Consider the following 72,089-nt stretch of genomic DNA (forward strand, 5'->3'; position numbering starts at 1 on the left):
CTCAATCAGTCATCAACCATCATCAAGTCATGAATAAAATAGAAAAATTAAAAAAGCAACAAGAAGTTGGGTCAAATGTTGACTTTTAATCTAAATAGTACGTAAGTACAGGTCGGCCATCACTAATCCGGCATCACTGGGACCTGTAGTGTGCTGGATAAGTGAGTTTGCCGGATTACAGAGTGGTTAGCTTAGAATACACTTAATTAACCTATCAATACTCTTTCTGCTACATCTTCCTCATTTTCATCACTGCTTTCTCCTCCACTGACTTGCTGCTGTGGATTTACAACCATCTGCACAATTTCTTAGGATAACGATCAGTTATGGAAGGAGAAAAGAGAATATGAATGTGTAAATTCAAGAATTATGTGGATTAAAGTAAAGGTTGGATGCGAGAAGTGGGTCATAATAAGCGTGTATGCACCTGGAGAAGAGAGGAATGCAGAGGAGAGAGAGAGATTTTGGGAGATGTTAAGTGAATGTATAGGAGCCTTTGAACCAAGTGAGAGAGTAATTGTGGTAGGGGACTTGAATGCTAAAGTAGGAGAAACTTTTAGAGAGGGTGTGGTAGGTAAGTTTGGGGTGCCAGGTGTAAATGATAATGGGAGCCCTTTGATTGAACTTTGTATAGAAAGGGGTTTAGTTATAGGTAATACATATTTTAAGAAAAAGAGGATAAATAAGTATACACGATATGATGTAGGGCGAAATGACAGTAGTTTGTTGGATTATGTATTGGTAGATAAAAGAATGTTGAGTAGACTTCAGGATGTACATGTTTATAGAGGGGCCACAGATATATCAGATCACTTTCTAGTTGTAGCTACACTGAGAGTAAAAGGTAGATGGGATACAAGGAGAATAGAAGCATCAGGGAAGAGAGAGGTGAAGGTTTATAAACTAAAAGAGGAGGCAGTTAGGGTAAGATATAAACAGCTATTGGAGGATAGATGGGCTAATGAGAGCATAGGCAATGGGGTCGAAGAGGTATGGGGTAGGTTTAAAAATGTAGTGTTAGTGTGTTCAGCAGAAGTTTGTGGTTACAGGAAAGTGGGTGCAGGAGGGAAGAGGAGCGATTGGTGGAATGATGATGTAAAGAGAGTAGTAAGGGAGAAAAAGTTAGCATATGAGAAGTTTTTACAAAGTAGAAGTGATGCAAGGAGGGAAGAGTATATGGAGAAAAAGAGAGAAGTTAAGAGAGTGGTGAAGCAATGTAAAAAGAGAGCAAATGAGAGAGTGGGTGAGATGTTATCAACAAATTTTGTTGAAAATAAGAAAAAGTTTTGGAGTGAGATTAACAAGTTAAGAAAGCCTAGAGAACAAATGGATTTGTCAGTTAAAAATAGGAGAGGAGAGTTATTAAATGGAGAGGTAGAGGTATTGGGAAGATGGAAGGAATATTTTGAGGAATTGTTAAATGTTGATGAAGATAGGGAAGCTGTGATTTCGTGTATAGGGCAAGGAGGAATAACATCTTGTAGGAGTGAGGAAGAGGCAGTTGTGAGTGTGGGGGAAGTTCGTGAGGCAGTAGGTAAAATGAAAGGGGGTAAGGCAGCCGGGATTGATGGGATAAAGATAGAAATGTTAAAAGCAGGTGGGGATATAGTTTTGGAGTGGTTGGTGCAATTATTTAATAAATGTATGGAAGAGGGTAAGGTACCTAGGGATTGGCAGAGAGCATGCATAGTTCCTTTGTATAAAGGCAAAGGGGATAAAAGAGAGTGCAAAAATTATAGGGGGATAAGTCTGTTGAGTGTACCTGGTAAAGTGTATGGTAGAGTTATAATTGAAAGAATTAAGAGTAAGACGGAGAATAGGATAGCAGATGAACAAGGAGGCTTTAGGAAAGGTAGGGGGTGTGTGGACCAGGTGTTTACAGTGAAACATATAAGTGAACAGTATTTAGATAAGGCTAAAGAGGTCTTTGTGGCATTTATGGATTTGGAAAAGGCGTATGACAGGGTGGATAGGGGGGCAATGTGGCAGATGTTGCAAGTGTATGGTGTAGGAGGTAGGTTACTGAAAGCAGTGAAGAGTTTTTACGAGGATAGTGAGGCTCAAGTTAGAGTATGTAGGAAAGAGGGAAATTTTTTCCCAGTAAAAGTAGGCCTTAGACAAGGATGTGTGATGTCACCGTGGTTGTTTAATATATTTATAGATGGGGTTGTAAGAGAAGTAAATGCGAGGGTCTTGGCAAGAGGCGTGGAGTTAAAAGATAAAGAATCACACACAAAGTGGGAGTTGTCACAGCTGCTCTTTGCCGATGACACTGTGCTCTTGGGAGATTCTGAAGAGAAGTTGCAGAGATTGGTGGATGAATTTGGTAGGGTGTGCAAAAGAAGAAAATTAAAGGTGAATACAGGAAAGAGTAAGGTTATGAGGATAACAAAAAGATTAGGTGATGAAAGATTGAATATCAGATTGGAGGGAGAGAGTATGGAGGAGGTGAACGTATTCAGATATTTGGGAGTGGACGTGTCAGCGGATGGGTCTATGAAAGATGAGGTGAATCATAGAATTGATGAGGGAAAAAGAGTGAGTGGTGCACTTAGGAGTCTGTGGAGACAAAGAACTTTGTCCTTGGAGGCAAAGAGGGGAATGTATGAGAGTATAGTTTTACCAACGCTCTTATATGGGTGTGAAGCGTGGGTGATGAATGTTGCAGCGAGGAGAAGGCTGGAGGCAGTGGAGATGTCATGTCTGAGGGCAATGTGTGGTGTGAATATAATGCAGAGAATTCGTAGTTTGGAAGTTAGGAGGAGGTGCGGGATTACCAAAACTGTTGTCCAGAGGGCTGAGGAAGGGTTGTTGAGGTGGTTCGGACATGTAGAGAGAATGGAGCGAAACAGAATGACTTCAAGAGTGTATCAGTCTGTAGTGGAAGGAAGGCGGGGTAGGGGTCGGCCTAGGAAGGGTTGGAGGGAGGGGGTAAAGGAGGTTTTGTGTGCGAGGGGCTTGGACTTCCAGCAGGCATGCGTGAGCGTGTTTGATAGGAGTGAATGGAGACAAATGGTTTTTAATACTTGACGTGCTGTTGGAGTGTGAGCAAAGTAACATTTATGAAGGGATTCAGGGAAACCGGCAGGCCGGACTTGAGTCCTGGAGATGGGAAGTACAGTGCCTGCACTCTGAAGGAGGGGTGTTAATGTTGCAGTTTAAAAACTGTAGTGTAAAGCACCCTTCTGGCAAGACAGTGATGGAGTGAATGATGGTGAAAGTTTTTCTTTTTCGGGCCACCCTGCCTTGGTGGGAATCGGCCGGTGTGATAATAAAAAAAAATAACGATTTGAGTCAGTATAATGAGGAAATTTGAAATTATGCTAGCTGAAATTAGTGCTGGATTACTGATGGAACCGGATAACTGATTGCCGGATTAGCGATGGCCGACCTATACTCATCTTACAAACACATTCAGAATATACACAATACAGTAGGTTGCCAACGTGTTTGTAAGTTGAAAACTTCCCGTACTATGAATCTTTCTTTCAACAAACCGGCCGTATCCCACCAAGGCAGGGTGGCCCAAAAAGAAAAACGAAAGTGTATTATGAATATTATACACAATTTAGGACCCCAACGTGTTTGTAAATCGATAATTTATTATATTGTATACCACAACATTAGAACTATTTAATAACTGAAGTGTGATGAACACTTATAGTGTTCAATAATAAGTTACGTGGGGACAGACACTCAGGAGATTGATCTGAAGAGGATCCCAGAAGAGGGTTGAAATATACACATCAATCAATCTTCTGAGTTTCTGTCTCCATTTGCATAATTATTGAACTTAGAATTAATACTGATTACTCCAAAAAAAATTCTTGAAGTTTGTGAAAGATGATATTACAGAGAACACTCCAATTGACAGTTTGAGTTGCTCACCTTAAGATCACAAAGACAAAAGTCACGGACAATGAGATTGTTTTCATAGGGTGAGCTTGGGGTGGTGGGGACCTCCGTTGTAGGCAGGGTAGTAGTCTCATTTGGCATCTCAGTCAGAGTGTTATTACTGTTAAACTCATAATCAATCGAACTTTCATTACCAGGCATTATCAGCGTCTCATTAACATCAGCTTGCAATGGATCTTCCTGCACTGTGTCACCGACACCAACAGCACTTTCAGACAACGAATATTCTTTCCCATTTACAGAAGAACTTTCGTTTACAGGACTGAGAGTGCTCGTAACATTCTCCACATCTCTGTAAGTTCTTTTCAGACTAGAAATTTCCTTCTCACTATAAAAAGGTTCAATATAGAAAACACTCAATATGAAACTCCAATAGAGATATCTGGATAACATGTTTTCTGTTGTACTGGATATATTACATATACTGGAAGGTTGAATGTTCATGAAATAGTATCATACACTTTTAATCAAAGAATTTTATTAACACATCACACCATATTTTTCAAAATTTCTCAGGATGATGCCTAACTCAAAATGGACCTGAAAAAAAATATAAAAACAATTCATTTGAATATCATTTGAAGTAGAAAATTTTTATTTTTTTTTAATATGCTGGCCATCTCCCACTGAGGCAGGATGACCAGAAAAAGAAACACTTTCATCGTCATTCACACTATCACTGTCATGCCAGAGGCGCACAGATACGACAGCTCAAATGCAGCCACGGTACGTCCCACCTGCAGGACTCAAGTCCAGCTAACTAGTTTAACTAGTAAGTAAGTAAGTTTATTCAGGTATACACAAATACAGTTACATAGAATTATCATACATAGCAGCATATGTGTAGAGAACCTGGGATAACACAAAAAAGTCAGACAGAGTGACTTATTTCCATTGGGGTCCTTTTACCTTATTATTATAATATAAAGGTTATAATATTTTCTTATTATTCTATACATTGGTTCCTTTTGAGAAAGAGGGATTAGTCTGGAACTAAAGAATGATCTAAAGTCAATTCAGTAGAACCCCCATATCCATGGATTTGTTATCAGATTAGGAACCTGTACATCTAACTTTATATCCAAAGGAACTCCAAAAGAATTTATTCCAATGTTAAAAAGAAATACATATAATTATATTTCAACATATCGATCATTTCCCACCAAGGCAGAGTGGCCTCGAAAAAGGAGAAACACTTTCATCATCACTCACTCCACACTCCACACACCCACTCCCCACACTCACTCACCCCATCACACTCACACCTCACCCACTCACCCACTCACCCACACCTCACACCTCACCACTCACTCCACCCACCCACTCCTCACCTCACTCCACACACCTCCTCCTCACCTCACTCACCACCTCACACCTCCTCACTCTACACTCTCACCTCACCTCACACTCCACACTCCACCCCTCACCCACCTCACACTCACACACCTCCCACCTCACACCTCCCACACTCACCTCCCCACTCACACTACACTCACCCTACCTCACCTCTCCCTACCTCACACTCACACCCACCTCACCTCACCACCTCACCTCACTCACACCTCCCCACCCACTACTCCACTCCCACCCTCACACTCACCTCACACTCCACCCACTCACCTCACCCACCTCACACCTCACCCACTCCTACTCACACTCCACCCACCTCACTCACCCACCTCACACTCTCCACCCACCTCACTCACATCCTCACACACCCTCCACACCTCACCACCTCACTCACCACCTCCACACCTCACCCCTCACCTCCTCCACCTCTCCACCCACACCTCCTCACCTCCTCCTCACCTCACACCTCCACACTCCCACACTCACCCACTCACACCTCACCACACTCCACCCACCTCCACACCTCCACCCACCTCACCCCTCCCACACTCCACCTCACCCACACCTCCCACACTCACCCACTCACTCCACACCCACCTCACCCACACTCACCTCCCACCCACCACTCACCCCTACTCACCCATCACCTCCTCCTTACACTCCTCCTCACCCACCTCACCACACTCCACACCTCACACTCCTCACCTCACACTCACCTCACCTCACCACCCACACTCACACTCACCCACACTCACACTCACCCACACTCACACTCACCCACACTCACACTCACCCACACTGCAGTTCAAAAAACCTCACACACACAAAAGGCTTTACAACACAAAAATAACAAAAGGCTTGCACATTCCGCCAATTACTCACCGAACCAGACGCTACTGTGAGGAGCCTATAGCGTTCGAGTGCAGAATGTATGAACTCTGTGGAGAGTAGCTGTGGTCCGCCTCCTAAAAATGCCCTTCTTAATTCCTCCGCAAATGTTCCTGAGAGTAAAAATATTATTTTACCACCCAGTATAAATGTAAATTTTACCACCAGGTATAAAAATTAACTGAAATAAATAGTGAAGAAAAGAGTAAGCTTTTATTAACAAGGTTTTGTTCTAAATAAAACTATGACCTGTATGGGATTAGCGCCAGTCCGACACCTCGGACTTATGACGGGCTCTCTGACCAGTACATATACCTAAGTAATGTATATATTAGTGCTGATTTCCTCTATTCTGTTTATTACAATATACAGTACACTACTGTATAAACATTTAAAAATATACCAGAAATGTTATAAATGTTGTAAATGTGACATTAAAACAATATCAAAGATGGTTGATACAAACTCACTACCATTATAGCATGATCCTCATTTAGCCACGAATTTGCTTACCGACGTGGTCATTCTGAGAAATGCCACTACTGACCTGTCCCTTGGGTATAACCTACTTCCACTGGGGAATCCCAGTGGAAGTAGGTCATACCCGAATGATCTACCAGTGTCAATGTCACTAGTATGACCTACCAATGGCATTGTCACTCGTAGGTGACACTGTCACAGCCCTCACCTGACACCAGTATATATGCACCAGCTAACCTCATCTGTGCTTCAGATAAGACTACGGTGATCTTCACCAACCCCAAGACTGAGGGAGTGATTACCTCATGTTTTGTATATAGTTCTACTGTCTTCCAGTTATGTCCTTGAATTTGTATTGATAAAGCCACTGGATGGCGAAACGTCTACAATAAAGATACCCAGATGTTGCACGTGTCTAATTTTCCACTTGTTGGTATTTTATACCATTCATTTACTTTGGAGATGAAAATTAAGATAATTACCCAACATGAAGGCAGTAAATCCCTAACTTGTATTCATTTAATTACTTTTCAGTACTGGTATTTAGTTACAGTAATTATTTCTTTATTCAACAATTTACTTATTTATTTATCATACATTCATATCTGACTCAAGATATTTTCAACTTACAAAGGATTCGTCAGAATGTAACCCCAGTGTAAGTCAAGGACCACCTGTATATGAGAGTAAGAATACAGTGTAACCTTGGTTTGTTGTTTTTTTTATTTATTATCACACTGGCCGATTCCCACCAAGGCAGGGTGGCCACCAAGGCAGGGTGGCCACCAAGGCAGGGTGGCCACCGAGGCAGGGTGGCCCACCAAGGCAGGGTGGCCACCAAGGCAGGGTGGCCCACCAAGGCAGGGTGGCCACCAAGGCAGGGGGGCCCACCAAGGCAGGGGGGCCCGAAAAAGAAAAAACTTTCACCATCATTCACTCCATCACTGTCTTGCCAGAAGGGTGCTTTACACTACAGTTTTTAAACTGCAACATTAACACCCCTCCTTCAGAGTGCAGGCACTGTACTTCCCATCTCCAGGACTCAAGTCCGGCCTGCCGGTTTCCCTGAACCCCTTCATAAATGTTACTTTGCTCACACTCCAACAGCACGTCAAGTATTAAAAACCATTTGTCTCCATTCACTCCTATCAAACACACTCACGCATACCTGCTGGTATGTGACCTTAATTCATTCCAGAAGGCTGTTTGAGTGCCGCTCCCTTTGAGTATCGAACAAGCTCTTCCCAACCATTTTCTGTTTGGTTGGCTGTTATCACTAATCTTCGTAGGCCCCATGATGACTTATTTATACAAATAATAAAAAAACACCAAAAAATGTGAAGAAACACGAAATAGTTTACAGTGAAGTTCTGGCAGGTTGTGTTTGTTTGGTCGAGTGCTGAGCTTTGTTTGAGTAGGGAGCTGTTTGCGTACCAAGGTTCCACTGTTTTTAGTAATTCAATAAAATATTATAATTAGTGATATATTAAGGAAGAAGCTAGGTACATGAGATGAAGTAATGATAGACAAGGAGAGAAGCAATACAGGTTGAAAGAAATGTTTAGCATAATAAACTGTTAGGATCACAAAATGAAAATATTCAATATTCTTTGCAAACCGATCACATATAGTGACAGTAAATGGCACGTACAGAATTACCAATCCTAGGTAGTAGGTTGGTAGATAACAGCCGTCCAGGGAGGTACTACCATCCTGTGGTAGTAGGTTGGTAGATAGCAGCCGTCCAGGGAGGTACTACCGTCCTGTGGTAGTAGGTTGGTAGATAGCAGCCACCCAGGGAGGTACTACCATCCTGTGGTAGTAGGTTGGTAGATAGCAGCCACCCAGGGAGGTACTACCGTCCTGTGGTAGTAGGTTGGTAGAGAGCAGCCACCCAGGGAGGTACTACCGTCCTGTGGTAGTAGGTTGGTAGACAGCAGCCGCCCAGGGAGGTACTACCGTCCTGTGGTAGTAGGTTGGTAGACAGCAGCCGCCCAGGGAGGTACTACCATCCTGTGGTAGTAGGTTGGTAGATAGCAGCCACCCAGGGAGGTACTACCGTCCTGTGGTAGTAGGTTGGTAGATAGCAGCCGCCCAGGGAGGTACTACCATCCTGTGGTAGTAGGTTGGTAGATAGCAGCCGCCCAGGGAGGTACTACCGTCCTGTGGTAGTAGGTTGGTAGACAGCAACCACCCAGGGAGGTACTACCGTCCTGTGGTAGTAGGTTGGTAGATAGCAGCCACCCAGGGAGGTACTACCGTCCTGTGGTAGTAGGTTGGTAGATAGCAGCCGCCCAGGGAGGTACTACCGTCCTGTGGTAGTAGGTTGGTAGATAGCAGCCGCCCAGGGAGGTACTACCGTCCTGTGGTAGTAGGTTGGTAGATAGCAGCCGCCCAGGGAGGTACTACCGTCCTGTGGTAGTAGGTTGGTAGATAGCAGCCGCCCAGGGAGGTACTACCATCCTGTGGTAGTAGGTTGGTAGATAGCAGCCACCCAGGGAGGTACTACCATCCTGTGGTAGTAGGTTGGTAGATAGCAGCCGCCCAGGGAGGTACTACCATCCTGTGGTAGTAGGTTGGTAGATAGCAGCCGCCCAGGGAGGTACTACCGTCCTGTGGTAGTAGGTTGGTAGATAGCAGCCGCCCAGGGAGGTACTACCGTCCTGTGGTAGTAGGTTGGTAGATAGCAGCCACCCAGGGAGGTACTACCGTCCTGTGGTAGTAGGTTGGTAGATAGCAGCCGCCCAGGGAGGTACTACCGTCCTGTGGTAGTAGGTTGGTAGATAGCAGCCACCCAGGGAGGTACTACCGTCCTGTGGTAGTAGGTTGGTAGATAGCAGCCGCCCAGGGAGGTACTACCGTCCTGTGGTAGTAGGTTGGTAGATAGCAGCCGCCCAGGGAGGTACTACCGTCCTGTGGTAGTAGGTTGGTAGAGAGCAGCCGCCCAGGGTGGTACTACCGTCCTGTGGTAGTAGGTTGGTAGACAGCAACCAACCAGGGAGGTACTACCGTCCTGTAGTAGTAGGTTGGTAGAGAGCAACCACCCAGGGAGGTGCTACCGTCCTGTGGTAGCAGGTTGGCAGACAGCAGCCGCCCAGGGAGGTACTACCGTCCTGTGGTAGTAGGTTGGTAGATAGCAGCCGCCCAGGGAGGTACTACCGTCCTGTGGTAGTAGGTTGGTAGATAGCAGCCACCCAGGGAGGTACTACCGTCCTGTGGTAGTAGGTTGGTAGATAGCAGCCGCCCAGGGAGGTACTACCGTCCTGTGGTAGTAGGTTGGTAGATAGCAGCCACCCAGGGAGGTACTACCGTCCTGTGGTAGTAGGTTGGTAGATAGCAGCCGCCCAGGGAGGTACTACCGTCCTGTGGTAGTAGGTTGGTAGATAGCAGCCACCCAGGGAGGTACTACCGTCCTGTGGTAGTAGGTTGGTAGATAGCAGCCACCCAGGGAGGTACTACCGTCCTGTGGTAGTAGGTTGGTAGATAGCAGCCGCCCAGGGAGGTACTACCGTCCTGTGGTAGTAGGTTGGTAGATAGCAGCCGCCCAGGGAGGTACTACCGTCCTGTGGTAGTAGGTTGGTAGATAGCAGCCGCCCAGGGAGGTACTACCGTCCTGTGGTAGTAGGTTGGTAGATAGCAGCCGCCCAGGGAGGTACTACCGTCCTGTGGTAGTAGGTTGGTAGATAGCAGCCGCCCAGGGAGGTACTACCGTCCTGTGGTAGTAGGTTGGTAGATAGCAGCCACCCAGGGAGGTACTACCGTCCTGTGGTAGTAGGTTGGTAGATAGCAGCCGCCCAGGGAGGTACTACCGTCCTGTGGTAGTAGGTTGGTAGATAGCAGCCACCCACGGAGGTACTACCGTCCTGTGGTAGTAGGTTGGTAGATAGCAGCCGCCCAGGGAGGTACTACCGTCCTGTGGTAGTAGGTTGGTAGATAGCAGCCGCCCAGGGAGGTACTACCGTCCTGTGGTAGTAGGTTGGTAGATAGCAGCCGCCCAGGGAGGTACTACCATCCTGTGGTAGTAGGTTGGTAGATAGCAGCCGCCCAGGGAGGTACTACCGTCCTGTGGTAGTAGGTTGGTAGATAGCAGCCGCCCAGGGAGGTACTACCGTCCTGTGGTAGTAGGTTGGTAGATAGCAGCCGCCCAGGGAGGTACTACCGTCCTGTGGTAGTAGGTTGGTAGATAGCAGCCGCCCAGGGAGGTACTACCGTCCTGTGGTAGTAGGTTGGTAGATAGCAGCCGCCCAGGGAGGTACTACCGTCCTGTGGTAGTAGGTTGGTAGATAGCAGCCGCCCAGGGAGGTACTACCGTCCTGTGGTAGTAGGTTGGTAGATAGCAGCCGCCCAGGGAGGTACTACCGTCCTGTGGTAGTAGGTTGGTAGATAGCAGCCGCCCAGGGAGGTACTACCGTCCTGTGGTAGTAGGTTGGTAGATAGCAGCCGCCCAGGGAGGTACTACCGTCCTGTGGTAGTAGGTTGGTAGATAGCAGCCGCCCAGGGAGGTACTACCGTCCTGTGGTAGTAGGTTGGTAGATAGCAGCCGCCCAGGGAGGTACTACCGTCCTGTGGTAGTAGGTTGGTAGATAGCAGCCGCCCAGGGAGGTACTACCGTCCTGTGGTAGTAGGTTGGTAGATAGCAGCCGCCCAGGGAGGTACTACCATCCTGTGGTAGTAGGTTGGTAGATAGCAGCCGCCCAGGGAGGTACTACCGTCCTGTGGTAGTAGGTTGGTAGATAGCAGCCGCCCAGGGAGGTACTACCGTCCTGTGGTAGTAGGTTGGTAGATAGCAGCCGCCCAGGGAGGTACTACCGTCCTGTGGTAGTAGGTTGGTAGATAGCAGCCGCCCAGGGAGGTACTACCATCCTGTGGTAGTAGGTTGGTAGATAGCAGCCGCCCAGGGAGGTACTACCGTCCTGTGGTAGTAGGTTGGTAGATAGCAGCCGCCCAGGGAGGTACTACCGTCCTGTGGTAGTAGGTTGGTAGATAGCAGCCGCCCAGGGAGGTACTACCGTCCTGTGGTAGTAGGTTGGTAGATAGCAGCCGCCCAGGGAGGTACTACCGTCCTGTGGTAGTAGGTTGGTAGATAGCAGCCGCCCAGGGAGGTACTACCGTCCTGTGGTAGTAGGTTGGTAGATAGCAGCCACCCAGGGAGGTACTACCGTCCTGTGGTAGTAGGTTGGTAGATAGCAGCCGCCCAGGGAGGTACTACCGTCCTGTGGTAGTAGGTTGGTAGATAGCAGCCGCCCAGGGAGGTACTACCGTCCTGTGGTAGTAGGTTGGTAGATAGCAGCCGCCCAGGGAGGTACTACCGTCCTGTGGTAGTAGGTTGGTAGATAGCAGCCGCCCAGGGAGGTACTACCGTCCTGTGGTAGTAGGTTGGTAGATAGCAGCCGCCCAGGGAGGTACTACCGTCCTGTGGTAGTAGGTTGGTAGATAGCAGCCGCCCAGGGAGGTACTACAGTCCTGTGGTAGTAGGTTGGTAGATAGCAGCCGCCCAGGGAGGTACTACCGTCCTGTGGTAGTAGGTTGGTAGATAGCAGCCGCCCAGGGAGGTACTACCGTCCTGTGGTAGTAGGTTGGTAGATAGCAGCCGCCCAGGGAGGTACTACCGTCCTGTGGTAGTAGGTTGGTAGATAGCAGCCGCCCAGGGAGGTACTACCGTCCTGTGGTAGTAGGTTGGTAGATAGCAGCCGCCCAGGGAGGTACTACCGTCCTGTGGTAGTAGGTTGGTAGATAGCAGCCGCCCAGGGAGGTACTACCGTCCTGTGGTAGTAGGTTGGTAGATAGCAGCCGCCCAGGGAGGTACTACCGTCCTGTGGTAGTAGGTTGGTAGATAGCAGCCGCCCAGGGAGGTACTACCGTCCTGTGGTAGTAGGTTGGTAGATAGCAGCCGCCCAGGGAGGTACTACCGTCCTGTGGTAGTAGGTTGGTAGATAGCAGCCGCCCAGGGAGGTACTACCGTCCTGTGGTAGTAGGTTGGTAGATAGCAGCCGCCCAGGGAGGTACTACCGTCCTGTGGTAGTAGGTTGGTAGACAACAACCACCTAGGGAGGTACTACCGTCCTGTGGTAGTAGGTTGGTAGATAGCAGCCGCCCAGGGAGGTACTACCATCCTGTGGTAGTAGGTTGGTAGACAACAACCACCTAGGGAGGTACTACCATCCTGTGGTAGTAGATTGGTAGACAACAACCACCCAGGGAGGTACTACCGTCCTGTGGTAGTAGGTTGGTAGACAACAACCACCTAGGGAGGTACTACCATCCTGTGGCAGTAGATTGGTAGACAACAACCACCCAGGGAAGTACTACCGTCCTGTGGTAGTAGGTTGGTAGACAACAACCACCTAGGGAGGTACTACCATCCTGTGGTAGTAGGTTGGTAGACAACAACCACCTAGGGAGGTACTACCATCCTGTGGCAGTAGATTGGTAGACAACAACCACCCAGGGAGGTACTACCGTCCTGTGGTAGTAGGTTGGTAGACAACAACCACCCAGGGAGGTACTACCATCCTGTGGTAGTAGGTTGGTAGACAACAACCACCCAGGGAGGTACTACCATCCTGTGGTAGTAGGTTGGTAGACAACAACCATCCAGGGAGGTAGTACTACCATCCTGTGGTAGTAGGTTGGTAGACAACAACCACCTAGGGAGGTACTACCATCCTGTGGTAGTAGGTTGGTAGACAACAACCACCTAGGGAGGTACTACCATCCTGTGGCAGTAGATTGGTAGACAACAACCACCCAGGGAGGTACTACCGTCCTGTGGTAGTAGGTTGGTAGACAACAACTGTCCAGGGAGGTACTACCATCCTGTGGTAGTAGGTTGGTAGACAACAACCACCCAGGGAGGTACTACCATCTTGCCAAGTGAGTGTAAAACAAAAGCCTGTAATTGTTTTACATGATGGTAGGATTGTTGGTGTCTTTTGTTTGTCTCATAAACATGCAAGATTTCAGATACGTCTTGCTACTTCTACTTACACTTAGGTCACACTTCACATACATGTACAAGCATATATACATGCACCCCTCTGGGTTTTCTTCTATTTTCTTTCTAGTTCTTGTTCTTGTTTATTTCCTCTTACCTCCATTGGGAAGTGGAACAGAATTCTTCCTCTGTAAGCCATGCATGTTGTAAGAGGCGACTAAAATCCCAGGAGCAAGGGGCTAGTAACCCTTTCTCCTGTATATATTACTAAATGTAAAAGGAGAAACTTTCGTTTTTCCTCTTGGGTCACCCCGCCTCGGTGGGATACGGCCGGTGTGTTGAAAGAAGAAGAAAGAATTACCAATAGAAATAAGACATCACATAATAGCAACTTATCATAAAGCCAGTCTACATAAAGCAAGGGAGAAGAAAAGACAGTCAAAATATCATGACCGTAACAATACGTAAATAACCTGCGTGTTCTGGTCTGAGCTGGACCATCAACAAGTCCCGTAATCATCCAAGTTGGGCCAAAACGTAGTCATAAGTTACTTTCTCTTATGAATGGGATATTTGTGTAAAGCAAGGAAGTCCTATACTATTTATATCAAACAAACTAGTAACCCCTTCTCCTGTATACATTTACTAAAAAAGAGAAGAAGAAAAACTTTATAAAACTGGGATGCTTAAATGTGCGTGGATGTAGTGCGGATGACAAGAAACAGATGATTGCTGATGTTATGAATGAAAAGAAGTTGGATGTCCTGGCTCTAAGCGAAACAAAGCTGAAGGGGGTAGGAGAGTTTCAGTGGGGGGAAATAAATGGGATTAAATCTGGAATATCTGAGAGAGTTAGAGCAAAGGAAGGGGTAGCAGTAATGTTAAATGATCAGTTATGGAAGGAGAAAAGAGAATATGAATGTGTAAATTCAAGAATTATGTGGATTAAAGTAAAGGTTGGATGCGAGAAGTGGGTCATAATAAGCGTGTATGCACCTGGAGAAGAGAGGAATGCAGAGGAGAGAGAGAGATTTTGGGAGATGTTAAGTGAATGTATAGGAGCCTTTGAACCAAGTGAGAGAGTAATTGTGGTAGGGGACCTGAATGCTAAAGTAGGAGAAACTTTTAGAGAGGGTGTGGTAGGTAAGTTTGGGGTGCCAGGTGTAAATGATAATGGGAGCCCTTTGATTGAACTTTGTATAGAAAGGGGTTTAGTTATAGGTAATACATATTTTAAGAAAAAGAGGATAAATAAGTATACAAGATATGATGTAGGGCGAAATGACAGTAGTTTGTTGGATTATGTATTGGTAGATAAAAGACTGTTGAGTAGACTTCAGGATGTACATGTTTATAGAGGGGCCACAGATATATCAGATCACTTTCTAGTTGTAGCTACACTGAGAGTAAAAGGTAGATGGGATACAAGGAGAATAGAAGCATCAGGGAAGAGAGAGGTGAAGGTTTATAAACTAAAAGAGGAGGCAGTTAGGGTAAGATATAAACAGCTATTGGAGGATAGATGGGCTAATGAGAGCATAGGCAATGGGGTCGAAGAGGTATGGGGTAGGATTAAAAATACAGTGTTAGAGTGTTCAGCAGAAGTTTGTGGTTACAGGAAAGTGGGTGCAGGAGGGAAGAGGAGCGATTGGTGGAATGATGATGTAAAGAGAGTAGTAAGGGAGAAAAAGTTAGCATATGAGAAGTTTTTACAAAGTAGAAGTGATGCAAGGAGGGAAGAGTATATGGAGAAAAAGAGAGAGGTTAAGAGAGTGGTGAAGCAATGTAAAAAGAGAGCAAATGAGAGAGTGGGTGAGATGTTATCAACAAATTTTGTTGAAAATAAGAAAAAGTTTTGGAGTGAGATTAACAAGTTAAGAAAGCCTAGAGAACAAATGGATTTGTCAGTTAAAAATAGGAGAGGAGAGTTATTAAATGGAGAGTTAGAGGTATTGGGAAGATGGAGGGAATATTTTGAGGAATTGTTAAATGTTGATGAAGATAGGGAAGCTGTGATTTCGTGTATAGGGCAAGGAGGAATAACATCTTGTAGGAGTGAGGAAGAGCCAGTTGTGAGTGTGGGGGAAGTTCGTGAGGCAGTAGGTAAAATGAAAGGGGGTAAGGCAGCCGGGATTGATGGGATAAAGATAGAAATGTTAAAAGCAGGTGGGGATATAGTTTTGGAGTGGTTGGTGCAATTATTTAATAAATGTATGGAAGAGGGTAAGGTACCTAGGGATTGGCAGAGAGCATGCATAGTTCCTTTGTATAAAGGCAAAGGGGATAAAAGAGAGTGCAAAAATTATAGGGGGATAAGTCTGTTGAGTGTACCTGGTAAAGTGTATGGTAGAGTTATAATTGAAAGAATTAAGAGTAAGACGGAGAATAGGATAGCAGATGAACAAGGAGGCTTTAGGAAAGGTAGGGGGTGTGTGGACCAGGTGTTTACAGTGAAACATATAAGTGAACAGTATTTAGATAAGGCTAAAGAGGTCTTTGTGGCATTTATGGATTTGGAAAAGGCGTATGACAGGGTGGATAGGGGGGCAATGTGGCAGATGTTGCAAGTGTATGGTGTAGGAGGTAGGTTACTGAAAGCAGTGAAGAGTTTTTACGAGGATAGTGAGGCTCAAGTTAGAGTATGTAGGAAAGAGGGAAATTTTTTCCCAGTAAAAGTAGGCCTTAGACAAGGATGTGTGATGTCACCGTGGTTGTTTAATATATTTATAGATGGGGTTGTAAGAGAAGTAAATGCGAGGGTCTTGGCAAGAGGCGTGGAGTTAAAAGATAAAGAATCACACACAAAGTGGGAGTTGTCACAGCTGTTCTTTGCTGATGACACTGTGCTCTTGGGAGATTCTGAAGAGAAGTTGCAGAGATTGGTGGATGAATTTGGTAGGGTGTGCAAAAGAAGAAAATTAAAGGTGAATACAGGAAAGAGTAAGGTTATGAGGATAACAAAAAGATTAGGTGATGAAAGATTGAATATCAGATTGGAGGGAGAGAGTATGGAGGAGGTGAACGTATTCAGATATTTGGGAGTGGACGTGTCAGCGGATGGGTCTATGAAAGATGAGGTGAATCATAGAATTGATGAGGGAAAAAGAGTGAGTGGTGCACTTAGGAGTCTGTGGAGACAAAGAACTTTGTCCTTGGAGGCAAAGAGGGGAATGTATGAGAGTATAGTTTTACCAATGCTCTTATATGGGTGTGAAGCGTGGGTGATGAATGTTGCAGCGAGGAGAAGGCTGGAGGCAGTGGAGATGTCATGTCTGAGGGCAATGTGTGGTGTGAATATAATGCAGAGAATTCGTAGTTTGGAAGTTAGGAGGAGGTGCGGGATTACCAAAACTGTTGTCCAGAGGGCTGAGGAAGGGTTGTTGAGGTGGTTTGGACATGTAGAGAGAATGGAGCGAAACAGAATGACTGCAAGAGTGTATCAGTCTGTAGTGGAAGGAAGGCGGGGTAGGGGTCGGCCTAGGAAAGGTTGGAGGGAGGGGGTAAAGGAGGTTTTGTGTGCGAGGGGCTTGGACTTCCAGCAGGCATGCATGAGCGTGTTTGATAGGAATGAATGGAGACAAATGGTTTTTAATACTTGACTTGCTGTTGGAGTGTGAGCAAAGTAACATTTATGAAGGGATTCAGGGAAACCGGCAGGCCGGACTTGAGTCCTGGAGATGGGAAGTACAGTGCCTGCACTCTGAAGGAGGGGTGTTAATGTTGCAGTTTAAAAACTGTAGTGTAAAGCACCCTTCTGGCAAGACAGTGATGGAGTGAATGATGGTGAAAGTTTTTCTTTTTTGGGCCACCCTGCCTTGGTGGGAATCGGCCAGTGTGATAATAAAAAAAAATAAAAAAAAACTAGCCATATTTACCAACTGGTCTCCATGTATGGCAAGTTACTGTGTGATGTCCAGCTTTCGTAGGTATGTGAATGATGCCGTAACCACATAGATCGATGCGACTGAGGTCATCTTGTCTGTACACCTGTACCATAATTCTGGGCCATCCTGAAAAAAAAATCACATGAGTTGATGATTTATCAAAAATGTTTCATCAAATCTATTGTAAGTGATGATAATACGTAAATAGCTAAATAACCTAGAGATGTGGCAACCCCCTAGACCCATACAGGTCAACAAAAACAAATATGGTTCATGCATCTCCATGTTGAAAAAAACAAATATAGTGTCCAGGCAAGTCAAATGTAACAAGTGTCCAGACAGGTCAAATGTAACAAATACAATGTCCAGACAGATCAAATGCAACAAATACAGTGTCCAGACAGGTCAAATGCAACAAATACAGTGTCCAGACAGGTCAAATGCAACAAATACAGTGTCCAGACAGGTCAAATGCAACAAATACAGTGTCCAGACAGGTCAAATATAACAAATACAATGTCCAGACAGATCAAATGCAACATATACAGTGTCCAGACAGGTCAAATGCAACATATACAGTGTCCAGACAGATCAAATATAACAAATACAATACCAGACAGATCAATAAAACAAATAGTGTCCAGATCTTATGTCAAGGTAGAACATTCAATTTTAAGAGAGATGTTCATGATATCAGCACAAGCAACTGGTACAAATTGTACATTTTTCTTCTAATAATATTTCAAACCATATTACATGGAGAAGTGGGTTAGAATCCTTCCTCCGTACGCTATACATGTCATAAGAGGCAACTAAAATACCATGAGCAAAATGCTAGTAACACCTTCTCCTGTAAAAATTACTAAATTGAAAAAAAAAAGAAAAACTTCTGTAATTTCTTATTGTTTAGATCACCTGCCTCGGTGGGAGACGACCGCTGTGCTGAAAATAAGATCAAACGTAACAGTTCTTAAGAGATATGTAATGCAAAATCTCTTCAGTTTTAAAAATTTCTCCGAGAAGAGATCACAGAGTTACAGATTAGTAATACATTATATTTTTGGTATGTTTACGTTGAGAGAAAAAGGCCTGGTCGTGGACCGGGCCGCGGGGGCGCTGATCCCCGGAATAACCTCCAGGTAACCTCCAGGTACTGCACAGTATTTTCCCCCCTGGTATCCCCAGGAGATACCTTCCAAGACCTACAGTGGATACCCGAAACAGTGGATAGTAGCATACACTATATATGACTTGTTTTTGTTTACATAAATACCAATGATAAAGTTTAATTAATAAATTACACACATTAATAAATTAATTAATGAATTTAATTAATAAATTTAATTAATAAATTACGATCATTTTGTTCACTGATAGGAAGCACTTTACGGCTTCTCCTAGACTTTGAACATCTGTCACCATCACTACTTTTGTACTTTGGGTCATTAACCCTTAAACTGTCCAAACAGATCTACGTTCACATGCGTAGTGCTCTAAAAGTAGATCTATGTTTCTTAACATATTTTCAAATACATATAACAAAAAATGTAGATCAAAGTTTTTTTTACACGTTTTCAAATGTAAAAAAAAGAAAAAGAAGCTCTACGTTTGTTGAAAAATGTTGAAAAAACGTATATCTACGTTTGGACAGTTTAAGGGTTAAGCAAAATTAAGGGTTATTTTTGAGCCACAGTAAATCATGGATAACTAAAACTATGGAAACCGAACCCACGGATACAGGGGTTCTACTATATAGAGATTTTTACACTTAAAGAGTAATTAAATAATTTTTCAATGTTGGTAATTTATTATCCAGTGTTTCATGTATAATTCAATAAACAAAATCTATTAAATCAAAATCAAAATTTTTATTTCTGTGTGTATTATACAAACTGCAATTTGTGTAATAACGTTAAATCGCATAACGTTAAATTTGCCTTACGATACATTTTAACGCTAACACTTTGCCTCGGCTAACGCTAAAAAACTCGCCTAACGATATTCGTTCTCGGGTACCAATTAATATCGTTAGGTGAGGGTCCACTGTATTGTTAAGTGTAAAGAAAGTTTCTAACATACATGAAGTAATCATGAAGCATTTTATATACAGTGGACCCCCGCATAGCGACCTTAATCCGTGCAAGAGGGCTGGCTGTTATGCGAAATGTTCGCTATGTGAATGAATTTTCCCCATAAGAAATAATGGAAATAAAATTAATCCGTGCAAGACACCCAAAAGTATGAAAACAAAAATTTTACTACATGAAATATACATTTTCCCACACACAAAGAGAAGGATACATGCACAATAGTATAGTAGTACATGCACAGTATATATTGTGCATGTACTAGTCTACCCTCCGGGGTTAATTGTTTCTAGTCTACCCTCCGGGGTTAATTGTTTCTTGGTATTCTCAATAAGCCACACCAACAACGGTGGTACAGCAGCAGCAGCAGCAGCTGACGGTGGTACAGCAGCAACAGCAGCAGCTGACGGTGGTACAGCAGCAACAGCAGCAGCTGACGGTGGTACAGCAGCAGCAGCAGCAACTGACGGTGGTACAGCAGCAACAGCAGCAGCTGACGGTGGTACAGCAGCAGCAGCAGCAGCTGACGGTGGTACAGCAGCAGCAGCAGCAGCTGACGGTGCTACAGCAGCAGCAGCAGCAGCTGACGGTGGTACAGCAGCAGCAGCAGCAGCTGACGGTGCTACAGCAGCAGCAGCAGCAGCTGACGGTGGTACAGCAGCAGCAGCAGCAGACGATGCTACAGCAGCAGCAGCAGACGATGCTACAGCAGCAGCAGCAGCAGACGATGCTACAGCAGCAGCAGCAGCAGCTGACGGTGGTACAGCAGCAGCAGCAGCAGCTGACGGTGGTACAGCAGCAGCAGCAGCTGACGGTGGTACAGCAGCAGCAGCAGCAGACGATGCTACAGCAGCAGCAGCAGACGATGCTACAGCAGCAGCAGCAGCAGACGATGCTTCATCAGCAGCAGCAGCAGCTGACGGTGGTACAGCAGCAGCAGCAGCAGCTGACGGTGGTACAGCAGCAGCAGCAGCTGACGGTGGTACAGCAGCAGCAGCAGCAGCTGACGGTGCTACAGCAGCAGCAGCAGCAGCTGACGGTGGTACAGCAGCAGCAGCAGCAGCTGACGGTGGTACAGCAGCAGCAGCAGCAGCTGACGGTGGTACAGCAGCAGCAGCAGCAGCTGACGGTGGTACAGCAGCAGCAGCAGCAGCTGACGGTGCTACAGCAGCAGCAGCAGCAGCTGACGGTGGTACAGCAGCAGCAGCAGCAGCTGACGGTGGTACAGCAGCAGCAGCAGCAGCTGACGGTGGTACAGCAGCAGCAGCAGCAGCTGACGGTGGTACAGCAGCAGCAGCAGCAGCTGACGGTGCTACAGCAGCAGCAGCAGCAGACGATGCTACAGCAGCAGCAGCAGACGATGCTACAGCAGCAGCAGCAGCAGACGATGCTACAGCAGCAGCAGCAGACGATGCTACAGCAGCAGCAGCAGCAGACGATGCTACAGCAGCAGCAGCAGACGATGCTACAGCAGCAGCAGCAGACGATGCTACAGCAGCAACTGACGATGTTACAGCACCAGCAGACGATGCTACAGCAGCAGCAGCAGACGATGCTACAGCAGCAGCAGCAGACGATGCTACAGCAGCAGCAGCAGACGATGCTACAGCAGCAGCAGCAGCAGACGATGCTACAGCAGCAGCAGCAGCAGACGATGCTACAGCAGCAGCAGCAGACGATGCTACAGCAGCAGCAGCAGACGATGCTACAGCAGCAGCAGCAGACGATGCTACAGCAGCAGCAGCAGACGATGCTACAGCAGCAACTGACGATGTTACAGCACCAGCAGACGATGCTACAGCAGCAGCAGCAGCAGCAGCAGACGATGCTACAGCAGCAACTGACGATGTTACAGCACCAGCAGATCGATGCCACAGAGCAGCGTTAAGCGTTAGCAGCAGACGATGCCAGCGTTGCTGCAAAGCAGACGATGCTACAGCAGCAGCAGCAGCAGACGATGCCAAGGTTAAACTTCGACGATGCTCGTTAACCAGCAGACGGATGCTGCTGCTGCTGCTGCTGTTATGACGATGCCATGTTGTTGTTAAGCAGCAGCAGACGACGCTGCTGTTGCTGTTGGCAGATCGATGTGCCGTTGCTGCTGTTAAGCGCAGCAGACGACGCCGCTGTTGCGTTGTTAAGCAGCAGACGATGCTGTTGCTGCGTTGCTGTTGTTAAGCAGATCGATGCCGCTGTTGCTAAGCAGACGACGCCAATTGTTAAACTGACGATGTTGCAACTGCAGACGATGCTGTTGTTGTTAAGCGTTACGATGCCAGCTGTTGCGGTTAAGCTGGTATATGCTGCTGCGCGCGCAGACGATGCTTGCAAGCGTTAAATAGCAGACGATGCTGTTGCTAAGCGTTAAGACGATGCCAAGCGCGTTGTTAGACGATGCTGCTGTTGCTGTTGTTGGCAGACGATGCCGCTAAGCAGCAGCAGCAGACGATGCCAAGCGTTAAGCGCAGACGATGCCATTGCGTTGCTAAGCAGACGATGCCAGCAGCAGCAGCAGACGATGCTACGTTAAGCTAAGTTGTTAAGATGATGCTACAGCAGCAGCAGCTGGCAGACGATGCCACAGCAGCAGCAGACGATGCCACAGCAACCGACGATGTTACAGCACCAGCAGATGATGCTGCAGCAGCAGACGATGCTGTTGAGCAGCAGCAGACGATGCCACAGCAGCAGCAGACGATGCCACAGCAGCAGCAGCAGACGATGCCACAGCAGCAGCAGCAGACGATGCCACAGCAGCAGAGCAGACGGCTACATGCAGCAGCAGCAAGTGAGTTGCTGTTAGCGCAGCGCGCGGTGCAGCAGGAGTGACGATGCTACAGCAGCAACTGACGACGTTGGCAGCAGCAGCAGACGGATGCCAAAGCAGTTGTTAGCAGCAGACGATGCCACAGCAAGGCAGCAGCAGACGATGCCAGCGTTGTTGGCAGCAGACGATGCCTAAGCAGCAGCAACTGACGATGCGTTCACAGCACCCAGCAGACGATGCCACAGCAGCAGCAGCAGCAGACGGAGCGCCGCTGTTGTTGTTAAGTACCAGCAGACGATGCTACAGCAGCAGCAGCACCAGCAGACGATGCCATGTTTGGCAACCGACGATGTTACAGCACCAGCAGACGATGCCAGCGTTGTTGGGCAGCAGACGACGCCAGCAGCAGCAGCAGCAGCAGATTGAGCTGCTACAGGCAGCAGCAGCAGCAGCACGATGCCGGCTGTTGGCAGCAGCAGCAGCAGACGATGCTACAGCAAGGCAGCAGACGATGCCACAGCAGCGCAGCAGACGATGCCAGCAGCGTTGGCAGACGATGCTACAGCAGCAGCAGCAGACGATGCCACAGCAGCAGGCAGACGATGCCATGTTATGCGCAGACGATGTTGGCAGCAGCGACGATGCCTGCTGTTAAACTGACGATGCTACAGCAACTGTTAAGATGATGCCGTTGTTGCAGCGGCAGACGATGCCACAGCAGCAGCAGCAGACGATGCTACAGCAGCAACCGACGATGTTACAGCACCAGCAGGATGACGCTACAGCAGCAGCGCGCGTGACGAGCAGCAGCAGCAGCAGCAGACGATGCCAAGCGTTAAGCAGCAGCAGACGATGCCATGCAGCAGCAGCAGACGATGCCACAGCAGCATAGCAGGACGATGCCACAGCAGCAGCAGCAGTTAAGACGATGCCACAGCAGCAGCAGACGATGCTACAGCAGCAGCAGACGACGCTAAGCAGCAGCAGCAGCAGACGATGCCACGTTGTTATACAGACGATGCCAAGGCAGCGGGCAGCGGCAGACGATGCCGCAGCGGCAGCAGACGATGCTGTTGTTAAGTAAGTGTTAAGCAGACGATGCCGTTGCTGTTAAGACGATGCCACAGTTGCAGCAGCACGATGCCACAGCAGCAACTGACGATGCCATGTTAATCACAGACGATGCTACGCAGCAGCAGCAGCAGATGATGCCACGCGCAGCAGCAAGCAGATGATGCCACAAGCTACAGCAGCAGCAGCAGACGATTCCCTGTTGTTGTTAAGCAAGCAGACGACGCCACGTTAGCAACCGACGATGCTACACCAGCAGATGCTACAGCGTTGAGCAGTTAAGCAGACGATGCCACAGCAGCAAAGACGACATACAGCAGCAGCAGCAGCAGACGATGCTAGCTGCTGTTGAGCGCAGCAGCAGACGATGCCGCGCAGCAGCAGCAGACGATGCCGTTAAGCAGCAGCAGACGATGCTACAGCAGCAGCAGACGATGCTACAGCAGCAGCAGCAGCAGATCGATGGGCTGTTGCTGTTGGCAGACGATGCCATGTTGCAGCAGCAGACGATGCCTGAGCGCTGTTAAACTGACGATGTTACAGCACCAGCAGACGATGCCAAGTTGTTAAGCGCAGCAGACGATGCCATGCCAGCGCGCAGACGATGCCACAGCAGCAGCAGCAGACGATGCCACAGCAGCAGCAGCAGACGATGCCACAGCAGCAGCAGCAGACGATGCCACAGCAGCAGCAGCAGACGATGCCACAGCAGCAGCAGCAGACGATGCCACAGCAGCAGCAGCAGACGATGCCACAGCAGCAGCAGCAGAGACGATGCCAGCAGCAATCGACGATGTTACAGCACCAGATACGATGCCACAGCAGCAGCAGCAGACGATGCCAAGGCGAGCAGCAGACGATGCTACAGCAGCAACTGACGATGCTTGTTAAATTCAGCAGACGATGTTACAGCAGCAGCAGCAGCAGCAGACGATGCTACAGCAGCAGCAGCAGATGATGCTACAGCAGCAGCAGCAGCAAGAGCGACGATGCCACAGCAGCAACCGACGATGTTAGCACCAGCAGACGATGCTGCTGCAGCAGCAGCAGCAGACGATGCTACAGCAGCAGCAGCAGCAGACGATGCTACAGCAGCAGCAGCAGACGATGCTGTTGTTAAGGCAGCAGACGATGCTACAGCTATAAGTTGTTGCAGCAGCAGACGATGCCAGCAGCAGCAGCAGACGATGCTGCAGCAGCAACTGACGATGTTATGTTCAGCAGACGATGCCATGTTGTTAAGCAGCAGCAGACGATGCTACAGCAGCAGCAGCAGATGATGCCACAGTGTTAGCAGCAGACGATGCCAGCAGCAATAGCAGACGATGCTAAAAGCAGCAGCAGCAGACGTGATGCTACAGCAGCAGCAGCAGACGATGCTGTTGCGCAGCAGCAGCAGCATGACGATGCTACAGCAGCAGCAGCAGACGATGCCACAGCAGCAGTGTTATGACGATGCCAGCAGCAGCAGCAGACGATGCTACAGCAGCAGCAGATCGATGCTACAGCAAGCGTTAAGCAGCAGACGACGCTACAAGCGCGTTAAGGTGACGACGCTGTTAAGCAATCGATGACGCCATGTTAACCAGCAGATCGATGCCATGTTACAGCAGCAGACGATGCCGCAAGCTGCTGTTGCGCAGACGATGCCACAGCAGCAGCAGCAGATCGATGCCATGTTAAGCAGACGATGCCATGCTGTTGCTAAGCAGACGATGCTGTTGCTGTTACAGACGATGCCACAGCAGCAGCAGCAGCAGCAGGCAGCGGGCAGCAGCAGCAGCAGCAGCGCGCAGCAGGAGCAGACGATGCCATGTTGTTAAACTGACGATGCTACAGCAGCAGCAGCAGACGATGCTGGCTGTTACAAAGTAGCAGACGATGCTACAGCAGCAGCAGCAGCAGCAGACGATGCCACAGCACCAGCAGATCGATGCCATGTTAAGTAAGCAGACGATGCTACGTTGCTAAGCAGCAGCAGCAGACGACGCTACGTTGTTAGCAGCAGACGATGCTACAGCAGCAGCAGCAGCGGCAGACGATGCCAGCGTAAAAGCAGCAGCAGCAACCAGCAGACGATGCTACAGCAAAGCAGCAGCACCAGCAGACGATGCTACAGCAGCAACCGACGATGCTGGCAGCACCCAGCAGACGATGCTACAGCAGCAGCAGCAGCAGACGATGCTGTTGCTGTTAGCACCCAGCAGACGATGCTAAGCAAAGCAGCAGCACCAGCAGGACGATAAGCAGCAGCAACCGACGATGTTGCTGAGCACCAGACGATGCTACAGCCAGCAGCAGCAGACGGCGCGCGCAGCAGCAGTGGCAGACGATGCTACAGCGCAGCAGCAGCAGACGATGTTGCGTTGTTAAGCAGCAGCAGCAGACGATGCTACAGTGCAGCAGCAGCAGACGATGCTATGTTGTTACAGCAGACGATGCCACAGCAGCAGCAGCAGACGATGCCGCTGCAGCAGCAGCAGACGATGCCACAGCAGCAGCAGCAGACGATGCCACAGCAGCAGACGATGCCACAGCAGCAGCAGCAGACGATGCCACAGCAGCAGACGATGCCACAGCAGCAGACGGTGCCACAGCAGCAGACGGCGCCGTTGTTATAGTTGGGCAGTGGCGATGCCATGTTGCGCAACCGACGATGCTACAGCACCAGCAGACGATGCCGTTGCGCAGCAGCAGACGACGCTGCGCTGTTGGCGCAGCAGCAGCAGACGATGCCACGTTGTTGCAGACGATGCCGCTGTTGCTGCAGCAGCAGCAGACGATGCTGCGCGCAGCAGATCGATGCTGCTGGTGTTGCTGTTAAGTTGTTATGACGATGCCTACAGCAGCAGCAGACGATGCCACAGCAGCAGCAGACGATGCCACAGCAGCAGCAGCAGACGATGCCACAGCAGCAGCAGACGATGCTACAGCAGCAGCAAGTGGCATGCCACAGCAGCAGCAGCAGACGATGCCGTTGTTGTTAAGCAGCAGCAGACGATGCCGCAAGCAGCAGCAGCAGACGATGCCAGCGTTGTTGTTAAGACGATGCCTGTTAAAAGCAACTGACGGATGTTGTTACCCAGCAGACGATGCCGCTGTTGTTGGCAGCAGCAGCAGACGATGCCAAGCAGCAGCAGGCAGATGATGCTACAGCGCGCGCTACAGCAGACGATCTCTACAGCAGCAGCAGCAGACGATGCTACAGCAGCAACTGACGATGTTACAGCACCAGCAGACGATGCTACAGCAGCAGCAGCAGCAGACGATGCTACAGCAGCAGCAGCAGATCGATGCACAGCAGCAGCAGCAGCAGACGATGCGGCAGCAGCAGCGCAGATGATGCTTCTGCAGCAGCAGCAGCAGACGATGCTACAGCAGCAGCAGCAGCAGACGATGCTACAGCAGCAGCAGCAGATGATGCTACAGCAGCAGCAGCAGACGATGCCAGTTGTTGTTGTTAAGCAGACGATGCTACAAGCAGCAGCAGCAGACGATGCCACAGCAGCAACTGACGATGTTACAGCACCAGCAGACGATGCTAGCTGTTGCTAAGCAGCAGACGATGCTGCTGCTGGCAAGGCGTATGATGCTACAGCAGCAGCAGACGACGGCGGCAGCAAGCAACCGACGATGCTGGTTGTTGTCCAGCAGACGATGCTAGTTGCTAAGCAGCAGCAGACGATGCCAGCAGCAGCAGCAGACGATGCCACAGCAGCAGCAGCAGACGATGCTACGCGTTGGCAGCAGCAGCAGACGATGCCACAGCAGCAGCAGCAGACGATGCTACAAGGCAGCAGACGATGCTGTTAAAAGCGTTAAGCAGCAGACGATGCTACAGCAGCAGCAGCAGACGATGCCAAGGCAGCAGCAGCAGACGATGCCGTTGTTGTTAGCAGCAGACGATGCTACGTTACAGCAGCAGGACGATGCTACTGTTAGCAAGTTGCAGCACCAGCAGGACGATGCCAAGCGTTGTTAAGCAGACGATGCTACAGCTGTTGGCAGACGATGCTGCTGCTGCTAAGGTGCACCAGCAGACGATGCCAAGCAGCAGCAGCAGCAGACGATGCTGCTGTTAAGCAGCACCAGCAGACGATGCCAGCAGCAGCAGCAGACGATGCCAGCAGCAGCAGCAGCAGCAGACGATGCCACAGTTGTTGGGCAGCAGCATAAGACGATGCCACAGCAGCAGCAGATGCCAGCAGCAGCAGCAGACGATGCTACAGCAGCAGCAGCAGACGATGCCACAGCAGCAGCAGCAGACGATGCTACAGCATCAGCAGCAGCAGCAGACGATGTGCCATGCTGTTGTTGTTGTTGCGCAGACGATGCCAGCAGCAGCAGCAGACGATGCCAGCTGCTGTTATAAGACGATGCTTACAGCAGCAGCAGCAGCAGCAGACGATGCCGTTGTTAAGGCAGACGATGCTGCGCAGCAGCAGCAGCAGCAGACGATGCCGTTATGTTGGCAGACGATGCGCTGTTGTTAAGCTAGCAGATGACGCCACAGCAGCAAGTGGTGACGCGATGCCGCTGGTGCAGCAGCACCAGCAGGACGATGCCAGCAGCACCAGCAGACGATGCCATGCAGCAGCAGCAGAGCAGCAGACGATGCCAGCAGCAGCAGCAGCAGGACGCTGCTTGGCAGCAGCAGGCAGACGACGCCACAGCAGCACCAGCAGACGATGCCAGCAGCAGCAGCAGACGATGCTGGCAGCAGCGCAAGGCAAGCGTTGGGCAGCAGCAGACGATGCCTGTTGTTGCAGCAGCAGACGATGCCAGCAGCAGCAGCAGCAGCAAGCGTTGCTGTTGTTGCAGACGATGTTACAGCAGCACCAGCAGACGATGCTACAGCAGCAGCAGCAGACGATGCTGTTGCTGCTAAGCAGCAGCAGTGACGATATAAGCAGCAAGCAAGCAGCAGACGATGCCACAGCAGCAACCTGTCGATGCTGCTATGTTAAGGTGCAGCAGACGATGCCATGTTGCTGCGCAGACGATGCCGCTGTTAGCGCACCCCAGCAGACGATGCCAAGCGTTGTTAAGCAGATCGATGCTGCTAAGCAAGCAGCAGCAGACGACGCCAAGGCAGTTAAGCGGCGCAGATCGACGCTTGCAGCAAGACGACGCCACAGCGCGTTGCTGTTGCAGACGACGCCGCGTTGCGCGTTAAGCAGCAGACGATGCCGCGCAAGGTTAAGCAGACGATGCCGTTGCTGTTAAGCAGACGACGCTGTTGCTGCGTTAAGCGCGCGACGATGCTACGCTGTTGCGCAGACGATGCCGTTGCTAAGCGGCAGACGATGCCAGCAGCAGCAGCAGACGATGCTACACCAGCAGCAGCAGATGATGCTACAGCAGCAGCAGCAGACGATGCTACAGCAGCAGCAGCAGCAGCAGACGATGCTACAGCAGCAACTGACGATGTTACAGCACCAGCAGACGATGCTACAGCAGCAGCAGCAGCAGCAGACGATGCTACAGCAGCAGCAGCAGATGATGCTACAGCAGCAGCAGCAGACGATGCTACAGCAGCAGCAGCAGACGATGCTACAGCAGCAGCAGCAGCAGCAGACGATGCTACAGCAGCAGCAGCAGCAGCAGACGATGCTACAGCAGCAGCAGCAGCAGCAGACGATGCTACAGCAGCACCAGCAGACGATGCTACAGCAGCAGCAGCAGACGATGCTACAGCAGCAGCAGACGATGCTACAGCAGCAACTGACGATGTTACAGCACCAGCAGACGATGCTACAGCAGCAGCAGCAGCAGCAGCAGACGATGCTACAGCAGCAGCAGACGGTACTACAGCAGCAGCAGCAGCAGCTGACGGTGGTACAGCAGCAGCAGCAGCAGCAGACGATGCTACAGCAGCAACTGACGATGTTACAGCACCAGCAGACGATGCTACAGCAGCAGCAGCAGCAGACGATGCTACAGCAGCAGCAGCAGACGATGCTACAGCAGCAACTGACGATGTTACTGCACCAGCAGACGATGCTACAGCAGCAGCAGCAGCAGCAGACGATGCTACAGCAGCAGCAGCAGACGATGCTACAGCAGCAGCAGCAGACGATGCTACAGCAGCAGCAGCAGACGATGCTACAGCAGCAGCAGACGGTACTACAGCAGCAGCAGCAGCTGATGGTGGTACAGCAGCAGCAGCAGCTGTACCAGCAATAGTAGCGATGGTTGATTGGGGTTTATTATACAACCTGGCCATCTCGGAGACAAGCACTCCACTTTCATACTTATCAATGATCTTTTTCTTCATCTCCAAAGTAATTCTGGAGATTACCTGGAGAGAGTTTCGGGGGTCAACGCCCCCGCGGCCCGGTCTGTGACCAGGCCTCCTGGTGGATCAGCGCCTGATCAACCAGGCTGTTGCTGCTGGCTGCACGCAAACCAACGTACGAGCCACAGCCCGGCTGATCAGGAACTGACTTTAGGTGCTTGTCCAGTGCCAGTTTGAAGACTGCCAGGGGTCTGTTGGTAATCCCCCTTATGTGTGCTGGGAGGTAGTTGAACAGTCTCGGGCCCCTGACACTTATTGTATGGTCTCTTAACGTGCTAGTGACACCCCTGCTTTTCATTGGGGGGATGGTGCATCGTCTGCCAAGTCTTTTGCTTTCGTAGTGAGTGATTTTCGTGTGCAAGTTCGGTACTAGTCCCTCTAGGATTTTCCAGGTGTATATAATCATGTATCTCTCCCTCCTGCGTTCCAGGGAATACAGGTTTAGAAACCTCAAGCGCTCCCAGTAATTGAGGTGTTTTATCTCCGTTATGCGCGCCGTGAAAGTTCTCTGTACATTTTCTAGGTCGGCAATTTCACCTGCCTTGAAAGGTGCTGTTAGAGTGCAGCAATATTCCAGCCTAGATAGAACAAGTGACCTGAAGAGTGTCATCATGGGCTTGGCCTCCCTAGTTTTGAAGGTTCTCATTATCCATCCTGTCATTTTTCTAGCAGATGCGATTGATACAATGTTATGGTCCTTGAAGGTGAGATCCTCCGACATAATCACTCCCAGGTCTTTGACGTTGGTGTTTCGCTCTATTTCGTGGCCAGAATTTGTTTTGTACTCTGATGAAGATTTAATTTCCTCATGTTTACCATATCTGAGTAATTGAAATTTCTCATCGTTGAACTTCATATTGTTTTCTGCAGCCCACTGAAAGATTTGGTTGATGTCCGCCTGGAGCCTTGCAGTGTCTGCAATGGAAGACACTGTCATGCAGATTCGGGTGTCATCTGCAAAGGAAGACACGGTGCTGTGGCTGACATCCTTGTCTATGTCGGATATGAGGATGAGGAACAAGATGGGAGCTAGAACTGTGCCTTGTGGAACAGAGCTTTTCACCGTAGCTGCCTCGGACTTTACTCTGTTGACTACTCTCTGTGTTCTGTTAGTGAGGAAATTATAGATCCATCGACCGACTTTTCCTGTTATTCCTTTAGCACGCATTTTGTGCGCTATTACGCCATGGTCACATTTATCGAAGGCTTTTGCAAAGTCTGTATATATTACATCTGCATTCTTTTTGTCTTCTAGTGCATTTAGGACCTTGTCGTAGTGATCCAGTAGCTGAGACAGACAGGAGCGACCTGTTCTAAACCCATGTTGCCCTGGGTTGTGTAACTGATGGGTTTCTAGATGGGTGGTGATCTTGCTTCTTAGGACCCTTTCAAAGATTTTTATGATATGGGATGTTAGTGCTATTGGTCTGTAGTTCTTTGCTGTTGCTTTACTGCCCCCTTTGTGGAGTGGGGCTATGTCTGTTGTTTTTAGTAACTGAGGGACGACCCCCGTGTCCATGCTCCCTCTCCATAGGAGAGGGGTTGGCACTAGAAGCTATCTTGGGGCCCATGGTCACTTATTTTCCAGAAAAAAATCACCAAAAACACTGTAATAATACGAAATGTTCCGATTGTATGCTTGGATGTTACCGCGGAGGCTGGCTGGTAAACAATGCCACCGGCGGCACATGTGAGGCTGGCTGAGGGCGCACATTGGACGCGTCTCGGACGAAGGCCGCTGAGCGGGTTTTTGTCCGCTATGCGGGGCAAAATTTTAGCGATCAAAGCGTCCGCTATGCGGATTGTCCGTTATGCAAGGCGTCCGTTATGCGGGGGTCCACTGTATTCTTATGATAAAAAGTACAGTAGGACCACCGTATCCATGGATTTGGTATCTGTGGTTTTGGTTATCTGTACTTTACTGTAGCCTAAAACTAGAAATTTTGTTTAATAATGGCACCAGAGTGCAAAAGTAGTGATGGCGGCAGTTCTTTGTAGCCAAAGAGTAGCCGTAAAGTGCTTCCCATCAGTGAAAAAGCGATAATTCAAGATTTACTGTGCGTAATTTATAAATTATACATTATCATAGGTATGTATGTGCCTGCACTTTAAAGGACGGGTTCGGGATACTGGCAGTTTGGAGGGATACGTTGTGTATCTTTATACGTATATACAGTGGACCCCCGGTTAACGATATTTTTTCACTCCAGAAGTATGTTCAGGTGCCAGTACTGACCGAATTGTTCCCATAAGGAATATTGTGAAGTAGATTAGTCCATTTCAGACCCCCAAACATACACGTACAAACTCACTTACATAAATACACTTACATAATTGGTTGCATTCGGAGGTGATCGTTATGCGGGGGTCCACTGTACTTCTAAACTGTTGTATTCTGAGCACCTCTGCAAAAACAGTGATTATGTGTGAGGTGAAAGTGTTGAATGATAATGAAAGTATTTTCTTTTTGGGGATTTTCTTTCTTTTTGGGTCACCCTGCTTCGGTGGGTCACCCTGCCTCGGTGGGTCACCCTGCCTCGGTGGGTCACCCTGCCTCGGTGGGTCACCCTGCCTCGGTGGGTCACCCTGCCTCGGTGGGTCACCCTGCCTCAGTGAGAGACAGCCGACTTATTAAAAAAAAAAAAAGTATGTAAATGAAAAACATTTTGTATACTACAGAAAAGAAATAAAGCTTTATTGCACTGTATTTTTAACAAGTTAGTTGTCTCTCACTGAGGCAGGGTGACCCAAAAAAGAAAAAATTTCACCATCATTCTCACTATCACTGTCTTGCCAGAGGCGCACGGATACGGCAATATTGTATTGTATAAAACGTAATACCTTGAATCCCGCGAGTAGCGAGGTGAATGTCCAGAGGATGACACCAGCTGACTGTATCACTCACTTCTGACTGATCTGCTTGAGTCTGTCCTTCTACAAGACCCTCCACCACTCTCCAGCCACCACCTGAAAAATAATCAGGAAATGAATCAATATATACATTTATTTGCATCTTTGAGCCCTTGTTTTCTATGGTAATTTTCCACTCTTCAGGGTGTGAAATGCTCTGCATAACCACTGGCTTTCTGCATGCATAACCAAATGTCACCAGGGAAGGATATACTATGAAACTAATTAAGCTTAAGCTTGAGGGCCCCTAATCCTGGAGGGGCCCCAAAAGTGACTTTAGTCCACATTGCTTAAAAATTTTGGGTCAATTGTATGAGAAGGTGTTGCAAAGGGGCCCCCATAACAGTTCAAGCTTCAGGGCCCCAAAACTGTAGGTTCACCACTGAATGTCACCCATTTCTGTACAAATATTATCACATGGAAATAATTCTTTCCCTTTGACATGAAGCATAATTTCCCATGGGCATCTTAAATCTCTTAACGTATTAGAGATGTGAATGAACACAACACTCAATCATCCTTCAACCTTATCAACACAATACAAAATTAACTTCTGTAATACATATAGTGTCCTATATTACATTTCTGAAAACTATATCTGCAGATGGGACATGATCCATACAGGTTTAGCACCTCGCCTTGAATAAAGCAGCAATAATTAATACCGTAGTTATTAAATTTCAGTCTTGGGAGTAAACCATGGGCTCCTATGATGCTTTCCCAGCCGTTTCCTTTACCAATTATTTACTGGCTCATGAAATCGTAATGATATGATTGCAAACAAACCATACCATGGGCGGGGATAGAACTCGTGGGTTCTATCCCTGCCCGTGGTATGGTTCAGTTTTTTACTGGCTGTCAACAACTGACCACAAGAGGCCTATGAGTGCAACATGAGAGCATCAGCATTAGGAGAGGAGCAGACAGTTGAGTCAAATAATGAGTGATAGTCCCTAATAGGCCTAGGGATGAGCATTGGGTGAACCCATGTGTTGCTTGAGGTCACGATGTTTCACGAGGCCCCTGAAGCACAAATATACTTTTTAATACTTTCATCATCTGTATATATGGGTACTGTAGATTTTAATGATTTTTGGCCTCTGGAAAGGTAATAAAAAGAATAATATTTGATAAAACGTGTAGAAATTAATAAAACTTGACATGGTAAAAAACTATATGCTCAGCGCAAACCTCGGTGATAACACGACTGTAAACAAACTACGGAATGGGTGGGATTGGAACCCATGGCAAGCAAGTTGCAAAACTCCAGGCCAGTGTGTTAACCACTGGGCCAGCTGGTGGGAAATTCATGTGTAAAAACTTGCATTTGTAGTCACAGTGGTGGCCCATGCTAACGTCCCTATAGTGTATATAAATATACCTAGTTGTATGAATCTTACTGTAGTCAGGTGGCCCAGTGGTTAACGCACTGACCTGGAGTTTTACCACTCACTTGCCATGGGTTCTAACCCCACCAGTTCCCTGGTTTTTAATAAAGCTCTACTAAGCACAAACATTTAAAGACTGAGTTCCTCTGCATATGGCATCCTTTTTGCCATATTTTCCAGCAAGTTACACATTCTCTGTGTCCTATACAGTACTATTAAACACTATTTTTGAACTATTCTATACCTCTATTATTCCTATATAAAACACTGATTTACTATTTACACTAAAAGAATTAAAAATTACGAAATTATAGGTAAAGAAAACATTCCTACCTGTTTAGTTACATCTGAGAATTTTTTTTGTTCAAGTGAATATTGTTATATTCACAAGAAAGCTCTAAACTTACATGGTAACAGATCAATAAAATATATGGAACTAACATTAATACACAGCTCCTATAGCTGTGTATTAATGCTAGTTTCATCCTAATTTTTGAAAAAACAATAAAAAATTTCAAGTTATCCCTACAGATTTGATATTTATTATCAAACATTTTTTTCTTACAAGGAACCGACACACTGCCTCAGTTATCCAGTTTTTTTTCTGGCTTAATAGATTTCCCACAACCATGTCTCTGTATTCTGGTTATTGTTCAAATTCAAATTATTAATTTATTTTTACCATGTGTTCCAGCCTGGTCATGGACCGGGCCACGGGGGTGTTGATCCCCGAAACCCCCTACAGGTATACTCCAGGTATACAAGGCGCATGACAGAAGTATCATAACGGTGAATTAGTAACCATGTTCAAGGGTTAATTACCCTCTTACTTTATGCTAAAGCGTATCCCAAAGCCGATTTTCCAAGACTTTTTTGTGGGAAAGACGCATCTTATATGCCAGAAAATACAGTATGCAGTTTACAGATAATATAGTTTACATGTACAGTACAATTAAAATATCGTTGGTTACAAAATAAAGACACTAATATGAAATGCATTTCAGGTAAACTAATCCAAATTTTTAAGACTACTTAGGAGCTAGACGTAGATTGTATAGTAGGTTTATAAGGTGTACTGTAGTTCAGCTGGTAGCGCACTCGGCTCACACACTGAGGTCCAGGGGTCGATCCCCGGTACGAATGAGAACATGAGGATGTGTTTCCTTAAGACACCTGCTGTCCCTGTTCACCTAGCAGTAAGTACATGGGTGTTAGGTGACTGGTGTGGGTGGCATCCTGGGAACAAAATTAACCTAAGTTGCATGAAATGCTCTGCATAACCAAGAACTTTCTACACAGTATGTCACTGGTGTCAGCTATGGTCTGTATAAGTTGTATCATGTACTTGTAGAAATAAACATTATTATTATTATTATTATTAGAGAGGCATACAGCATGTTAATAAGACATAGTAAGCAGTTTAAGGCATTTATTAAGATGATACTCCATCCACCAGCAACTTTATCAATCCATACAGATATAAATATACAGAACATACATTCACAAACTGTAGTATATATCATAAATATATTGGTGAACAGTATATAATGAGCTGATCAGGTATAATATCCAGTGGAGACACAGTCTTCGATGATGCACTGACTTTCTTGGGTTACCCTAGTGGCTAACCCTCAGGGTTAAAAATAAAAACAAATCTTTTCTTAATATACAATAGTACTATTATTTATATATACAGTATATCCTCTGCTTCTTTATATCTGTAGGTACTAATAAAATACCTTGTGTATGTCAATTAAGGTACAGGTAGACATAAGTACAATTATCATACATAGTGGAAATTACCCACCAGGATAACCCAAAAAAGTCAATGTGAGTTATTTCCACTGGGGACAAAACAGTGGCCCGTGGCCTGGTAGGCAACACTCTGGCTTCACACACTGAGTGTCCAAGGTTGGCGTGTTTCCTTACACCTGTTGTCTATGTTCACCTAGCAAGAAAGCAGGTATCTGGGTGTTAGTTAACAAGTGTGGGTTGCATCCTGGGGGACAAGACTGAAGGACCATAATGGAAATAAGACAGACAGTCCTCGATGACACACTGACTTTCCTGGGTTATCCTTGGTGGCTAACCATCTGGGGTTAAAAATCTGAACAAAATCTTATCTGGTGGCCTGGTGGTTAACGCTCTCGCTTCACACGGCGAGGGCCTGGGTTCGATTCCCAGCCAGAGTAGAAACATTGGACGTGTTTCTTTCCACCTGTTGTCTATGTTCCCCATCAGTAAAATGGGTACCTGGGTGTTAGTCGACTGGTGTGGGTCGCATCCCGGGACACTGACCTAATTTGCCCGAAATGCAGAGCATAACAAGGGAGTTTCTATATAGTAGTATCATTGTTGTCAGCTAGGACTGTATACCTTGTACATGTACCTGTAGTAAATAAAGATATTATTATTATTATTATTATTATTATTATTATTATTATTATTATTACCGAAAAAAATCTTATATACATCTTCTGAATAAATGCCATAAACTGCATATTGTGTCTTATTCAAATATTAATACATATATATTACCAGTGACAGATGTACTGTAGGAAACTTACCTAACTGAAGAATCCACTTGCAAAATAACGATGCTTTTGGAAATCCGCTCGCTCCGGTAATCTGGCCTATGATATGTATCTCTGCCATAAGGCCTTCTTCATGCTATGAAAAAATTAAGACACGGCACATGAAGCAAATACTGTATATGTACAGTGGTGAACTAAATATTCTATTTCTAGTACACCTACCATCCGACTTATGACCGAGTTCGGTTCCGAGAAACCGGTCGTAAGTCGAACTTTACTACTGAATATCAACAATACATCTTTGTAATGACTTTATTTTATTGTTTTATTTTGGTACTTCATGTTTTACTTTACTTTTTATGTTGTTAGTATTGTATTTTATACTGTAAGGTTTAGGATAAACACTGTGTACAACACAAATAGTTGTTTATTTCCCTGAAATTTGGCATAAAAAACATGGTCGTAAGTCGGATGGCAGGTGTATTACATAAATAACAAAAAGGCACAATACCGTGACTGGAAAAGTACACAAATAACCCGCACATAGGAGAGAGGAGCTTATGATGACATTTTGGTTAGTGTGACTTTGTAAATGGTCCGAGTCGGACCGAAACGCCGTAAGCTCCTCTCTCCTATGTGCGGGTTATTTGTGTATTTCTAGCATTACAGATGGTACCTGGGTGTTCACCTACTGTTGTGGGTGGCATCCTGGGGAGGACCTAAGAACCCTAATGGAAAATGACACATGGCTTGGCTTGTCTGGGTTATTCTAGGTTACTAATGCTTTCGGTTTCATAAATGGAATAAAGTCGTCGTTGTTGTCTTCTATTTCTTCTGGTACGTCTACTTCCTCCTCCTCTTCCTCTTCTTCTTCTTTATTTACATTATTACTTATTAACATTAAAAGGTAAATAACCCACAGAAAGTAAAACATTGCGAGGTCTTTCAGTCGTCCCCCAGGATACGACCCACACCAGTCAACTAACACCCAGGTACCTATTTACTGCTACATATATACACTAACAAGGGCAGCAGGTGCTAGGAGACTTGCCCATGTATCTTCCTGCCCAGGATTCCACCTGGATCCTTTGATTGTGAGCAAAACGTGCTACCAAGCACCTCAAGGTACACTTTATAATACAGTATTTTATTATACAACGGTTATTAATATGACGAAGATTTTGTAAAGTCAATAATTTGAAAAGCTAATAAAAGCATATTTACAAAAAAAAAAAAAAACTTTATAGTAGCGGACACGTACCTCGATATAAGAGACTAATAGAGGATAATTATCTGCGTCTGTTAATTACAATATTATTATTAACATGGGGAGACCTAAACCCGTATGAATCGGGCAGATTATTTATCTTTATTACATTATCCTAGGATAATTATTTTCATGGGGAGCACTAAACCCATAGGGGGTCACACAATTGTCTGTCTGTTAATTCGAAAATTATCATAGGGAGACCTAAACCCGTATGAATCGGGCAGATTATTTACCTTATTTCTTTATCCTACGATAATTTTCATGGGGAGCACAAAACCCATAGGGGCTACACATTGCCTCGGGAAGTGGAAGGCAGTTAGGCTTGATCCAAGGACTGGGAGCACCGCTCCAACTCCTTGGATCAAAAACCCCCTCACCAACCTACAAAACATCAAATCCTCAAAATCCGTCGGCCTAAATAGACCTATAACAGCCTAAATAACCATCAATCTCCCATCTATCCTCATCTATCATCATCACACATCATCAATCATCACTCTACACTCCATTACAACAATCATCATCAATGTTTAAACTCATAATCATCAAAAATTTGACACAAATTACCAAAAAAGGTCGAAATTCTGTTGTTTTTGTTTACATTGTGAGGGAGACTGAGTGTAATTAATTAAGGGATCACAACTCTATATTATTATTATATTTATCTTATTTCACTGTAAGATTTTATGTGTATATATATACATATACATATATACATGTATATATGCATAAATATATACTTGCTTCCTTGTAGTGGCCAGTGAAGAGGTGAAATTAAGAGCCGTGACTCGACCCCTGCAGCTACGAATGAGTTAGTACATACATATGCATACAAGATAAGATAAGATAAGATAAGATTTCGTTCGGATTTTTAACCCCGGAGGGTTAGCCACCCAGGATAACCCAAGAAAGTCAGTGCGTCATCGAGGACTGTCTAACTTATTTCCATTGTGGTTCTTAATCTTGTCCCCCAGGATGCGACCCACACCAGTCGACTAACACCCAGGTACCTGGAGTTTACCTGGAGAGAGTTCCGGGGGTCAACGCCCCCGCGGCCCGGTCTGAGACCAGGCCTCCTGGTGGATCAGAGCCTGATCAACCAGGCTGTTGCTGCTGGCTGCACGCAAACCAACATACGAGCCACAGCCCGGCTGATCCGGAACTGACTTTAGGTGCTTGTCCAGTGCCAGCTTGAAGACTGCCAGGGGTCTGTTGGTAATCCCCCTTATGTGTGCTGGGAGGCAGTTGAACAGTCTCGGGCCCCTGACACTTATTGTATGGTCTCTTAACGTGCTAGTGACACCCCTGCTTTTCATTGGGGGGATGGTGCATCGTCTGCCAAGTCTTTTGCTTTCGTAATGAGTGATTTTCGTGTGCAAGTTCGGTACTAGTCCCTCTAGGATTTTCCAGGTGTATATAATCATGTATCTCTCCCTCCTGCGTTCCAGGGAATACAGGTTTAGGAACCTCAAGCGCTCCCAGTAATTGAGGTGTTTTATCTCCGTTATGCGTGCCGTGAAAGTTCTCTGTACATTTTCTAGGTCGGCAATTTCACCTGCCTTGAAAGGTGCTGTTAGTGTGCAGCAATATTCCAGCCTAGATAGAACAAGTGACCTGAAGAGTGTCATCATGGGCTTGGCCTCCCTAGTTTTGAAGGTTCTCATTATCCATCCTGTCATTTTTCTAGCAGATGCGATTGATACAATGTTATGGTCCTTGAAGGTGAGATCCTCCGACATGATCACTCCCAGGTCTTTGACGTTGGTGTTTCGCTCTATTTTGTGGCCAGAATTTGTTTTGTACTCTGATGAAGATTTAATTTCCTCATGTTTACCATATCTGAGTAATTGAAATTTCTCATCGTTGAACTTCATATTGTTTTCTGCAGCCCACTGAAAGATTTGGTTGATGTCTGCCTGGAGCTTTGCAGTGTCTGCAATGGAAGACACTGTCATGCAGATTCGGGTGTCATCTGCAAAGGAAGACACGGTGCTGTGGCTGACATCCTTGTCTATGTCGGATATAAGGATGAGGAACAAGATGGGAGCGAGTACTGTGCCTTGTGGAACAGAGCTTTTCACCGTAGCTGCCTCGGACTTTACTCTGTTGACGACTACTCTCTGTGTTCTGTTAGTGAGGAAATTATAGATCCATCGACCGACTTTTCCTGTTATTCCTTTAGCACGCATTTTGTGCGCTATTACGCCATGGTCACACTTGTCGAAGGCTTTTGCAAAGTCTGTATATATTACATCTGCATTCTTTTTGTCTTCTAGTGCATTTAGGACCTTGTCGTAGTGGTCCAATAGTTGAGACAGACAGGAGCGACCTGTTCTAAACCCATGTTGCCCTGGGTTGTGTAACTGATGGGTTTCTAGATGCGTGGTGATCTTGCTTCTTAGGACCCTTTCAAAGATTTTTATGATATGGGATGTTAGTGCTATTGGTCTGTAGTTCTTTGCTGTTGCTTTACTGCCCCCTTTGTGGAGTGGGGCTATGTCTGTTGTTTTTAGTAACTGAGGGACGACCCCCGTGTCCATGCTCCCTCTCCATAGGATGGAAAAGGCTCGTGATAGGGGCTTCTTGCAGTTCTTGATGAACACAGAGTTCCATGAGTCTGGCCCTGGGGCAGAGTGCATGGGCATGTCATTTATCGCCTGTTCGAAGTCATTTGGCGTCAGGATAACATCGGATAGGCTTGTGTTAATCAAATTTTGTGGCTCTCTCATAAAAAATTCATTTTGATCTTCGACTCTCAGTCTGGTTAGCGGCTTGCTAAAAACTGAGTCATATTGGGACTTGAGTAGCTCACTCATTTCCTTGCTGTCATCTGTGTAGGACCCATCTTGTTTAAGTAGGGGCCCAATACTGGACGTTGTTCTCGATTTTGATTTGGCATAGGAGAAGAAATACTTTGGGTTTCTTTCGATTTCATTTATGGCTTTTAGTTCTTCCCGCGATTCCTGACTCCTAAAGGATTCTTTTAGCTTAAGTTCGATGCTTGCTATTTCTCTGACCAGTGTCTCTCTACGCATTTCAGATATATTGACCTCTTTTAGCCGCTCTGTTTTTCTTTTCCGTCGCCTGTAAAGGGAGCGCCTGTCTCTTTCTGTTTTACATCTACTCCTCCTTTTTCTTAGAGGAATAAGCCTTGTGCATACATCGAGTGCCACCGAGTTAATCTGTTCTAGGCATAAGTTGGGGTCTGTGTTGCTTAGTATATCTTCCCAGCTTATATCGGTTAGGACTTGGTTTACTTGGTCCCACTTTATGTTTTTGTTATTGAAGTTGAATTTGGTGAATGCTCATTCGTGACTAGTCTCATTTTGTCGGTCTGGGGCTCCACGCATACATGTCTGAACCTCAATTATGTTGTGATCTGAGTATATTGTTTTTGATATGGTGATATTTCTTATCAGATCATCATTGTTAGTGAAGATGAGGTCTAGTGTATTCTCCAGTCTAGTAGGCTCTATTATTTGCTGGTTTAAATTGAATTTTGTGCAGAGATTTAAAAGCTCGCGTGAGTGTGAGTTTTCATCAGAGCTGCCTCCTGGTGTTATTACTGCAACAACATTATTTGCTATATTCCTCCATTTTAGGTGCCTTAAGTTGAAATCCCCCAGGAGCAAGATGTTGGGTGCAGGAGCTGGAAGGTTTTCCAGACAGTGGTCAATTTTTAACAGCTGTTCCTGGAATTGCTGGGATGTTGCATCCGGAGGCTTGTAGACTATCACAATGACTAGGTTTTGGTTCTCGACCTTTACTGCTAAAACTTCCACTACATCATTTGAGGCATTTAGCAGTTCTGTGCAAACAAGTGACTCTGCAATGTACAGGCCAACCCTCCCCTTTTGCCTGTTCACTCTGTCACATCTGTATAGGTTGTAACCTGGGATCCATATTTCGTTGTCCAAGTGATCCTTTATGTGGGTCTCAGTGAAAGCCGCGAACATTGCCTTTGCCTCTGCAAGCAGTCCACGGATGAAAGGTATTTTGTTGTTTATTGCTGGCTTTAGACCCTGTATATTTGCAAAGAAGAATGTTATCGGACTGGTGGTATTGTTGGTACTGGGGGGGGATTTTTTTTCCGGCATTAGTATCTGTATCTGTTGGTTTGGAGTGGAGGCCATCGACTGTGGTTCCACTCCAGGTGTAAGGAAACGTGTCGAAATGTTTCCACCCGCCGGGAATCGAACCCGGGCCGTCCGTGTGTGAAGCGGGAACTTTAGCCACCAGGCATACATATACATACATACTTATACATACATATGCATACATGTATACATACATATATACAGCGAAGAGATGGGGTCAGGAGCTGTGACTCGACTCCTGCAACCACAAATAGGTGAGTACATAAATAGGTGTCCCGTGGCTGGGTTGGTAGCGCACTCAGCCCACACACTGAGGTCCGTGGTTCGATTCCCGGTACGGGTGGTAACATAAGGACGTGTTTCCTTAAGACACCTGCTGTCACTGTTCACCTAGCAGTAACTAGGTACCTGGATGTTAGGTGACTGGTGTGGGTGGAATCCTGAGGGACAAGATTGAAGGATCACAATGGAAATAAGACAGACAGTCCCTGAATGGCCCACTGACTTTCTTGGGTTATCCTGGCTGGCTAACACTCCCTATCCTGGGTTATCCTGGCTGGCTAACACTCCCTACCCTGGGTTATCCTGGCTGACTAACACTCCCTACCCTGGGTTATCCTGGCTGGCTAACACTCCCTATCCTGGGTTATCCTGGCTGGATAACACTCCCTACCCTGGGTTATCCTGGCTGGCTAACACTCCCTACCCTGGGTTATCCTGGCTGGCTAACACTCCCTACCCAGAGGAATACTGGTTGGCTAACACTCCCTACCCTGGGTTATCCTGGCTGACTAACACTCCCTACCCTGGGTTATCCTGGCTGGCTAACACTCCCTACCCTGGGTTATCCTGGCTGACTAACACTCCCTACCCTGGGTTATCCTGGCTGGCTAACACTCCCTACCCTGGGTTATCCTGGTTGGCTAACACTCCCTACCCTGGGTTATCCTGGCTGACTAACACTCCCTATCCTGGGTTATCCTGGCTGGCTAACACTCCCTACCCTGGGTTATCCTGGCTGACTAACACTTCCTACCCTGGGTTATCCTGGCTGACTAACACTCCCTACCCTGGGTTATCCTGGCTAACACTCCCTACCCTGGGTTATCCTGGCTGGCTAACACTCCCTACCCTGGGTTATCCTGGTTGGCTAACACTCCCTACCCTGGGTTATCCTGGCTGACTAACACTCCCTATCCTGGGTTATCCTGGCTGGCTAACACTCCCTACCCTGGGTTATCCTGGCTGACTAACACTCCCTACCCTGGGTTATCCTGGCTGGCTAACACTCCCTACCCTGGGTTATCCTGGCTGACTAACACTCCCTACCCTGGGTTATCCTGGCTGGCTAACACTCCCTACCCTGGGTTATCCTGGCTGGCTAACACTCCCTACCCTGGGTTATCCTGGCTGGCTAACATTCCCTACCCTGGGTTATCCTGGCTGGCTAACACTCCCTACCCTGGGTTATCCTGGCTGACTAACACTCCCTACCCTGGGTTATCCTGGCTGACTAACACTCCCTACCCTGGGTTATCCTGGCTGACTAACACTCCCTACCCTGGGTTATCCTGGCTAACACTCCCTACCCTGGGTTATCCTGGGTGGCTAACACTCCCTACCCTGGGTTATCCTGGCTGACTAACACTCCCTATCCTGGGTTATCCTGGCTGGCTAACACTCCCTACCCTGGGTTATCCTGGCTGACTAACACTTCCTACCCTGGGTTATCCTGGCTGACTAACACTCCCTACCCTGGGTTATCCTGGCTGACTAACACTCCCTACCCTGGGTTATCCTGGCTGGCTAACACTCCCTACCCTGGGTTATCCTGGTTGGCTAACACTCCCTACCCTGGGTTATCCTGGCTGACTAACACTCCCTATCCTGGGTTATCCTGGCTGGCTAACACTCCCTACCCTGGGTTATCCTGGCTGACTAACACTCCCTACCCTGGGTTATCCTGGCTGGCTAACACTCCCTACCCTGGGTTATCCTGGCTGGCTAACACTCCCTACCCTGGGTTATCCTGGCTGGCTAACACTCCCTACCCTGGGTTATCCTGGCTGGCTAACACTCCCTACCCTGAGTTATCCTGGTTGGCTAACACTCCCTACCCTGGGTTATCCTGGCTGACTAACACTCCCTACCCTGGGTTATCCTGGCTGGCTAACACTCCCTACCCTGGGTTATCCTGGCTGGCTAACACTCCCTACCCTGGGTTATCCTGGCTGACTAACACTCCCTACCCTGGGTTATCCTGGCTGGCTAACACTCCCTACCCTGAGTTATCCTGGTTGGCTAACACTCCCTACCCTGGGTTATCCTGGCTAGCTAACACTCCCTACCCTGGGTTATCCTGGCTGACTAACACTCCCTACCCTGGGTTATCCTGGCTGGCTAACACTCCCTACCCTGGGTTATCCTGGCTGGATAACACTCCCTACCCTGGGTTATCCTGGCTGGCTAACACTCCCTACCCTGGGTTATCCTGGCTGACTAACACTCCCTACCCTGGGTTATCCTGGCTGGCTAACACTCCCTACCCTGGGTTATCCTGGCTGGATAACACTCCCTACCCTGGGTTATCCTGGCTGACTAACACTCCCTACCCTGGGTTATCCTGGCTGACTAACACTCCCTACCCTGGGTTATCCTGGCTGACTAACACTCCCTACCCTGGGTTATCCTGGCTAGATAACACTCCCTACCCTGGGTTATCCTGGCTGGATAACACTCCCTACCCTGGGTTATCCTGGCTGGCTAACACTCCCTACCCTGGGTTATCCTGGCTGGATAACACTCCCTACCCTGGGTTATCCTGGCTGACTAACACTCCCTACCCTGGGTTATCCTGGCTGACTAACACTCCCTACCCTGGGTTATCCTGGCTGACTAACACTCCCTACCCTGGGTTATCCTGGGTGGATAACACTCCCTACCCTGGGTTATCCTGGATGGATAACACTCCCTACCCTGGGTTATCCTGGATGGATAACACTCCCTACCCTGGGTTATCCTGGATGGATAACACTCCCTACCCTGGGTTATCCTGGATGGATAACACTCCCTACCCTGGGTTATCCTGGCTGTCTAACACTCCCTACCCTGGGTTATCCTGGCTGACTAACACTCCCTACCCTGGGTTATCCTGGCTGACTAACACTCCCTACCCTGGGTTATCCTGGCTGGATAACACTCCCTACCCTGGGTTATCCTGGCTGGATAACACTCCCTACCCTGGGTTATCCTGGCTGACTAACACTCCCTACCCTGGGTTATCCTGGCTGACTAACACTCCCTACCCTGGGTTATCCTGGCTGACTAACACTCCCTACCCTGGGTTATCCTGGCTGGATAACACTCCCTACCCTGGGTTATCCTGGATGGATAACACTCCCTACCCTGGGTTATCCTGGCTGGATAACACTCCCTACCCTGGGTTATCCTGGCTGGATAACACTCCCTACCCTGGGTTATCCTGGCTGACTAACACTCCCTACCCTGGGTTATCCTGGCTGGATAACACTCCCTACCCTGGGTTATCCTGGCTGGATAACACTCCCTACCCTGGGTTATCCTGGCTGGATAACACTCCCTACCCTGGGTTATCCTGGCTGGATAACACTCCCTACCCTGGGTTATCCTGGCTGGCTAACACTCCCTACCCTGGGTTATCCTGGCTGGCTAACACTCCCTACCCTGGGTTATCCTGGCTGGCTAACACTCCCTACCCTGGGTTATCCTGGCTGACTAACACTCCCTATCCTGGGTTATCCTGGCTGGATAACACTCCCTACCCTGGGTTATCCTGGCTGGATAACACTCCCTACCCTGGGTTATCCTGGCTGGATAACACTCCCTACCCTGGGTTATCCTGGCTGACTAACACTCCCTACCCTGGGTTATCCTGGCTGACTAACACTCCCTACCCTGGGTTATACTGGCTGACTAACACTCCCTACCCTGGGTTATCCTGGCTGGATAACACTCCCTACCCTGGGTTATCCTGGCTGGCTAACACTCCCTACCCTGGGTTATCCTGGCTGCCTAACACTCCCTACCCTGGGTTATCCTGGCTGGCTAACACTCCCTACCCTGGGTTATCCTGGCTGGATAACACTCCCTACCCTGGGTTATCCTGGCTGGCTAACACTCCCTACCCTGGGTTATCCTGGCTGACTAACACTCCCTACCCTGGGTTATCCTGGCTGGATAACACTCCCTACCCTGGGTTATCCTGGCTGGCTAACACTCCCTACCCTGGGTTATCCTGGCTGGCTAACACTCCCTACCCTGGGTTATCCTGGCTGACTAACACTCCCTACCCTGGGTTATCCTGGCTGGATAACACTCCCTACCCTGGGTTATCCTGGCTGGCTAACACTCCCTACCCTGGGTTATCCTGGCTGACTAACACTCCCTACCCTGGGTTATCCTGGCTGACTAACACTCCCTACCCTGGGTTATCCTCTCTGGCTAACACTCCCTACCCTGGGTTATCCTTGCTGACTAACACTCCCTACCCTGGGGGTATCCTGGCTGGATAACACTCCCTACCCTGGGTTATCCTGGCTGGCTAACACTCCCTACCCTGGGTTATCCTGGCTGGCTAACACTCCCTACCCTGGGTTATCCTGGCTGGCTAACACTCCCTACCCTGGGTTATCCTGGCTGGCTAACACTCCCTACCCTGGGTTATCCTGGCTGGCTAACACTCCCTACCCTGGGTTATCCTGGCTGACTAACACTCCCTACCCTGGGTTATCCTGGCTGACTAACACTCCCTACCCTGGGTTATCCTGGCTGACTAACACTCCCTACCCTGGGTTATCCTGGCTGGATAACACTCCCTACCCTGCATAATCCACAAAATTCTTTCTGTATTTATTGTGGCATTAAACAGTTTTATCAGAGATATTTAAGCATCTTGTTCAGTATGGAGATCCAGGAAACAATTCCTGGTTGGGTTTAAACTTACATTAACCTTGCATAATGAACAAGAAAAGGAAGACTAGGTCCTGTTGTTGTTGTCTCTGCAATGTTTGCATAGAAGCCTCTTTATAGGTAAGTAAGTAAGTAAGTAAGTAAGTTTATTCAGGTATACACAAATACAGTTACATAGAATTATCATACATAGCAGCATATGTGTAGAGAACCTGGGATAACCCAAAAAAGTTAGACAGAGTGACTTATTTCCATTGGGGTCCTGTTCCAGTGAGGTACTGTTTTATCTTATTGTGGATCATCATGAGGCCTTTTTCTATGACGACTGCAACGTTCTTCATGTGAAGAAGACCGTGAGGAAGACCGTGAGGAAGACCGTGAGGAAGACCGTGAGGAAGACCGTGAGGAAGACCGTGAGGAAGACCGTGAGGAAGATCGTGAGGAAGACCGTGAGGAAGATCGTGAGGAAGACCGTGAGGAAGACCGTGAGGAAGACTGTGAGAAAGACCGTGAGGAAGACCGTGAGGAAGACTGTGAGAAAGACCGTGAGGAAGACCGTGAGGAAGACCGTGAGGAAGACCGTGAGGAAGATCGTGAGGAAGACCGTGAGGAAGACCGTGAGGAAGACCGTGAGGAAGACCGTGAGGAAGACCGTGAGGAAGATCGTGAGGAAGACCGTGAGGAAGACCGTGAGGAAGACTGTGAGAAAGACCGTGAGGAAGACCGTGAGGAAGACTGTGAGAAAGACCGTGAGGAAGACCGTGAGGAAGACCGTGAGGAAGACCGTGAGGAAGATCGTGAGGAAGACCGTGAGGAAGACCGTGAGGAAGACCGTGAGAAAGACCGTGAGGAAGACTGTGAGAAAGACCGTGAGGAAGACCGTGAGGAAGACCGTGAGGAAGACCGTGAGGAAGACCGTGAGGAAGACCGTGAGGAAGATCGTGAGGAAGACCGTGAGGAAGACCGTGAGGAAGACCGTGAGAAAGACCGTGAGGAAGACCGTGAGGAAGACCGTGAGGAAGACCGTGAGAAAGATCGTGAGGAAGACCATGAGGAAGACCGTGAGGAAGACCGTGAGGAAGACCGTGAGGAAGATCGTGAGGAAGACCGTGAGGAAGACCGTGAGGAAGATCGTGAGGAAGACCGTGAGGAAGACCGTGAGGAAGATCGTGAGGAAGACCGTGAGGAAGACCGTGAGGAAGATCGTGAGGAAGACCGTGAGGAAGATCGTGAGGAAGATCGTGAGGAAGACCGTGAGGAAGACCGTGAGGAAGATCGTGAGGAAGATCGTGAGGAAGATCGTGAGGAAGACCGTGAGGAAGACCGTGAGGAAGACCGTGAGGAAGATCGTGAGGAAGATCGTGAGGAAGACCGTGAGGAAGATCGTGAGGAAGATCGTGAGGAAGACCGTGAGGAAGACCGTGAGGAAGACCGTGAGGAAGACCGTGAGGAAGATCGTGAGGAAGACCGTGAGGAAGACCGTGAGGAAGACCGTGAGGAAGATCGTGAGGAAGACCGTGAGGAAGACCGTGAGGAAGACCGTGAGGAAGACCGTGAGGAAGATCGTGAGGAAGACCGTGAGGAAGACCGTGAGGAAGACCGTGAGGAAGACCGTGAGGAAGATCGTGAGGAAGACCGTGAGGAAGACCGTGAGGAAGACCGTGAGGAAGACCGTGAGGAAGACCGTGAGGAAGACCGTGAGGAAGATCGTGAGGAAGACCGTGAGGAAGATCGTGAGGAAGACCGTGAGGAAGACCGTGAGGAAGATCGTGAGGAAGACCGTGAGGAAGACCGTGAGGAAGACCGTGAGGAAGACCGTGAGGAAGACCGTGAGGAAGATCGTGAGGAAGACCGTGAGGAAGACCGTGAGGAAGACCGTGAGGAAGACCGTGAGGAAGACCGTGAGGAAGACCGTGAGGAAGATCGTGAGGAAGACCGTGAGGAAGATCGTGAGGAAGACCGTGAGGAAGACCGTGAGGAAGACCGTGAGGAAGATCGTGAGGAAGACCGTGAGGAAGACCGTGAGGAAGACCGTGAGGAAGACCGTGAGGAAGACCGTGAGGAAGACAGTGAGGAAGACCGTGAGGAAGACCGTGAGGAAGACCGTGAGGAAGAACGTGAGGAAGAACGTGAGGAAGACCGTGAGGAAGACCGTGAGGAAGACCGTGAGAAAGACCGTGAGGAAGACCGTGAGAAAGACCGTGAGGAAGACCGTGATTAAGACCGTGAGAAAGACCATGAGGAAGACCGTGAGAAAGACCGTGAACAAGACCGTGAACAAGACCCTGAAGATGAGAAACTTGGCGACGATGTCAGGGTCCTTGGGATTTCCTTGGTTGGTCTTCTCGCAGAAAGGGACACAGATAACCTGAATTTCTTGAGGCTGATGTATTTGTCTCTCAAAGTACCACAGTCACACCTGTACAGCAACCAGCCATTGACACAACAAAGATGGAGGACATATCCAAAGAGTCGCATGTACCAGCGTTTTGCTCTGAGTAGAGACTTGTAGAGATGGACCAACATATCATTCTCATACACAAATAATCCGCACATAAAAGAGAGAAGCTTACGACGACGTTTCGGTCCGATTTGGACCATTTACAAAGTGTGACTTTGTAAATGGTCCAAGTCGGACCGAAACGTCGTCGTAAGCTTCTCTCTTTTATGTGAGGGTTATTTGTGTATCATTCTCGTCTGTGCCTCCCATATGGGCACTGTAATTCTTTATGACTGAAGGACAGTCAACATTCACCTTTTAATCTCTGTCACAAGGTTGATGCCCATATCATTTGTCAATAAAATAACAACCTTACTGTCTTTCCAAAGTACAGTAATGACACCATCCAATGAGCAGTAATCCATAGCACATTTTTCACCTTTTTTTCCCATGTCGTTGATAGACCTAAGTGGTGCATGACCTAAGCGGAGTTCCATGAGTCTGGTCCAGGGGCAGAGTGCAAGGGCATGTCATTTATCGCCTGTTCGAAGTCATTTGGCGTCAGGATAACATCGGATAGGCTTGTGTTAATCAAATTTTGTGGCTCTCTCATAAAAAATTCATTTTGATCTTCGACTCTCAGTCTGGTTAGCGGCTTGCTAAAAACTGAGTCATATTGGGACTTGAGTAGCTCACTCATTTCCTTGCTGTCATCTAACTCTCCTCTCCTATTTTTAATTGACAAATCCATTTGTTCCTTAGGTTTCCTTAACTTATTAATCTCACTCCAAAACTTTTTCTTATTTTCAACAAAATTTGTTGATAACGTCTCACCAACTCCTTCATTTGCTCCCTTTTTACATTGCTTCACCACTCTCGTCACCTCTCTCTTTCTCTCCATATACTCCTCCCTACTTGCATCACTTTTACTTTGTTAAAACCTTTCATATGCTAACTTTTTCTCTGTACATCATCATTACACCAATCGCTCTTCTTCCCTCCCGCACCCACTTTCTTGTAACCACAAACTTCTGCTGAACACTCTAACACTATATAATAATATAAATGTGGCCAATAAAATAAAACTGCATACTTAGTTTATAAATGATATTTTATTATTTAAAATCCAGTAGCTACTTCAGCCTTTATTAAAATAAATAATATTAACTGTTGATAGATCCCATTTATTTTCAGCTTTGAGAAGCTAAACTTGACCTGCAAATATTATAATTATCATCGTAGGTGCTCAACCACAGGTGGAAATAAGACAAATAACTGTGATCAAGAAAGTCCAGCCTGACTGAGACATGTACCACACAACATACATACAATAACGGCTGTGCTGTGTCAGATGACAAAATAATCAGTATCTACAAAATGTGAACTAGTGAAGAAAAACTACATTTGCCTAAAATGCACTGTAGTTTCCCCAAAATACAATGCAATTTGCCCAAAATGCACTGCATGCTAGTGGCTTTCTACCCCTCAAGGAAGGTTCCTTGATGTTGGTGAGGGGCTCTTGATTTAGGGAATTGGAACTGTGCTCCAGTTCCCCGAATTAAGCCTGAATGCCTTCCACATCATCCCCCCCAGGCGCTGTATAATCCTCCAGGTTTAGCGCTTCCCCCTTGATTATAATAATAATAATAGTGGCTTTCTTTTGTAGCTAACACTACATAACAAGTAAACAACATTCACTGTATATTCCACAACATAAATAATTTGAATTTGATGATAAAATCCAGCATCTGAACAATGGTTAACATAGCATTAACAAAATACATCACACAAAACACAAGCTGTGGAAGTCAGCCAACATTGCTACATCCACAAAGACTGATTCTGTAACTTATGACTTGAAGGACCCCAATGGTAATAAGTCATTCGATCTAACTTTTCTGGGTTACCCAGGTTCTCTACACATCTGCTGCTATAGCTGTATAGCCCTTGTGGCTTAGCGCTTCTTTCTGATTATAATAATAATAATAATAATCTGCTGCTATATATATTCTATGTAACTGTATTTGTGTACACCTGCATAAATTTACTAAGTGCCGACAAGACAAGGTGCTCTTAAAGAAGAAAAAGACACAATACTGTGACTGGAACAATACATAAATAACCTGCACATAGGAGAATGAACCTCATCACAATGAGTGTCTGACTAGTCAATGATCCAAGTTGAACCAAAATACAGTGGACCGGCGCTTAACGATCACCTCCCAATGCGACCAATTATGTAAGTGTATTTATGTAAGTGCGTTTGTACGTGTATGTTTGGGGGTCTGAAATGGACTAATCTACTTCACAATATTCCTTATGGGAACAAATTCGGTCAGTACTGGCACCTGAACATACTTCTGGAATGAAAAAATATCGTTAACCGGGGGTCCACTGTATCATTGTAAGTTTCTTTCTCCTCTGTGCGTTTTTTTTTGTGTAAGATACACTTGTACTACAGCACTAGAGATGACTAGAGAAACTACCTGGAATTTGTTACATGTATATACAACTAGTGGGTTTATGAAGAATATCACGTATGTTCATTTAGTATTTCTATGAGAAACCTTGAGAAATCCACATAATATAAGGGACATCAGTTGTACTTGATAAAGTACTGTAAGTGGAGAGCATCAGTTGTACTTAACAGAGTACAGTAAGTGGAGAGCATCAGTTGTACTTAACAAAGTACAGTAAGTGGAGAGCATCAGTTGTACTTAACAAAGTACAGTAAGTGGAGAGCATCAGTTGTACTTGACAAAGTACAGTAAGTGGAGAGCATCAGTTGTACTTGACAAAGTACAGTAAGTGGAGAGCATCAGTTGTACTTAACAAAGTACTGTAAGTGGAGAGCATCAGTTGTACTTGACAAAGTACAGTAAGTGGAGAGCATCAGTTGTACTTAACAAAGTACTGTAAGTGGAGAGCATCAGTTGTACTTAACAAAGTACAGTAAGTGGAGAGCATCAGTTGTACTTGACAAAGTACTGTAAGTGGAGAGCATCAGTTATACTTGACAAAGTACAGTAAGTGGAGAGCATCAGTTGTACTTAACAAAGTACTGTAAGTGGAGAGCATCAGTTGTACTTGACAAAGTACAGTAAGTGGAGAGCATCAGTTGTACTTAACAAAGTACAGTAAGTGGAGAGCATCAGTTGTACTTGACAAAGTACTGTAAGTGGAGAGCATCAGTTGTACTTGATAAAGTACTGTAAGTGGAGAGCATCAGTTGTACTTGACAAAGTACAGTAAGTGGAGAGCATCAGTTGTACTTAACAAAGTACTGTAAGTGGAGAGCATCAGTTGTACTTGACAAAGTACAGTAAGTGGAGAGCATCAGTTGTACTTGACAAAGTACAGTAAGTGGAGAGCATCAGTTGTACTTGACAAAGTACTGTAAGTGGAGAGCATCAGTTGTACTTAACAAAGTACAGTAAGTGGAGAGCATCAGTTGTACTTAACAAAGTACAGTAAGTGGAGAGCATCAGTTGTACTTGACAAAGTACAGTAAGTGGAGAGCATCAGTTGTACTTGACAAAGTACAGTAAGTGGAGAGCATCAGTTGTACTTAACAAAGTACTGTAAGTGGAGAGCATCAGTTGTACTTGACAAAGTACAGTAAGTGGAGAGCATCAGTTGTACTTAACAAAGTACTGTAAGTGGAGAGCATCAGTTGTACTTAACAAAGTACAGTAAGTGGAGAGCATCAGTTGTACTTGACAAAGTACTGTAAGTGGAGAGCATCAGTTATACTTGACAAAGTACAGTAAGTGGAGAGCATCAGTTGTACTTAACAAAGTACTGTAAGTGGAGAGCATCAGTTGTACTTGACAAAGTACAGTAAGTGGAGAGCATCAGTTGTACTTAACAAAGTACAGTAAGTGGAGAGCATCAGTTGTACTTGACAAAGTACTGTAAGTGGAGAGCATCAGTTGTACTTGATAAAGTACTGTAAGTGGAGAGCATCAGTTGTACTTGACAAAGTACAGTAAGTGGAGAGCATCAGTTGTACTTAACAAAGTACTGTAAGTGGAGAGCATCAGTTGTACTTGACAAAGTACAGTAAGTGGAGAGCATCAGTTGTACTTGACAAAGTACAGTAAGTGGAGAGCATCAGTTGTACTTGACAAAGTACAGTAAGTGGAGAGCATCAGTTGTACTTGACAAAGTACTGTAAGTGGAGAGCATCAGTTGTACTTGACAAAGTACAGTAAGTGGAGAGCATCAGTTGTACTTGACAAAGTACAGTAAGTGGAGAGCATCAGTTGTACTTGATAAAGTACAGTAAGTGGAGAGCATCAGTTGTACTTGACAAAGTACTGTAAGTGGAGAGCATCAGTTGTACTTGACAAAGTACTGTAAGTGGAGAGCATCAGTTGTACTTAACAAAGTACTGTAAGTGGAGAGCATCAGTTGTACTTGACAAAGTACAGTAAGTGGAGAGCATCAGTTGTACTTGACAAAGTACTGTAAGTGGAGAGCATCAGTTGTACTTAACAAAGTACAGTAAGTGGAGAGCATCAGTTGTACTTAACAAAGTACAGTAAGTGGAGAGCATCAGTTGTACTTGACAAAGTACTGTAAGTGGAGAGCATCAGTTGTACTTGATAAAGTACTGTAAGTGGAGAGCATCAGTTGTACTTGACAAAGTACTGTAAGTGGAGAGCATCAGTTGTACCTGACAAAGTACTGTAAGTGGAGAGCATCAGTTGTACTTGACAAAGTACTGTAAGTGGAGAGCATCAGTTGTACTTGACAAAGTACTGTAAGTGGAGAGCATCAGTTGTACTTGACAAAGTACTGTAAGTGGAGAGCATCAGTTGTACTTGACAAAGTACTGTAAGTGGAGAGCATCAGTTGTACTTGACAAAGTACAGTAAGTGGAGAGCATCAGTTGTACTTGACAAAGTACAGTAAGTGGAGAGCATCAGTTGTACTTGACAAAGTACAGTAAGTGGAGAGCATCAGTTGTACTTGACAAAGTACAGTAAGTGGAGAGTATAACTTTGTATTTAGTTATTTTGAGTTCTTAATACAAAGTTATTAATGTAAAAAGTTGCTAACACTATGCACTCCTTGCCACCGCTACCAATTTGAAGTTATCTTAATTTGTTACTTTTTTTTTTTATTTTTTATTATCACACTGGCCGATTCCCACCAAGGCAGAGTGGCCCGAAAAAGAAAAACTTTCACCATCATTCACTCCATCACTGTCTTGCCAGAAGGGTGCTTTACACTACAGTTTTTAAACTGCAACATTAACACCCCTCCTTCAGAGTGCAGGCACTGTACTTCCCATCTCCAGGACTCAAGTCCGGCCTGCCGGTTTCCCTGAACCCCTTCATAAATGTTACTTTGCTCACACTCCAACAGCACGTCAAGTATTAAAAACCATTCGTCTCCATTCACTCCTATCAAACACGCTCATGCATGCCTGCTGGAAGTCCAAGCCCCTCGCACACAAAACCTCCTTTACCCCCTCCCTCCAACCCTTCCTAGGCCGACCCCTACCCCGCCTTCCTTCCACTACAGACTGATACACTCTTGAAGTCATTCTGTTTCGCTCCATTCTCTCTACATGTCCGAACCACCTCAACAACCCTTCCTCAGCCCTCTGGACAACAGTTTTGGTAATCCCGCACCTCCTCCTAACTTCCAAACTACGAATTCTCTGCATTATATTCACACCACACATTGCCCTCAGACATGACATCTCCACTGCCTCCAGCCTTCTCCTCGCTGCAACATTCATCACCCATGCTTCACACCCATATAAGAGCGTTGGTAAAACTATACTTTCATACATTCCCCTCTTTGCCTCCAAGGACAAAGTTCTTTGTCTCCACAGACTCCTAAGTGCACCACTCACTCTTTTTCCCTCATCAATTCTTTGATTCACCTCATCTTTCATAGACCCATCCGCTGACACGTCCACTCCCAAATATCTGAATACGTTCACCTCCTCCATACTCTCTCCCTCCAATCTGATATTCAATCTTTCATCACCTAATCTTTTTGTTATCCTCATAACCTTACTCTTTCCTGTATTCACTTTTAATTTTCTTCTTTTGCACACCCTACCAAATTCATCCACCAATCTCTGCAACTTCTCTTCAGAATCTCCCAAGAGCACAGTGTCATCAGCAAAGAGCAGCTGTGACAACTCCCACTTTGTGTGTGATTCTTTATCTTTTAACTCCACGCCTCTTGCCAAGACCCTCGCATTTACTTCTCTTACAACCCCATCTATAAATATATTAAACAACCACGGTTACTATCAGTACCAATTTGTTAACCCTTAAACGGTCCAAATAGATCGACGTTCAAATCCGTAGTCCAAAAGTAGATCTATGTTTTTTTTACATATTTTCAAATATAACAAAAAAATGTACATAAAAGTTTTTTTTACACACTTTCAAATGTTGAAAAAACGTATATATACGTTTGGACCGTTTAAGGGTTAATATGGTTACTATCTTACATTCATACTACCGCCGTCATTCACAATACTCTAAACTTAAAACATCTTTATTATGCTCAAAAAACTTTTAGGTGCATTAACTCAAAATAATGCTAGGTCCACTTGTCACAATTAAAAAAATCCGTAATGCATTCCGAGTTGTAAGCTGTGAATTATAGAAAATTTTGAGAGAAAACGAAAATTTTTTTTGCTAAGGTATATATAAATTGTGAACATCTTGTATACTGTATATACTAAATTTTTGATTTAATGTATTTCAGAAATACAAGACAAAATCCATTGGATCAAGAGATTTAAAAACAACAGAGAAAGTCCATTGGTTACAAAACTGTCCATTATTTTTACAATCACAGCAAAAGAATCTCATCTCTAGCCACTACAATCGTCATTACTGGCCACCCACTCCCATCCCATAAATTCATTAAATCAAAGCTTATTTCAATTTTTACCTACAATATTCACATAACAAAAATACAGTGGAACCTCAAAAATCGAACTGCTCCCAACACAACCAATTATGTAAGTGTATTTTTGTAAGTGCTTTTATAAGTGTATTTTTGAGGGTCTTAAATGGTTTAATCTAATTTACATTATTCCTGATGGGAATAAAATCTGTCGGTACTGGTACTCGAACAGCCTTCTGGACCGAAGAAAGTTCGATATTTGAGGTTCCACTGTATATAGATTTATTGCTTTAACTAAAACAATAGGATTCTGCTAAATTTTTCCCCTTAAAATACAGTATAAACAGCATTTTTCATTACAATTATGATATTTCTGCATTAACAAATGATATAATCTACATGGAAATGCCAGAGTGAAAATAGGAAATAAAGCCTGAGTGCCTGCATGGGCTTCTTCATATATCTTCAGAGGAAAAGGAAGAAGAGGCAAGAAAAGCATATGTTATAAGTTAAAATCTGAGATGACGCTTCACTCAGAGATGACACCTCACTCAGAGGTGACACCTCACTCAGAGGTGACACCTCACTCAGAGGTGACACCTCACTCAGAGATGACACCTCACTCAGAGGTGACACCTCACTCAGAGGCAACACCTCACTCAGAGGTGACACCTCACTCAGAGGCGACACCTCACTCAGAGGTGACACCTCACTCAGAGGTGACACCTCAATCAGAGGTGACACCTCACTCAGAGATGACACCTCACTCAGAGGTGACACCTCACTCAGAGGCGACACCTCACTCAGAGGTGACACCTCACTCAGAGGCGACACCTCACTCAGAGGTGACACCTCACTCAGAGGTGACACCTCACACAAACCTATCTCACACAAACCTATCCCACAAAAACCTATCTCACACAAACCTATCCCACAAAAACCTATATCACACAAACCTATCCCACACAAACCTAACCCACTCATACATCTGTCCAACATCAAGTTGATGTTGGTTGTAATTATGACCATAATTTTTAGAGGGGTGGGCCAGTAAGCCAGCAGAAGGCCTCAGTCAGATGATGACCAAAAGCTCCAACAACAGGTGGTCATCTGACTAAGACCTGCGCCAGGAAACACTTGTCCTGTTACCTGACGAACCTTACCTAACCTAACATCAAGTCAAATTGTTCGCCTGACAAGGAACACAATCGAGTTATATTTCCAATTTTCACTATGGTAGTTTTTCACAGTTGCACTTCTTCATTTTATTGTGATTTCTTCCATATATCTACATAGCAGCAACACTCACTGAATTTAAATTTGATTTTACAAAAGAATTGAGTTCTCCTGCATTTCAGCTACTGCAGACATGTGCCCTAAAACAGAAGCCACAAAATTGTTGAAATCTCTCCTAACGCTTCCACTGTCCTCGTCCAGCTGTGTGTCAATTTTTGGGATCTGGTTGAAAGAATTCGCTGAAAAGAAGAAATAAACTGGTTAATATGGTTTACTACTATAGGCATACCTCATTAATATGGCGCCCGCTTTAGAGCGCTTTGCTAATACGGCGTTTTTTAATTATATTTATGTTTATTATTTTCAGCACTTAACTTCCTCTTAAGATGGTCAAAAGCAATTATTTATTTATTTCAACTTTTGCATTGTTTTTTTAGGCCTAGTGCTATTGTGCACTTAATAAATGGCTTTTATATCCACTGGCAAATGTAAAAAAGGCTGTGATTTGCTTTAAAGTGATATTCACTGTACAGGGCAGTCTGGAGCTTAACCCACAGTATTAACCAGGTATTCCTGTATGTGCAGTCAAAATAAAAATTATGGTACCAATAAAGAACTGGAACAATACACAAATAACCACACATAGGGAGAGGAGATTATGACAACATTTTGGTCTGATTTGGACCATTTACAAAGTCACACTGTTATGTTTTATGGTAACAATACCAATATGTAAAATATGCACAGCAGAGTCAACCTTTCTCTTTTTAAATTTAGTAATACAGTGGACCCCCGTTTAACGATCACCTCCCAATGCGACAAATTATGTAAGTGTATTTATGTAAGTGTGTTTGTACGTGTATGTTTAGGAGTCTGAAATGGACTAATCTAATTCACAATATTCCTTATGGGAACAAATTCGGTCAGTACTGGCACCTGAACATACTTCTGGAATGAAAAAATATCGTTAACCGGGGGTCCACTGTTGTAAGAGGCGACTAAAATGCCGGGAGCAAGTCCCGGCATTTTAGTCGCCTCTTACAACACGCTTGGCTTACGGAAACTTTTGTTTTTCCTTTCGGGCCACCCCACATCAGTGGGATACGGCTGGTGCGTTGAGTCAACCTTTGTGAAAAGGCTCACTCTGTGTAATAAATGCTTGGCATTCATTACACTGTGGTTGAAACACAGTACAAATCTTGTTGCAAACCTTTGGATCTTCTCTACTCTCTTTTAAGTTTTATCACCCTTAAAGTTCTTAGTTTGAACTGAAAAATGCCTCAGATTGTGACTGACCTAAACAGTATTCATCTTATCTTCTATTGTCATATGTGCCATAACATGCATAAATATTTTTATTTTTTTAAGCACATCGGTCATCTCCCACCGAGGTCGGTGACCTAAAAAAGAAGAAACAAAAACTTTTGTCTTCTTACATTTAGTAATTTATACAGGAGAAAGAGTTACAAGCATCTTGCTGTCAGCCTCTTATGACACATGACTTATGGAGGAAATATTCTAACCCACTACCCCATGGAGATTAATAAACATACATACAGCATCTCCTCACTTAACGACGGGGTTCCATTCCTAAGAGTAGGTTGTTAAGCAAATTGGTCATTGAGCAAGGAGCGTACTGTACTGGTAGTGGGTTTGTGTCAACCATCTTAAGTTATTTTTTAACATCACCTTTGCACAATTTATATTATTTTTAATATATTTTTAAATGTTTATACAGTAGTATACTGTATATTGTAAAAAAACAGAATAGAGGAAATCAGTTCTTATATACATCATTTAGGTTTGCATACTGGTTGGAGAGCTGGTCGTAAGTCTGAGTGGTCGGTAAACGAGTACGTCACTAAGTGAAGAGGCGCTGTATACAATACATACATACTGTGTTAAGAGTTTATCAGCTGTGTTAAATGAAGAACCATTTCAAAGTAACCTAGCTGATTTCAAAGTAACCTAGCTGATTTCAAAGTAACCTAGCTGACTTCAAAGTAACCTAGCTGATTTCAAAGTAACCTAGCTGATTTCCTAACTAAAACAAAAATTATACAAAAGCATTCTTACAGAGTTTAGCTCCTTTGCCCTTATAGTCTGGCTTGTAATGGCAAAATACAACACATTGAGTCTCACGGAGACCTTGCTGCTCCACAAAGTGGGTATAAAAGGTGTCTAAGGTGCGTGCGTGGTCCTCCCGCCCGGGACTATACACAAACACAATACCATTGACACCTCTCTGAATAGCTGGCCAGCAATTTTCAAACCTGTGTAAATAAGGACATAAGTAAATTTATTCAGGTACAGGAACACAGAAATGCAGTTACCTAAGTTATCATACATAGCAGCATGTGTAGATTATTCTCCAGAATCACCCAAAAAAGTCAAAGTGACTTATTTCCTTTATGATCCAATATATTACTTTATTGCTATCGCATACTTAATCCAAACATAATAAAGTACAGAATAAAAAAAAAAAACACAATACCATGACTGGAACAATACACAAATAACCCGCACATAGGAGAGTGAATCTCATGATAATATTTTGCTCCAATTTGGACTATGATCTAGTTAATGGTTCAAGTTATCATAAGTATCAGTATCCAATCTGTGGGTTGTGTATAATAATGCAATAAATCCTGATCAATTGCAGAAATGCATCAACATGGAGAAAATAAAACAGAAGGTCTGAAGTGTAAGCCCTCAATTTAATGGAGTAATAGGGAGCAGCAGGTGGGAAGTAATTTGACTGTGGTGGATAAAGTAATTTGCATTACAGATAAGAGAGTAGTAAGGGAGAAAAAGTTAGCATATGAGAAGTTTTTACAAAGTAGAAGTGATGCAAGGAGGGAAGAGTATATGGAGAAAAAGAGAGAGGTTAAGAGAGTGGTGAAGCAATGTAAAAAGAGAGCAAATGAGAGAGTGGGTGAGATGTTATCAACAAATTTTGTTGAAAATAAGAAAAAGTTTTGGAGTGAGATTAACAAGTTAAGAAAGCCTAGAGAACAAATGGATTTGTCAGTTAAAAATAGGAGAGGAGAGTTATTAAATGGAGAGTTAGAGGTATTGGGAAGATGGAGGGAATATTTTGAGGAATTGTTAAATGTTGATGAAGATAGGGAAGCTGTGATTTCGTGTATAGAGCAAGGAGGAATAACATCTTGTAGGAGTGAGGAAGAGCCAGTTGTGAGTGTGGGGGAAGTTCGTGAGGCAGTAGGTAAAATGAAAGGGGGTAAGGCAGCCGGGATTGATGGGATAAAGATAGAAATGTTAAAAGCAGGTGGGGATATAGTTTTGGAGTGGTTGGTGCAATTATTTAATAAATGTATGGAAGAGGGTAAGGTACCTAGGGATTGGCAGAGAGCATGCATAGTTCCTTTGTATAAAGGCAAAGGGGATAAAAGAGAGTGCAAAAATTATAGGGGGATAAGTCTGTTGAGTGTACCTGGTAAAGTGTATGGTAGAGTTATAATTGAAAGAATTAAGAGTAAGACGGAGAATAGGATAGCAGATGAACAAGGAGGCTTTAGGAAAGGTAGGGGGTGTGTGGACCAGGTGTTTACAGTGAAACATATAAGTGAACAGTATTTAGATAAGGCTAAAGAGGTCTTTGTGGCATTTATGGATTTGGAAAAGGCGTATGACAGGGTGGATAGGGGGGCAATGTGGCAGATGTTGCAAGTGTATGGTGTAGGAGGTAGGTTACTGAAAGCAGTGAAGAGTTTTTACGAGGATAGTGAGGCTCAAGTTAGAGTATGTAGGAAAGAGGGAAATTTTTTCCCAGTAAAAGTAGGCCTTAGACAAGGATGTGTGATGTCACCGTGGTTGTTTAATATATTTATAGATGGGGTTGTAAGAGAAGTAAATGCGAGGGTCTTGGCAAGAGGCGTGGAGTTAAAAGATAAAGAATCACACACAAAGTGGGAGTTGTCACAGCTGCTCTTTGCTGATGACACTGTGCTCTTGGGAGATTCTGAAGAGAAGCTGCAGAGATTGGTGGATGAATTTGGTAGGGTGTGCAAAAGAAGAAAATTAAAGGTGAATACAGGAAAGAGTAAGGTTATGAGGATAACAAAAAGATTAGGTGATGAAAGATTGAATATCAGATTGGAGGGAGAGAGTATGGAGGAGGTGAACGTATTCAGATATTTGGGAGTGGACGTGTCAGCGGATGGGTCTATGAAAGATGAGGTGAACCATAGAATTGATGAGGGAAAAAGAGTGAGTGGTGCACTTAGGAGTCTGTGGAGACAAAGAACTTTGTCCTTGGAGGCAAAGAGGGGAATGTATGAGAGTATAGTTTTACCAACGCTCTTATATGGGTGTGAAGCGTGGGTGATGAATGTTGCAGCGAGGAGAAGGCTGGAGGCAGTGGAGATGTCATGTCTGAGGGCAATGTGTGGTGTGAATATAATGCAGAGAATTCGTAGTTTGGAAGTTAGGAGGAGGTGCGGGATTACCAAAACTGTTGTCCAGAGGGCTGAGGAAGGGTTGTTGAGGTGGTTCGGACATGTAGAGAGAATGGAGCGAAACAGAATGACTTCAAGAGTGTATCAGTCTGTAGTGGAAGGAAGGCGGGGTAGGGGTCGGCCTAGGAAGGGTTGGAGGGAGGGGGTAAAGGAGGTTTTGTGTGCGAGGGGCTTGGACTTCCAGCAGGCATGCGTGAGCGTGTTTGATAGGAGTGAATGGAGACAAATGGTTTTTAATACTTGACGTGCTGTTGGAGTGTGAGCAAAGTAACATTTATGAAGGGATTCAGGGAAACCGGCAGGCCGGACTTGAGTCCTGGAGATGGGAAGTACAGTGCCTGCACTCTGAAGGAGGGGTGTTAATGTTGCAGTTTTAAAAACTGTAGTGTAAAGCACCCTTCTGGCAAGACAGTGATGGAGTGAATGATGGTGAAAGTTTTTCTTTTTCGGGCCACCCTGCCTTGGTGGGAATCGGCCAGTGTGATAAAAAAAAAAAAAAAAAATAAGTTATCTATATTTATATAGCACTGTATTGTATAGTACTTACCATCTATCTCCGCTCACATCCCAAAGTTCAACTTCAGCTTTCGTTGTCATGCTGTTGACAGTCAGGTTAGGAATTTCAAACTCAACAATGCGACAGCCTTTGGTCGGTCGATACTCGCCGCTGCCCACCTCTCCCGACTCACTCAGAAAGTTGGCTAGAGCAGTCTTGCCACACTGATGCAAGAAAAAAAAGAACGTAAACGAAAGGTATACAATACCAACAAGATGAAAATGAGACACGTGCAACATCTGGGCATCTTTATAGTAGACGTTTTTGCCGTCCAGTGGTTTTATCAATACAAATTCCAAGATGTAATTGGAAGACAGAACTATATACAAAAGATGAGATAATCAGTCCCTCAGCCTTGGAGCTGAAGATCATCGTAATCGGTGATCTTCATCTTTTGTACGTATATAGTTCCGTCTTCCAATTACGTACATCCTGGAATTTGTATTGATAGAACCACTGGATGGCAAAAACGTCTACTATAAAGATATCCAGATGTTGCACGTGTCTAATTTTCATCGAGAAAAAATAATAATCAGGTATATTTCAGTCACATTACAAGATTCAAGAGAAAAGTGAATAAGTATCTTCACCAGGTATCATATCAACCAGGCTGTGATGAATGTGTGGGGCAGCAAGCCTCCAGCAGCAACAGTCTGGTTGACCAGGTTAGCACCAGACCAGCCTGGCCCGTGGCCAAGCTCCGGGAGTAGTAAGACTCAAAACTCAGCAAAGGTACATCAAAGGTAAGGTATAGCCTCATACCCTAGTACAGATGCTCCTTGATTTACGATGATTCGACTTACGATATTTTAACTTTACGATGGTGCGGCAGCAACTACTTTGGAGTTGAAATTTAAGATAATTAATGAAGGCGGCAAGCTTACCGAGTGGGCAAAATGTTGAAGAAATATAGCAAAGTGTTACATGTGGATCGTGACATCGACACGTTTCTACCAACACAGGGACTGAATGAATGATGGTGATTTTTTCCTTTTTTATGAACCAGCGAACTTGTGTGTGAAACCGATTATCTGACGTAATTTTTTTTAAAAAGTCAAAACCTAAACCTTATAATATACAACCTCCGAGACTGAATAATAATAATAATAACAATAATAAAATAACAAAAGAAAATAAAAATAATAATAATAACAATAATAATAATAAAACAATAAAAAAAGAAAATAATCTAAAAATAATAATAACAGCTATGTTTTTACAAAGATTATAAACAAATCAACGGAAAGACGAGGACGAAGCTCGAACCTCGACCCCAAGTCTGACACGGCCAGAACTTGGCGCCACAGTTAGAGTCCCCCGTCCATCTTTCCGTTTATTCGTTGGCAGTCGTTTATTATGGCTTAAGCCGAGTTAAGTAAGAAGGTAAGTAAGTTTATTCCGATATATACACAAATATATACACATATACACAAATATATACACAAATATATACATATATACACAAATATATACACAAATATATACATATATACACAAATATATACATATATACACAAATATATACACAAATATATACACATATACACAAATATATACACATATACACAAATATATACATATATACACAAATATATACACATACACAAATATATACACAAATATATACATATATACACAAATATATACACAAATATATACATATATACACAAATATATACACAAATATATACACATATACACAAATATATACACAAATATATACACAAATATATACACAAATAAATACACAAATATATACACAAATATATACATATATACACAAATATATACACATATACACAAATATATACACATATACACAAATATATACATATATACACAAATATATACACAAATATATACACATATACACAAATATATACATATATACACAAATATATACACAAATATATACACATATACACAAATATATACACAAATATATACACAAATATATACATATATACACAAATATATACATATATACACAAATATATACACAAATATATACACAAATATATACACAAATATATACACAAATATATACACATATACACAAATATATACACAAATATATACACATATACACAAATATATACACATATACACAAATATATACACAAATACACAAATATATACACATATACACAAATATATACACAAATATATACACAAATATATACACATATACACAAATATATACACAAATATATACACAAATATATACACAAATATATACACAAATATATACACAAATATATACACAAATATATACACAAATACACAAATATATACACAAATATATACACAAATATATACATATATACACAAATATATACACAAATATATACACAAATATATACACAAATACACATATACACAAATACACAAATATATACACAAATATATACACATATACACATATACACAAATATATACACAAATATATACATATATACACAAATATATACACAAATATATACACAAATACACATATACACAAATACACAAATATATACACAAATACACAAATATATACACAAATATATATACAAATATATACACATATACACATATACACAAATATATACACAAATATATACATATATACACAAATATATACACAAATATATACATATATACACAAATATATACACAAATATATACACAAATACACAAATATATACACAAATACACAAATATATACACAAATATATACACAAATATATACACAAATATATACACAAATATATACACAAATATATACACAAATATATACACAAATACGTTGATTATCATACATATTGAACATTACGATATATTATTATTTGTTTTAATATTACAATAGTTTTTATAAACACGTATTCGTAATAAACGATGGTCGTAAATCGGGGAAATCTGACCTTATATTACATCTCCGGGTCTCGGAAATCGCAAGTCGCGACACCCGATGAATTCAAGGTTTGATCCAAGGAAGCAGAGCTGCAATTACCTGGATCAAGAGCCTTCGACCAGCATCGTGGCACCTCCCTTCAAGGGCCTGATTATAATCAAAGCACTAAACCCGCAAGGGCCTTACAGTTTAAGGGCCTTATTGCTATTATCAGAACAAAGCACTAAACCAACAAGGGCCATACAGATTAGGAGCCTATTATTATTATTATTATTATTATTATTATTATTATTATTATCATTATTATGATTATTATCATTATTATTATCATTATTATTATTATATTAAGATTATCATTATTATTATCATTATTATTATTATTATTATCATTATTATAATTATTATTATTATGATTATTATTATTATTATTATTATTATTATTATTATTATTATTATTATTATTATTATTATCATTATTATTATCATTATTATCATTATTTTTATTATTATTATTATTATTATTATTATTATTATCATTATTATTATTATTATTATTATTATCATTATTATTATTATTATTATTATTATTATTATTATTATTATTATCATTATTATCATTATTATTATTATTATTATTATCATTATTATTATTATTATTATTATTATTATCATTATTATTATTATTATTATTATTATTATTATTACTGTTGTAATTGTTATTATTATCTAACAAAACTTAACAAACATATATACTAACATATATACTAACAACATATATACTAACATATATACTAACAACATATATACTAACATATATACTAACATATATACTAACAACATATATACTAACATATATACTAACATATATACTAACATATATACTAACATATATACTAACAACATATATACTAACATATATACTAACAACATATATACTAACATATATACTAACAACATATATACTAACAACATACATACTAACATATATACTAACAACATATATACTAACATATATACTAACATATATACTAACAACATATATACTAACATATATACTAACAACATATATACTAACATATATACTAACATATATACTAACAACATATATACTAGCATATATACTAACATATATACTAACAACATATATACTAACATATATACTAACATATATACTAACAACATATATACTAACATATATACTAACATATATACTAACAACATATATACTAACAACATATATACTAACATATATACTAACATATATACTAACAACATATATACTAACATATATACTAACAACATATATACTAACATATATACTAACAACATATATACTAACATATATACTAACAACATATATACTAACATATATACTAACAACATATATACTAACATATATACTAACAACATATATACTAACATATATACTAACAACATATATACTAACATATATACTAACAACATATATACTAACATATATACTAACAACATATATACTAACATATATACTAACAACATATATACTAACATATATACTAACATATATACTAACAACATATATACTAACATATATACTAACATATATACTAACAACATATATACTAACATATATACTAACAACATATATACTAACATATATACTAACATATATACTAACAACATATATACTAACATATATACTAACATATATACTAACAACATATATACTAACATATATACTAACATATATACTAACAACATATATACTAACAAGATATATACTAACAACATATATACTAACAACATATACTAACAACATATATACTAACAACATATACTAACATATATACTAACATATATACTAACATATATACTAACATATATACTAACATATATACTAACAACATATATACTAACAACATATATACTAACAACATATACTAACAACATATATACTAACATATATACTAACAACATATATACTAACAACATATATACTAACAACATATATACTAACATATATACTAACAACATATATACTAACAACATATATACTAACATATATACTAACAACATATATACTAACATATATACTAACATATATACTAACAACATATATACTAACATATATACTAACAACATATATACTAACAACATATATACTAACAACATATATACTAACATATATACTAACATATATACTAACATATATACTAACAACATATATACTAACAACATATATACTAACATATATACTAACAACATATATACTAACATATATACTAACAACATATATACTAACATATATACTAACATATATACTAACATATATACTAACATATATACTAACAACATATATACTAACATATATACTAACATATATACTAACATATATACTAACATATATACTAACATCATATATACTAACAACATATATACTAACATATATACTAACATAAATACTAACATATATACTAACATATATACTAACATATATACTAACATATATACTAACATATATACTAACATATATACTAACATATATACTAACAACATATATACTAACATATATACTAACAACATATATACTAACATATATACTAACATATATACTAACAACATATATACTAACATATATACTAACATATATACTAACATATATACTAACAACATATATACTAACATATATACTAACATATATACTAACATATATACTAACATATATACTAACAACATATATACTAACATATATACTAACATATATACTAACATATATACTAACATATATACTAACATATATACTAACAACATATATACTAACATATATACTAACATATACTAACATATATACTAACATATATACTAACATATATACTAACAACATATATACTAACATATATACTAACATATATACTAACATATATACTAACATATATACTAACAACATATATACTAACATATATACTAACATATATACTAACATATATACTAACATATATACTAACAACATATATACTAACATATATACTAATATATATACTAACAACATATATACTAACATATATACTAACAACATATATACTAACATATATACTAACATATATACTAACATATATACTGACATATATACCAACATATATACTAACATATATACTAACATATATACTAACATATATACTGACATATATACCAACATATATACTAACATATATACTAACATATATACTAACAACATATATACTAACATATATACTAACATATATACTAACATATATACTAACAACATATATACTAACATATATACTAACATATATACCAACATATATACTAACATATATACTAACATATATACTAACATATATACTAACAAATATACTAACATATATACTAACATATATACCAACATATATACTAACATATATACTAACATATATACTAACATATATACTAACATATATACTAACAACATATATACTAACATATCTTTCTTTCTTTCAACACATCGGCTGTATCCCACCGAGGCGGGGTGGCCCAAAAGGAAAAACAAAAGTTTCTCCTTTCACATTTAGTAATATATACAGGAGAAGGGGTTACTAGCCCCTTGCTCCTGGCATTTTAGTCGCCTCTTACAACACGCATAGCTTACGGAGGAAGAATTCTGTTCCACTTCCCCATGGAGATAAGAGGAAATAAACAAGAACAAGAGCTAGTAAGAAAATAGAAGAAAACCCAGAGGGGTGTGTATACATATGCTTGTACATGTATGTGTAGTGTGACCTAAGTGTAAGCAGAAGTAGCAAGACGTACCTGAAACCTTGCATGTTTATGAGACAGAAAAAACACCAGCAATCCTACCATCATGTAAAACAATTACAGGCTTACGTTTTACACTCACTTGGCAGGACGGTAGTACCTCCCTGGGCGGTTGCTGTCTACCAACCTACTACCTAGATACTAACATATATACTAACATATATACTAACATATATACCAACATATATACTAACATATATACCAACATATATACTAACATATATACTAACATATATACTAACATATATACTAACATATATACTAACATATATACCAACATATATACTCACCTCAGTGGGTCCCACCATCAGTATTTTAATCTTATGTGTCATTATTTAAGTCTTATTATCTCTTATTTCTTCAAAATAACTAAAATTCTCCTCAAATATTTATCAAAATCTTCAAATTTCTTCAGATTTTAAGAAAAATATTTGTTTACATTCTGGTGATATAACGACCATTAATATAAAATTATAAAAATATATATAAATAAATGTTTTTAATTTTAAAATGTAATGATATATTTAATACCGATATTTTTTTATTATAAAAAATACTTAAGTTGTCTTCTATTTTAATTTTTTTTTTTTTTTTTACATTCGAAGGGGATTTATTTTTTCTGTATTTGTCTATTATTGAGGAAATTTTCAAGGATTTATACAGAAAAAAATCTATTAAATTTGTCCATTGAAGAATTATCCATCGATATGTCTATGTAGATAGAGTTTTATAAGTAAAAAATTTGATATTTTGATTTGCAAGACATTTTCAAGTTGGATTATAGGGCCACCATGATTGTGTCTTAGTGTGTCCAGGGACCATATATGTCAGTCAGTCAGTCAGTCAGTCAGTCAGTCAGTCAGACAGTCAGTCATTGGGTCAGTCAATGGGTCAGTCAGTATGTAAATAACTCAGCCAGTAAGTAAGTCAGTCATTATGTGAATAAGTCAGTCAATCAGTAAGTCACACAGTCAGTCAATAAATCATAAGTCACTCAGTAAGTCAGTCATTAAGTTTATTCAGGTACAGGTACACATAAATATCTCATATAGTCATGGAGAAATGGTATGAAGCGAGCCATATCTTCCCGAATGGACGTGAACGAATCCCGGACGGTCGGGTTCATTAGAATAATTGATAATTTTCTTGGGATTTTAACCCCGGAGGGTTAGCCAGCCAGGATAACCCAGGGTAGGGAGTGTTAGCCAGCCAGGATAACCCAGGGTAGGGAGTGTTAGCCAGCCAGGATAACCCAGGGTAGGGAGTGTTAGCCAGCCAGGATAACCCAGGGTAGGAGTGTTAGCCAGCCAGGATAACCCAGGGTAGGGAGTGTTAGCCAGGCAGGATAACCCAGGGTAGGGAGTGTTAGCCAGCCAGGATAACCCAGGGTAGGGAGTGTTAGCCAGCCAGCATAACACAGGGTAGGGAGTGTTAGCCAGCCAGGATAATTCAGGGTAGGGAGTGTTAGCCAGCCAGGATAACCCAGGGTAGGGGGTGTTAACCAGCCAGGATAACCCAGGGTAGGGAGTGTTACCCAGCCAGGATAACCCAGGGTAGAGAGTGTTACCCAGCCAGGATAACCCAGGGTAGGGAGTGTTAGCCAGCCAGGATAACCCAGGGTAGGGAGTGTTAGCCAGCCAGGATAACGCAGGGTAGGGAGTGTTAGCCAGCCAGGATAACCCAGGGTAGGGAGTGTTAGCCAGCCAGGATAACCCAGGGTAGGGAGTGTTAGCCAGCCAGAATAACCCAGGGTAGGGAGTGTTAGCCAGCCAGGATAATTCAGGGTAGGGAGTGTTAGCCAGCCAGGATAACCCAGGGTAGGGGGTGTTAACCAGCCAGGATAACCCAGGATAGGGAGTGTTAGCCAGCAAGGATAACCCAGGGTAGGGAGTGTTAACCAGCCAGGATAACCCAGGATAGGGAGTGTTAGTCAGCCAGGATAACCCAGGGTAGGGAGTGTTAGCCAGCCAGGATAACCCAGGGTAGGGAGTGTTAGCCAGCCAGGATAACCCAGGGTAGGGAGTGTTAACCAGCCAGGATAACCCAGGATAGGGAGTGTTAGTCAGCCAGGATAACCCAGGGTAGGGAGTGTTAGCCAGCCAGGATAACCCAGGGTAGGGAGTGTTAGCCAGCCAGGATAACGCAGGGTAGGGAGTGTTAGCCAGCCAGGATAACCCAGGGTAAGGAGTGTTAGCCAGCCAGGATAACCCAGGGTAGGGAGTGTTAGCCAGCCAGGATAACCCAGGGTAGGGAGTGTTAGCCAGCCAGGATAACCCAGGGTAGGGAGTGTTAGCCAGCCAGGATAACCCAGGGTAGGGAGTGTTAGCCAGCCAGGATAACCCAGGGTAGGGAGTGTTAGCCAGCCAGGATAACCCAGGGTAGGGAGTGTTAACAAGCCAGGATAACCCAGGGTAGGGAGTGTTAGCCAGCCAGGATAACCCAGGGTAGGGAGTGTTAACCAGCCAGGATAACCCAGGATAGGGAGTGTTAGTCAGCCAGGATAACCCAGGGTAGGGAGTGTTAGCCAGCCAGGATAACCCAGGGTAGGGAGTGTTAGCCAGCCAGGATAACGCAGGGTAGGGAGTGTTAGCCAGCCAGGATAACCCAGGGTAAGGAGTGTTAGCCAGCCAGGATAACCCAGGGTAGGGAGTGTTAACCAGCCAGGATAACCCAGGATAGAAAGTGTTAGTCAGCCAGGATAACCCAGGGTAGGGAGTGTTAGCCAGCCAGGATAACCCAGGGTAGGGAGTGTTAACCAGCCAGGATAACCCAGGGTAGGGAGTGTTAGCCAGCCAGGATAACCCAGGGTAGGGAGTGTTAGCCAGCCAGGATAACGCAGGGTAGGGAGTGTTAGCCAGCCAGGATAACCCAGGGTAGGGAGTGTTAACCAGCCAGGATAACCCAGGATAGGGAGTGTTAGTCAGCCAGGATAACCCAGGGTAGGGAGTGTTAGCCAGCCAGGATAACCCAGGGTAGGGAGTGTTAGCCA

General features: G+C 44.0%; 2 protein-coding genes across 3 annotated transcripts; both read right to left on the reverse strand.

The window, feature by feature from the left end:
• Window positions 1–3,867: 3,867 nt before the first annotated feature.
• Window positions 3,868–38,387, reverse strand: B9d2 (B9 domain-containing protein 2). 2 transcript variants are annotated; one of them, XM_070081067.1, is made up of 6 exons: window positions 38,344–38,387; window positions 36,540–36,642; window positions 32,516–32,641; window positions 17,443–17,577; window positions 6,148–6,266; window positions 3,868–4,455 (listed from the first exon to the last, which is right to left on the reverse strand). In XM_070081067.1, exons 2-6 carry the CDS (start codon window positions 36,625–36,627, stop codon window positions 4,396–4,398), a joined length of 528 nt encoding a protein of 175 aa, XP_069937168.1. In that variant the 5' UTR covers window positions 36,628–36,642; window positions 38,344–38,387; the 3' UTR covers window positions 3,868–4,395. The 2 variants fall into 2 exon arrangements, with proteins under 2 accessions (XP_069937168.1, XP_069937167.1); XM_070081066.1 differs by lacking the exon at window positions 38,344–38,387 and having other exon boundaries at window positions 3,869–4,455; window positions 36,540–36,671.
• A 17,387-nt stretch (window positions 38,388–55,774) lies between these two features.
• LOC128704782 (intraflagellar transport protein 22 homolog) lies at window positions 55,775–69,545 on the reverse strand. Its single transcript, XM_070081068.1, has 4 exons — window positions 69,391–69,545; window positions 62,407–62,579; window positions 59,458–59,654; window positions 55,775–57,620 (listed from the first exon to the last, which is right to left on the reverse strand). The coding sequence occupies exons 1-4, from the start codon at window positions 69,430–69,432 to the stop codon at window positions 57,472–57,474; spliced, it is 561 nt and encodes a 186-aa protein (XP_069937169.1). The 5' UTR covers window positions 69,433–69,545; the 3' UTR covers window positions 55,775–57,471.
• Between the last annotated feature and the right edge of the window lie 2,544 nt (window positions 69,546–72,089).

The sequence above is a fragment of the Cherax quadricarinatus genome, unplaced genomic scaffold (assembly GCF_038502225.1).
Source record: "Cherax quadricarinatus isolate ZL_2023a unplaced genomic scaffold, ASM3850222v1 Contig1599, whole genome shotgun sequence".
Lineage (NCBI taxonomy): Eukaryota > Metazoa > Arthropoda > Malacostraca > Decapoda > Parastacidae > Cherax > Cherax quadricarinatus.

Excerpts from the sequence above, each read along its gene's own strand:
- B9d2 (XM_070081067.1), bottom strand. The coding sequence starts at position 36,627 with ATGGCAGAGATACATATCATAGGCCAGATTACCGGAGCGAGCGGATTT. Across the intron at positions 32,642-36,539 it reads CAAGTGGATTCTTCAGTTAG|GTGGTGGCTGGAGAGTGGTG; the intron begins GTAAGTTTCCTA and ends ATTATTTTTCAG. Across the intron at positions 6,267-17,442 it reads CCATACATGGAGACCAGTTG|GAACATTTGCGGAGGAATTA; the intron begins GTAAATATGGCT and ends TTTTACTCTCAG.
- LOC128704782 (XM_070081068.1), bottom strand. The coding sequence starts at position 69,432 with ATGACACATAAGATTAAAATACTGATGGTGGGACCCACTGAG. Across the intron at positions 59,655-62,406 it reads GATGTGAGCGGAGATAGATG|GTTTGAAAATTGCTGGCCAG; the intron begins GTAAGTACTATA and ends TTATTTACACAG. Across the intron at positions 57,621-59,457 it reads GGGCAAAGGAGCTAAACTCT|CGAATTCTTTCAACCAGATC; the intron begins GTAAGAATGCTT and ends TCTTCTTTTCAG.